Below are 72,089 nucleotides of genomic sequence, written 5' to 3' on the forward strand. Positions count from 1 at the left end.
TATATCTTTAGAGTAGCCTACAACATGAAGACTATATATTTAGTGTAGCCTGCAACATGAAGACTATATATTTAGTGTAGCCTACAACATGAATACTATATCTTTAGTGTAGCCTACAACATGAAGACTATATATTTAGTGTAGACTACAACATGAAGACTATATCTTTAGTGTAGCCTGCAACATGAAGACTATATCTTTAGTGTAGCCTGCAACATGAAGACTATATCTTTAGTGTAGCCTGCAACATGAAAACTATATCTTTAGTGTAGCCTACAACATGAAGACTATATCTTTAATGTAGCCTACAACATGAAGACTATATATTTAGTGTAGCCTGCAACATGAAGACTGTATATTTAGTGTAGCCTGCAACATGAAGACTATATCTTTAGTGTAGCCTACAACATGAAGACTATATCTTTAGTGTAGCCTACAACATGAAGACTATATCTTTAGTGTAGCCTACAACATGAAGACTATATCTTTAGTGTAGCCTACAACATGAAGACTAGATATTTAGTGTAGCCTGCAACATGAAGACTGTATATTTAGTGTTGCCTGCAACATGAAGACTATATATGTAGTGAAGCCTGCAACATGAAGACTATATCTTTAGTGTAGCCTGCAACATTAAGACTATATATTTAGTGTAGCCTACAACATGAAGACTATATATTTAGTGTAGCCTACAACATGAAGACTATATCTTTAGTGAAGCCTGCAACATGAAGACTATATATTTAGTGTAGCCTGCAACATGAAGACTGTATCTTTAGTGTAGCCTACAACATGAAGACTGTATATTTAGTGTAGCCTACAACATGAAGACTATATCTTTAGTGTAGCCTACAACATGAATACTATATCTTTAGTGTACCCTACAACATGAAGACTATATATTTAGTGTAGACTACAACATGAAGACTATATCTTTAGTGTAGCCTACAACATGAAGACTATATCTTTAGTGTAGCCTACAACATGAAGACTGTATCTTTAGTGTAGCCTACAACATGAAGACTATATATTTAGTGTAGCCTACAACATGAATACTATATCTTTAGTGTAGCCTACAACATGAAGACTATATCTTTAGTGTAGCCTACAACATGAAGACTGTATCTTTAGTGTAGCCTACAACATGAAGACTATATATGTAGTGTAGCCTGCAACATGAAGACTATATATTTAGTGTAGCCTGCAACATGAAGACTATATTTTTAGTGTAGCCTACAACATGAATACTATATATTTAGTGTAGCCTACAACACGAAGACTATATATTTAGTGTAGCCTACAACATGAACACTATATATTTAGTGTAGCCTACAACATGAAGACTATATATTTAGTGTAGCCTACAACATGAAGACTACATCTTTAGTGTAGCCTACAACATGAAGACTGTATCTTTAGTGTAGCCTACAACATGAAGACTATATCTTTAGTGTAGCCTACAACATGAATACTATATATTTAGTGTAGCCTACAACATGAAGACTATATCTTTAGTGTAGCCTACAACATGTAGACTATATATTTAGTGTAGCCTACAACATGAAGACTATATCTTTAGTGTAGCCTACAACATAAATACTATATCTTTAGTGTAGCCTACAACATGAAGACTATATATTTAGTGTAGACTACAACATGAAGACTATATCTTTAGTGTAGCCTACAACATGAAGACTATGTCTTTAGTGTAGCCTACAACATGAAGACTATATATTTAGTGTAGCCTACAACATGAATACTATATATTTAGTGTAGCCTACAACATGAATACTATATCTTTAGTGTAGCCTACAACATGAATACTATATCTTTAGTGTAGCCTACAACATGAAGACTATATATTTAGTGTAGACTACAACATGAAGACTATATCTTTAGTGTAGCCTGCAACATGAATACTATATCTTTAGTGTAGCCTGCAACATGAAGACTATATCTTTAGTGTAGCCTACAACATGAAGACTATATCTTTAGTGTAGCCTACAACATGAAGACTATATATTTAGTGTAGCCTGCAACATGAAGACTATATCTTTAGTGTAGCCTACAACATGAAGACTATATCTTTACTGTAGCCTACAACATGAAGACTATATCTTTAGTGTAGCCTACAACATGAATACTATATCTTTAGTGTAGCCTACAACATGAAGACTATATCTTTAGTGTAGCCTACAACACGAAGACTATATCTTTAGTGTAGCCTACAACATGAAGACTATATATTTAGTGTAGCCTGCAACATGAAGACTGTATATTTAGTGTAGCCTGCAACATGAATACTATATCTTTAGTGAAGCCTGCAACATGAATACTATATCTTTAGTGTAGCCTGCAACATGAAGACTAAATCTTTAGTGTAGCCTACAACATGAAGACTATATCTTTAGTGTAGCCTACAACATGAAGACTATATCTTTAGTGTAGCCTACAACATGAAGACTATATCTTTAGTGTAGCCTACAACATGAAGACTATATATTTAGTGTAGCCTGCAACATGAAGACTGTATATTTAGTGTAGCCTGCAACATGAAGACTATATCTTTAGTGAAGCCTGCAACATGAAGACTATATCTTTAGTGTAGCCTGCAACATTAAGACTATATATTTAGTGTAGCCTACAACATGAAGACTATATATTTAGTGTAGCTACAACATGAAGACTATATCTTTAGTGAAGCCTGCAACATGAAGACTATAAATTTAGTGTAGCCTACAACATGAAGACTATATCTTTAGTGTAGCCTACAACATGAAGACTATATCTTTAGTGAAGCCTGCAACATGAAGACTATATATTTAGTGTAGCCTGCAACATGAAGACTGTATCTTTAGTGTAGCCTACAACATGAAGACTGTATCTTTAGTGTAGCTTACAACATGAAGACTATATCTTTAGTGTAGCCTACAACATAAATACTATATCTTTAGTGTAGCCTACAACATGAAGACTATATATTTAGTGTAGACTACAACATGAAGACTATATCTTTAGTGTAGCCTACAACATGAAGACTATATATTTAGTGTAGCCTACAACATGAAGACTGTATCTTTAGTGTAGCCTACAACATGAAGACTATATATTTAGTGTAGCCTACAACATGAATACTATATCTTTAGTGTAGCCTACAACATGAAGACTATATCTTTAGTTTAGCCTACAACATGAAGACTGTATCTTTAGTGTAGCCTACAACATGAAGACTATATATTTAGTGTAGCCTGCAACATGAAGACTATATATTTAGTGTAGCCTGCAACATGAAGACTATATCTTTAGTGTTGCCTACAACATGAAGACTATATCTTTAGTGTAGCCTACAACATGAATACTATATCTTTAGTGTAGCCTACAACATGAAGACTGTATCTTTAGTGTAGCCTACAACATGAAGACTATATCTTTAGTGTAGCCTACAACATGAATACTATATCTTAAGTGTAGCCTACAACATGAAGACTATATCTTTAGTGTAGCTTACAACATGAAGACTGTATATTTAGTGTAGCCTGCAACATGAAGACTATATATTTAGTGTAGCCTGCAACATGAAGACTATATCTTTAGTGTAGCCTACAACATGAATACTATATATTTAGTGTAGCCTACAACATGAAGACTATATATTTAGTGTAGCCTGCAACATGAAGACTGTATATTTAGTGTAGCCTGCAACATGAAGACTATATCTTTAGTGAAGCCTGCAACATGAAGACTATAACTTTAGTGTAGCCTGCAACATTAAGACTATATATTTATTGTAGCCTACAACATGAAGACTATATATTTAGTGTAGCTACAACATGAAGACTATATCTTTAGTGAAGCCTGCAACATGAAGACTATATATTTAGTGTAGCCTACAACATGAAGACTATATCTTTAGTGTAGCCTACAACATGAAGACTGTATCTTTAGTGTAGCCTACAACATGAAGACTGTATCTTTAGTGTAGCTTACAACATGAAGACTATATCTTTAGTGTAGCCTACAACATAAATACTATATCTTTAGTGTAGCCTACAACATGAAGACTATATATTTAGTGTAGACTACAACATGAAGACTATATCTTTAGTGTAGCCTACAACATGAAGACTATATATTTAGTGTAGCCTACAACATGAAGACTGTATCTTTAGTGTAGCCTACAACATGAAGACTATATATTTAGTGTAGCCTACAACATGAATACTATATCTTTAGTGTAGCCTACAACATGAAGACTATATCTTTAGTGTAGCCTACAACATGAAGACTGTATCTTTAGTGTAGCCTACAACATGAAGACTATATATTTAGTGTAGCCTGCAACATGAAGACTACATATTTAGTGTAGCCTGCAACATGAAGACTATATCTTTAGTGTAGCCTACAACATGAATACTATATATTTAGTGTAGCCTACAACATGAAGACTATATATTTAGTGTAGCCTACAACATGAAGACTATATCTTTAGTGTAGCCTACAACATGAAGACTATATATTTAGTGTAGCCTACAACATGAAGACTATATCTTTAGTGTAGCCTACAACATGAAGACTGTATCTTTAGTGTAGCCTACAACATGAAGACTATATCTTTAGTGTAGCCTACAACATGAAGACTATATATTTAGTGTAGCCTGCAACATGAAGACTGTATATTTAGTGTAGCCTGCAACATGAAGACTATATCTTTAGTGAAGCCTGCAACATGAAGACTATATCTTTAGTGTAGCCTGCAACATTAAGACTATATATTTAGTGTAGCCTACAACATGAAGACTATATATTTAGTGTAGCTACAACATGAAGACTATATCTTTAGTGAAGCCTGCAACATGAAGACTATATATTTAGTGTAGCCTACAACATGAAGACTATATCTTTAGTGTAGCCTACAACATGAAGACTATATCTTTAGTGAAGCCTGCAACATGAAGACTATATATTTAGTGTAGCCTGCAACATGAAGACTGTATCTTTAGTGTAGCCTACAACATGAAGACTGTATCTTTAGTGTAGCTTACAACATGAAGACTATATCTTTAGTGTAGCCTACAACATAAATACTATATCTTTAGTGTAGCCTACAACATGAAGACTATATATTTAGTGTAGACTACAACATGAAGACTATATCTTTAGTGTAGCCTACAACATGAAGACTATATATTTAGTGTAGCCTACAACATGAAGACTGTATCTTTAGTGTAGCCTACAACATGAAGACTATATATTTAGTGTAGCCTACAACATGAATACTATATCTTTAGTGTAGCCTACAACATGAAGACTATATCTTTAGTGTAGCATACAACATGAAGACTGTATCTTTAGTGTAGCCTACAACATGAAGACTATATATTTAGTGTAGCCTGCAACATGAAGACTATATATTTAGTGTAGCCTGCAACATGAAGACTATATCTTTAGTGTAGCCTACAACATGAATACTATATATTTAGTGTAGCCTACAACATGACGACTATATATTTAGTGTAACCTACAACATGAAGACTATATCTTTAGTGTAGCCTACAACATGAAGACTGTATCTTTAGTGTAGCCTACAACATGAAGACTGTATCTTTAGTGTAGCCTACAACATGAATACTATATCTTTAGTGTAGCCTACAACATGAATACTATATCTTTAGTGTAGCCTACAACATGAAGACTATATATTTAGTGTAGACTACAACATGAAGACTATATCTTTAGTGTAGCCTACAACATGAAGACTATATATTTAGTGTAGCCTACAACATGAAGACTATATATTTAGTGTAGCCTGCAACATGAAGACTATATATTTAGTGTAGCCTGCAACATGAAGACTATATATTTAGTGTAGCCTACAACATGAAGACTATATCTTTAGTGTAGCCTACAATATGAAGACTATATCTTTAGTGTAGCCTACAACATGAAGACTATATCTTTAGTGTAGCCTACAACATGAAGACTATATATTTAGTGTAGCCTGCAACATGAAGACTGTATATTTAGTGTAGCCTACAACATGAAGACTATATCTTTAGTGAAGCCTGCAACATGAAGACTATATCTTTAGTGTAGCCTACAACATGAAGACTATATATTTAGTGTAGCCTACAACATGAAGACTATATCTTTAGTGAAGCCTATAACATGAAGACTATATATTTAGTGTAGCCTGCAACATGAAGACTGTATCTTTAGTGTAGCCTACAACATGAAGACTGTATCTTTAGTGTAGCCTACAACATGAAGACTATATCTTTAGTGTAGCCTACAACATGAATACTATATATTTAGTGTAGCCTACAACATGAAGACTATATATTTAGTGTAGACTACAACATGAAGACTATATCTTTAGTGTAGCCTACAACATGAAGACTATACCTTTAGTGTAGCCTACAACATGAAGACTATATATTTAGTGTAGCCTACAACATGAAGACTATATCTTTAGAGTAGCCTACAACATGAAGACTATATATTTAGTGTAGCCTACAACATGAAGACTGTATCTTTAGTGTAGCCTACAACATGAAGACTATATCTTTAGTGTAGCCTACAACATGAATACTATATATTTAGTGTAGCCTACAACATGACGACTATATCTTTAGTGTAGCCTACAACATGAAGACTGTATCTTTAGTGTAGCCTACAACATGAAGACTGTATCTTTAGTGTAGCCTACAACATGAATACTATATCTTTAGTGTAGCCTACAACATGAATACTATATCTTTAGTGTAGCCTACAACATGAAGACTATATATTTAGTGTAGACTACAACATGAAGACTATATCTTTAGTGTAGCCTACAACATGAAGACTATATATTTAGTGTAGCCTACAACATGAAGACTATATATTTAGTGTAGCCTGCAACATGAAGACTATATCTTTAGTGTAGCCTGCAACATGAAGACTATATATTTAGTGTAGCCTACAACATGAAGACTATATCTTTAGTGTAGCCTACAATATGAAGACTATATCTTTAGTGTAGCCTACAACATGAAGACTATATCTTTAGTGTAGCCTACAACATGAAGACTATATATTTAGTGTAGCCTGCAACATGAAGACTGTATATTTAGTGTAGCCTACAACATGAAGACTATATCTTTAGTGAAGCCTGCAACATGAAGACTATATCTTTAGTGTAGCCTACAACATGAAGACTATATATTTAGTGTAGCCTACAACATGAAGACTATATCTTTAGTGAAGCCTATAACATGAAGACTATATATTTAGTGTAGCCTGCAACATGAAGACTGTATCTTTAGTGTAGCCTACAACATGAAGACTGTATCTTTAGTGTAGCCTACAACATGAAGACTATATCTTTAGTGTAGCCTACAACATGAATACTATATATTTAGTGTAGCCTACAACATGAAGACTATATATTTAGTGTAGACTACAACATGAAGACTATATCTTTAGTGTAGCCTACAACATGAAGACTATACCTTTAGTGTAGCCTACAACATGAAGACTATATATTTAGTGTAGCCTACAACATGAAGACTATATCTTTAGAGTAGCCTACAACATGAAGACTATATATTTAGTGTAGCCTACAACATGAAGACTGTATCTTTAGTGTAGCCTACAACATGAAGACTATATATTTAGTGTAGCCTGCAACATGAAGACTATATATTTAGTGTAGCCTACAACATGAATACTATATCTTTAGTGTAGCCTACAACATGAAGACTATATATTTAGTGTAGACTACAACATGAAGACTATATCTTTAGTGTAGCCTGCAACATGAAGACTATATCTTTAGTGGAGCCTGCAACATGAAGACTATATCTTTAGTGTAGCCTGCAACATGAAAACTATATCTTTAGTGTAGCCTACAACATGAAGACTATATATTTAGTGTAGCCTACAACATGAAGACTATATCTTTAGTGTAGCCTACAACATGAAGACTATATATTTAGTGTAGCCTGCAACATGAAGACTGTATATTTAGTGTAGCCTGCAACATGAAGACTATATCTTTAGTGTAGCCTACAACATGAAGACTATATCTTTAGTGTAGCCTACAACATGAAGACTATATCTTTAGTGTAGCCTACAACATGAAGACTATATCTTTAGTGTAGCCTACAACATGAAGACTAGATATTTAGTGTAGCCTGCAACATGAAGACTGTATATTTAGTGTTGCCTGCAACATGAAGACTATATATGTAGTGAAGCCTGCAACATGAAGACTATATCTTTAGTGTAGCCTGCAACATTAAGACTATATATTTAGTGTAGCCTACAACATGAAGACTATATATTTAGTGTAGCTTACAACATGAAGACTATATCTTTAGTGAAGCCTGCAACATGAAGACTATATATTTAGTGTAGCCTGCAACATGAAGACTGTATCTTTAGTGTAGCCTACAACATGAAGACTGTATATTTAGTGTAGCCTACAACATGAAGACTATATCTTTAGTGTAGCCTACAACATGAATACTATATCTTTAGTGTACCCTACAACATGAAGACTATATATTTAGTGTAGACTACAACATGAAGACTATATCTTTAGTGTAGCCTACAACATGAAGACTATATCTTTAGTGTAGCCTACAACATGAAGACTGTATCTTTAGTGTAGCCTACAACATGAAGACTATATATTTAGTGTAGCCTACAACATGAATACTATATCTTTAGTGTAGCCTACAACATGAAGACTATATCTTTAGTGTAGCCTACAACATGAAGACTGTATCTTTAGTGTAGCCTACAACATGAAGACTATATATGTAGTGTAGCCTGCAACATGAAGACTATATATTTAGTGTAGCCTGCAACATGAAGACTATATCTTTAGTGTAGCCTACAACATGAATACTATATCTTTAGTGTAGCCTACAACACGAAGACTATTTATTTAGTGTAGCCTACAACATGAAGACGATATCTTTAGTGTAGCCTACAACATAAATACTATATCTTTAGTGTAGCCTACAACATGAAGACTATATATTTAGTGTAGACTACAACATGAATACTATATCTTTAGTGTACCCTACAACATGAAGACTATATATTTAGTGTAGACTACAACATGAAGACTATATCTTTAGTGTAGCCTACAACATGAAGACTATATCTTTAGTGTAGCCTACAACATAAATACTATATCTTTAGTGTAGCCTACAACATGAAGACTATATATTTAGTGTAGACTACAACATGAATACTATATCTTTAGTGTACCCTACAACATGAAGACTATATATTTAGTGTAGACTACAACATGAAGACTATATCTTTAGTGTAGCCTACAACATGAAGACGATATCTTTAGTGTAGCCTACAACATAAATACTATATCTTTAGTGTAGCCTACAACATGAAGACTATATATTTAGTGTAGACTACAACATGAATACTATATCTTTAGTGTACCCTACAACATGAAGACTATATATTTAGTGTAGACTACAACATGAAGACTATATCTTTAGTGTAGCCTACAACATGAAGACTATATCTTTAGTGTAGCCTGCAACATGAAGACTATATCTTTAGTGTAGCCTACAACATGAATACTATATCTTTAGTGTAGCCTACAACATGAAGACTGTATCTTTAGTGTAGCCTACAACATGAAGACGATATCTTTAGTGTAGCCTACAACATAAATACTATATCTTTAGTGTAGCCTACAACATGAAGACTATATATTTAGTGTAGACTACAACATGAAGACTATATCTTTAGTGTAGCCTACAACATGAAGACTATGTCTTTAGTGTAGCCTACAACATGAAGACTATATATTTAGTGTAGCCTACAACATGAATACTATATATTTAGTGTAGCCTACAACATGAATACTATATCTTTAGTGTAGCCTACAACATGAATACTATATCTTTAGTGTAGCCTACAACATGAAGACTATATATTTAGTGTAGACTACAACATGAAGACTATATCTTTAGTGTAGCCTGCAACATGAATACTATATCTTTAGTGTAGCCTACAACATGAAGACTATATCTTTAGTGTAGCCTACAACATGAAGACTATATATTTAGTGTAGCCTGCAACATGAAGACTATATCTTTAGTGTAGCCTACAACATGAAGACTATATCTTTAGTGTAGCCTACAACATGAAGACTGTATCTTTAGTGTAGCCTACAACATGAAGACTATATCTTTAGTGTAGCCTACAACATGAATACTATATATTTAGTGTAGCCTACAACATGAAGACTATATCTTTAGTGTAGCCTACAACATGTAGACTATATATTTAGTGTAGCCTACAACATGAAGACGATATCTTTAGTGTAGCCTACAACATAAATACTATATCTTTAGTGTAGCCTACAACATGAAGACTATATATTTAGTGTAGACTACAACATGAAGACTATATCTTTAGTGTAGCCTACAACATGAAGACTATGTCTTTAGTGTAGCCTACAACATGAAGACTATATATTTAGTGTAGCCTACAACATGAATACTATATATTTAGTGTAGCCTACAACATGAATACTATATCTTTAGTGTAGCCTACAACATGAATACTATATCTTTAGTGTAGCCTACAACATGAAGACTATATATTTAGTGTAGACTACAACATGAAGACTATATCTTTAGTGTAGCCTGCAACATGAATACTATATCTTTAGTGTAGCCTACAACATGAAGACTATATCTTTAGTGTAGCCTACAACATGAAGACTATATATTTAGTGTAGCCTGCAACATGAAGACTATATCTTTAGTGTAGCCTACAACATGAAGACTATATCTTTAGTGTAGCCTACAACATGAAGACTATAACTTTAGTGTAGCCTACAACATGAAGACTATATATTTAGTGTAGCCTGCAACATGAAGACTGTATATTTAGTGTAGCCTGCAACATGAAGACTATATCTTTAGTGAAGCCTGCAACATGAAGACTATATCTTTAGTGTAGCCTGCAACATTAAGACTATATATTTAGTGTAGCCTACAACATGAAGACTATATATTTAGTGTAGCTACAACATGAAGACTATATCTTTAGTGAAGCCTGCAACATGAAGACTATAAATTTAGTGTAGCCTACAACATGAAGACTATATCTTTAGTGTAGCCTACAACATGAAGACTATATCTTTAGTGAAGCCTGCAACATGAAGACTATATATTTAGTGTAGCCTGCAACATGAAGACTGTATCTTTAGTGTAGCCTACAACATGAAGACTGTATCTTTAGTGTAGCTTACAACATGAAGACTATATCTTTAGTGTAGCCTACAACATAAATACTATATCTTTAGTGTAGCCTACAACATGAAGACTATATATTTAGTGTAGACTACAACATGAAGACTATATCTTTAGTGTAGCCTACAACATGAAGACTATATATTTAGTGTAGCCTACAACATGAAGACTGTATCTTTAGTGTAGCCTACAACATGAAGACTATATATTTAGTGTAGCCTACAACATGAATACTATATCTTTAGTGTAGCCTACAACATGAAGACTATATCTTTAGTTTAGCCTACAACATGAAGACTGTATCTTTAGTGTAGCCTACAACATGAAGACTATATATTTAGTGTAGCCTGCAACATGAAGACTATATATTTAGTGTAGCCTGCAACATGAAGACTATATCTTTAGTGTAGCCTACAACATGAATACTATATCTTTAGTGTAGCCTACAACACGAAGACTATTTATTTAGTGTAGCCTACACCATGAAGACTATATATTTAGTGTAGCCTACAACATGAAGACTATATCTTTAGTGTAGCCTACAACATGAAGACTATATCTTTAGTGTAGCCTACAACATGAAGACTGTATCTTTAGTGTAGCCTACAACATGAAGACTATGTCTTTAGTGTAGCCTACAACATGAAGACTATATATTTAGTGTAGCCTACAACATGAATACTATATATTTAGTGTAGCCTACAACATGAATACTATATCTTTAGTGTAGCCTACAACATGAATACTATATCTTTAGTGTAGCCTACAACATGAAGACTATATATTTAGTGTAGACTACAACATGAAGACTATATCTTTAGTGTAGCCTGCAACATGAATACTATATCTTTAGTGTAGCCTACAACATGAAGACTATATCTTTAGTGTAGCCTACAACATGAAGACTATATATTTAGTGTAGCCTGCAACATGAAGACTATATCTTTAGTGTAGCCTACAACATGAAGACTATATCTTTAGTGTAGCCTACAACATGAAGACTATATCTTTAGTGTAGCCTACAACATGAAGACTATATCTTTAGTGTAGCCTACAACATGAATACTATATATTTAGTGTAGCCTACAACATGAAGACTATATCTTTAGTGTAGCCTACAACATGTAGACTATATATTTAGTGTAGCCTACAACATGAAGACGATATCTTTAGTGTAGCCTACAACATAAATACTATATCTTTAGTGTAGCCTACAACATGAAGACTATATATTTAGTGTAGACTACAACATGAAGACTATATCTTTAGTGTAGCCTACAACATGAAGACTATGTCTTTAGTGTAGCCTACAACATGAAGACTATATATTTAGTGTAGCCTACAACATGAATACTATATATTTAGTGTAGCCTACAACATGAATACTATATCTTTAGTGTAGCCTACAACATGAATACTATATCTTTAGTGTAGCCTACAACATGAAGACTATATATTTAGTGTAGACTACAACATGAAGACTATATCTTTAGTGTAGCCTGCAACATGAATACTATATCTTTAGTGTAGCCTACAACATGAAGACTATATCTTTAGTGTAGCCTACAACATGAAGACTATATATTTAGTGTAGCCTGCAACATGAAGACTATATCTTTAGTGTAGCCTACAACATGAAGACTATATCTTTAGTGTAGCCTACAACATGAAGACTATAACTTTAGTGTAGCCTACAACATGAAGACTATATATTTAGTGTAGCCTGCAACATGAAGACTGTATATTTAGTGTAGCCTGCAACATGAAGACTATATCTTTAGTGAAGCCTGCAACATGAAGACTATATCTTTAGTGTAGCCTGCAACATTAAGACTATATATTTAGTGTAGCCTACAACATGAAGACTATATATTTAGTGTAGCTACAACATGAAGACTATATCTTTAGTGAAGCCTGCAACATGAAGACTATAAATTTAGTGTAGCCTACAACATGAAGACTATATCTTTAGTGTAGCCTACAACATGAAGACTATATCTTTAGTGAAGCCTGCAACATGAAGACTATATATTTAGTGTAGCCTGCAACATGAAGACTGTATCTTTAGTGTAGCCTACAACATGAAGACTGTATCTTTAGTGTAGCTTACAACATGAAGACTATATCTTTAGTGTAGCCTACAACATAAATACTATATCTTTAGTGTAGCCTACAACATGAAGACTATATATTTAGTGTAGACTACAACATGAAGACTATATCTTTAGTGTAGCCTACAACATGAAGACTATATATTTAGTGTAGCCTACAACATGAAGACTGTATCTTTAGTGTAGCCTACAACATGAAGACTATATATTTAGTGTAGCCTACAACATGAATACTATATCTTTAGTGTAGCCTACAACATGAAGACTATATCTTTAGTTTAGCCTACAACATGAAGACTGTATCTTTAGTGTAGCCTACAACATGAAGACTATATATTTAGTGTAGCCTGCAACATGAAGACTATATATTTAGTGTAGCCTGCAACATGAAGACTATATCTTTAGTGTTGCCTACAACATGAATACTATATATTTAGTGTAGCCTACAACATGAAGACTATATATTTAGTGTAGCCTACAACATGAAGACTATATATTTAGTGTAGCCTACAACATGAATACTATATCTTTAGTGTAGCCTACAACATGAAGACTGTATCTTTAGTGTAGCCTACAACATGAAGACTATATCTTTAGTGTAGCCTACAACATGAATACTATATCTTAAGTGTAGCCTACAACATGAAGACTATATCTTTAGTGTAGCTTACAACATGAAGACTGTATATTTAGTGTAGCCTGCAACATGAAGACTATATATTTAGTGTAGCCTGCAACATGAAGACTATATCTTTAGTGTAGCCTACAACATGAAAACTATATATTTAGTGTAGCCTACAACATGAAGACTATATATTTAGTGTAGCCTGCAACATGAAGACTGTATATTTAGTGTAGCCTGCAACATGAAGACTATATCTTTAGTGAAGCCTGCAACATGAAGACTATATCTTTAGTGTAGCCTGCAACATTAAGACTATATATTTAGTGTAGCTACAACATGAAGACTATATCTTTAGTGAAGCCTGCAACATGAAGACTATATATTTAGTGTAGCCTACAACATGAAGACTATATCTTTAGTGTAGCCTACAACATGAAGACTGTATCTTTAGTGTAGCTTACAACATGAAGACTATATCTTTAGTGTAGCCTACAACATAAATACTATATCTTTAGTGTAGCCTACAACATGAAGACTATATATTTAGTGTAGACTACAACATGAAGACTATATCTTTAGTGTAGCCTACAACATGAAGACTATATATTTAGTGTAGCCTACAACATGAAGACTGTATCTTTAGTGTAGCCTACAACATGAAGACTATATATTTAGTGTAGCCTACAACATGAATACTATATCTTTAGTGTAGCCTACAACATGAAGACTATATCTTTAGTGTAGCCTACAACATGAAGACTGTATCTTTAGTGTAGCCTACAACATGAAGACTATATATTTAGTGTAGCCTGCAACATGAAGACTATATATTTAGTGTAGCCTGCAACATGAAGACTATATCTTTAGTGTAGCCTACAACATGAATACTATATATTTAGTGTAGCCTACAACATGAAGACTATATATTTAGTGTAGCCTACAACATGAAGACTATATCTTTAGTGTAGCCTACAACATGAAGACTATATATTTAGTGTAGCCTACAACATGAAGACTATATCTTTAGTGTAGCCTACAACATGAAGACTATATCTTTAGTGTAGCCTACAACATGAAGACTATATCTTTAGTGTAGCCTACAACATGAAGACTATATATTTAGTGTAGCCTGCAACATGAATACTGTATATTTAGTGTACACTGCAACATGAAGACTATATCTTTAGTGAAGCCTGCAACATGAAGACTATATCTTTAGTGTAGCCTGCAACATTAAGACTATATATTTAGTGTAGCCTACAACATGAAGACTATATATTTAGTGTAGCTACAACATGAAGACTATATCTTTAGTGAAGCCTGCAACATGAAGACTATATATTTAGTGTAGCCTACAACATGAAGACTATATCTTTAGTGTAGCCTACAACATGAAGACTATATCTTTAGTGAAGCCTGCAACATGAAGACTATATATTTAGTGTAGCCTGCAACATGAAGACTGTATATTTAGTGTAGCCTACAACATGAAGACTGTATCTTTAGTGTAGCTTACAACATGAAGACTATATCTTTAGTGTAGCCTACAACATAAATACTATATCTTTAGTGTAGCCTACAACATGAAGACTATATATTTAGTGTAGACTACAACATGAAGACTATATCTTTAGTGTAGCCTACAACATGAAGACTATATATTTAGTGTAGCCTACAACATGAAGACTGTATCTTTAGTGTAGCCTACAACATGAAGACTATATATTTAGTGTAGCCTACAACATGAATACTATATCTTTAGTGTAGCCTACAACATGAAGACTATATCTTTAGTGTAGCCTACAACATGAAGACTATATATTTAGTGTAGCCTACAACATGAAGACTGTATCTTTAGTGTAGCCTACAACATGAAGACTATATATTTAGTGTAGCCTGCAACATGAAGACTATATATTTAGTGTAGCCTGCAACATGAAGACTATATCTTTAGTGTAGCCTACAACATGAATACTATATATTTAGTGTAGCCTACAACATGACGACTATATATTTAGTGTAGCCTACAACATGAAGACTATATCTTTAGTGTAGCCTACAACATGAATACTATATCTTTAGTGTAGCCTACAACATGAAGACTGTATCTTTAGTGTAGCCTACAACATGAATACTATATCTTTAGTGTAGCCTACAACATTAATAATATATCTTTAGTGTAGCCTACAACATGAAGACTATATATTTAGTGTAGACTACAACATGAAGACTATATCTTTAGTGTAGCCTACAACATGAAGACTATATATTTAGTGTAGCCTACAACATGAATACTATATCTTTAGTGTAGCCTACAACATGAAGACTATATCTTTAGTGTAGCCTACAACATGAAGACTATATCTTTAGTGTAGCCTACAACATGAATACTATATCTTTAGTGTAGCCTACAACATGAAGACTGTATCTTTAGTGTAGCCTGCAACATGAAGACTGTATATTTAGTGTAGCCTGCAACATGAAGACTATATCTTTAGTGAAGCCTGCAACATGAAGACTATATCTTTAGTGTAGCCTGCAACATTAAGACTATATATTTATTGTAGCCTACAACATGAAGACTATATATTTAGTGTAGCTACAACATGAAGACTATATCTTTAGTGAAGCCTGCAACATGAAGACTATATATTTAGTGTAGCCTACAACATGAAGACTATATCTTTAGTGTAGCCTACAACATGAAGACTATATCTTTAGTGAAGCCTGCAACATGAAGACTATATATTTAGTGTAGCCTGCAACATGAAGACTGTATCTTTAGTGTAGCCTACAACATGAAGACTGTATCTTTAGTGTAGCTTACAACATGAAGACTATATCTTTAGTGTAGCCTACAACATAAATACTATATCTTTAGTGTAGCCTACAACATGAAGACTATATCTTTAGTGTAGACTACAACATGAAGACTATATCTTTAGTGTAGCCTACAACATGAAGACTATATATTTAGTGTAGCCTACAACATGAAGACTGTATCTTTAGTGTAGCCTACAACATGAAGACTATATATTTAGTGTAGCCTACAACATGAATACTATATCTTTAGTGTAGCCTACAACATGAAGACTATATCTTTAGTGTAGCCTACAACATGAAGACTGTATCTTTAGTGTAGCCTACAACATGAAGACTATATATTTAGTGTAGCCTGCAACATGAAGACTATATATTTAGTGTAGCCTGCAACATGAAGACTATATCTTTAGTGTAGCCTACAACATGAATACTATATATTTAGTGTAGCCTACAACATGAAGACTATATATTTAGTGTAGCCTACAACATGAAGACTATATCTTTAGTGTAGCCTACAACATGAAGACTATATATTTAGTGTAGCCTACAACATGAAGACTATATCTTTAGTGTAGCCTACAACATGAAGACTATATCTTTAGTGTAGCCTACAACATGAAGACTATATCTTTAGTGTAGCCTACAACATGAAGACTATATATTTAGTGTAGCCTGCAACATGAAGACTGTATATTTAGTGTAGCCTGCAACATGAAGACTATATCTTTAGTGAAGCCTGCAACATGAAGACTATATCTTTAGTGTAGCCTGCAACATTAAGACTATATATTTAGTGTAGCCTACAACATGAAGACTATATATTTAGTGTAGCTACAACATGAAGACTATATCTTTAGTGAAGCCTGCAACATGAAGACTATATATTTAGTGTAGCCTACAACATGAAGACTATATCTTTAGTGTAGCCTACAACATGAAGACTATATCTTTAGTGAAGCCTGCAACATGAAGACTATATATTTAGTGTAGCCTGCAACATGAAGACTGTATCTTTAGTGTAGCCTACAACATGAAGACTGTATCTTTAGTGTAGCTTACAACATGAAGACTATATCTTTAGTGTAGCCTACAACATAAATACTATATCTTTAGTGTAGCCTACAACATGAAGACTATATATTTAGTGTAGACTACAACATGAAGACTATATCTTTAGTGTAGCCTACAACATGAAGACTATATATTTAGTGTAGCCTACAACATGAAGACTGTATCTTTAGTGTAGCCTACAACATGAAGACTATATATTTAGTGTAGCCTACAACATGAATACTATATATTTAGTGTAGCCTACAACATGAAGACTATATCTTTAGTGTAGCCTACAACATGAAGACTGTATCTTTAGTGTAGCCTACAACATGAAGACTATATATTTAGTGTAGCCTGCAACATGAAGACTATATATTTAGTGTAGCCTGCAACATGAAGACTATATCTTTAGTGTAGCCTACAACATGAATACTATATATTTAGTGTAGCCTACAACATGACGACTATATATTTAGTGTAGCCTACAACATGAAGACTATATCTTTAGTGTAGCCTACAACATGAATACTATATCTTTAGTGTAGCCTACAACATGAAGACTGTATCTTTAGTGTAGCCTACAACATGAATACTATATCTTTAGTGTAGCCTACAACATGAATACTATATCTTTAGTGTAGCCTACAACATGAAGACTATATCTTTAGTGTAGACTACAACATGAAGACTATATCTTTAGTGTAGCCTACAACATGAAGACTATATATTTAGTGTAGCCTACAACATGAAGACTATATATTTAGTGTAGCCTACAACATGAATACTATATCTTTAGTGTAGCCTACAACATGAAGACTATATCTTTAGTGTAGCCTACAACATGAAGACTATATCTTTAGTGTAGCCTACAACATGAATACTATATCTTTAGTGTAGCCTACAACATGAAGACTGTATCTTTAGTGTAGCCTACAACATGAAGACTATATCTTTAGTGTAGCCTACAACATGAATACTATATCTTTAGTGTAGCCTACAACATGTAGACTATATCTTTAGTGTAGCTTACAACATGAAGACTGTATATTTAGTGTAGCCTGCAACATGAAGACTATATATTTAGTGTAGCCTGCAACATGAAGACTATATCTTTAGTGTAGCCTACAACATGAATACTATATATTTAGTGTAGCCTACAACATGAAGACTATACAGTGGGGAAAAAAAGTATTTAGTCAGCCACCAATTGTGGAAGTTCTCCCACTTAAAAAGATGAGAGAGGCCTGTAATTTTCATCATAGGTACACGTCAACTATGACAGACAAATTGAGGAAAAAAAATCCAGAAAATCACATTGTAGGATTTTTAATGAATTTATTTGCAAATTATGGTGGAAAATAAGAATTTGGTCACCTACAAACAAGCAAGATTTCTGGCTCTCACAGACCTGTAACTTCTTCTTTAAGAGGCTCCTCTGTCCTCCACTCGTTACCTGTATTAATGGCACCTGTTTGAACTTGTTATCAGTATAAAAGACACCTGTCCACAACCTCAAACAGTCACACTCCAAACTCCACTATGGCCAAGACCAAAGAGCTGTCAAAGGACAGCAGAAACAAAATTGTAGACCTGCACCAAGCTGGGAAGACTGAATCTGCAATAGGTAAGCAGCTTGGTTTGAAGTAATCAACTGTGGGAGCAATTATTAGGAAATGGAAGACATACAAGACCACTGATAATCTCCCTCGATCTGGGGCTCCACGCAAGATCTCACCTCGTGGGGTCAAAATGATCACAAGAACGGTGAGCAAAAATCCCAGAACCACACGGGGGGACCTAGTGAATGACCTGCAGAGAGCTGGGACCAAAGTAACAAAGCCTACCATCAGTAACACACTACGCCGCCAGGGAATCAAATCCTGCAGTGCCAGACATGTCCCCCTGCTTAAGCCAGTACATGTCCAGGCCCGTCTGAAGTTTGCTAGAGTGCATTTGGATGATTCAGAAGAGGATTGGGAGAATGTCATATGGTCAGATAAAACCAAAATATAACTTTTTGGTAAAAACTCACCTCATCGTGTTTGGAGGACAAAGAATGCTGAGTTGCATCCAAAGAACACCATACCTACTGTGAAGCATGGGGGTGGAAACATCATGCTTTGGGGCTGTTTTTCTGCAAAGGGACCAGGACAACTGATCCGTGTAAAGGAAAGAATGAATGGGGCCATGTATCGTGAGATTTTGAGTGAAAACCTCCTTCCATCAGCAAGGGGATTGAAGATGAAACGTGGCTGGGTCTTTCAGCATGACAATGATCCCAAACACACCGCCCGGGCAACGAAGGAGTGGCTTCGTAAGAAGTATTTCAAGGTCCTGGAGTGGCCTAGCCAGTCTCCAGATCTCAACCCCATAGAAAATCTTTGGAGGGAGTTGAAAGTCTGTGTTGCCCAGCGACAGCCCCAAAACATCACTGCTCTAGAGGAGATCTGCATGGAGGAATGGGCCAAAATACCAGCAACAGTGTGTGAAAACCTTGTGAAGACTTACAGAAAACGTTTGACCTGTGTCATTGCCAACAAAGGGTATATAACAAAGTATTGAGAAACTTTTGTTATTGACCAAATACTTATTTTCCACCATAATTTGCAAATAAATTCATTAGAAATCCTACAATGTGATTTTCTGGAATTTCTTTTCTTATTTTGTCTGTCATAGTTGACGTGTACCTATGATGAAAATTACAGGCCTCTCTCATCTTTTTAAGTGGGAGAACTTGCACAATTGGTGGCTGACTAAATACTTTTTTTCCCCACTGTATATTTAGTGTAGACTACAACATGAAGACTATATCTTTAGTGTAGCCTACAACATGAAGACTATATCTTTAGTGTAGCCTACAACATGAAGACTATATCTTTAGTGTAGCCTACAACATAAATACTATATCTTTAGTGTAGCCTACAACATGAATACTATATATTTAGTGTAGACTACAACATGAAGACTATATCTTTAGTGTAGCCTACAACATGAAGACTATATATTTAGTGTAGCCTACAACATGAAGACTATATATTTAGTGTAGCCTACAACATGAAGACTATATCTTTAGTGTAGCCTACAACATGAAGACTATATCTTTAGTATAGCCTACAACATGAAGACTATATCTTTAGTGTAGCCTACAACATGAATACTATATCTTTAGTGTAGCCTACAACATGAAGACTATATCTTTAGTGTAGCCTACAACATGAAGACTATATATTTAGTGTAGCCTACAACATGAATACTATATCTTTAGTGTAGCCTACAACATGAAGACTATATATTTAGTGTAGCCTACAACATGAAGACTATATATCTAGTGTAGCCTGCAACATGAAGACTATATCTTTAGTGAAGCCTACAACATGAAGACTATATCTTTAGTGTAGCCTGCAACATGAAGACTGTATCTCCTGCACATTGCGCATAATTCACCATATCAATAGCCACGGCAAGTCAGGTTCCAGAAAATCCGGAACCATAGCCACTCAGTAATGATTAATGATCTGGACAGATTTTGGGCACGTATTTAGTGAATTTAGTGAAAACTCTCGCTTTGCCTCTTCGCGCAACAAAGCGGAGCATGGACCATTTCAATAAGGGCTGTTGGTTGTCAAAGCTTGCGTCCATTTAGAAACTCATTGGATGACAGCATAATCCTTTAATAGCGAGCAACCCCGTTTTATGAATACACTGTAATACAACGAAGGTGTTATAAAGAGCAAACAAGGTGGAACAAGGAGTTTTTTGCTTAGTTTTTTATTCGCAAGTCTAATCCAATACTTGTGTAGACAGTAGAACACTGGCCCCATTGCTTCAAGCCATGACCAACAAATGATAATAATATGCCATTTAGCAGACGCTTTTATCCAAAGCGACTTACAGTCATGCGTGCATACATTTTTGTGTATGGGTGGTCCCGGGGATCGAACCCACTACCTTGGCGCTACAACCGCCGTGCTCTACCAGCTGAGCTACAGAGGACCACATGATCACAGGAGAAGTTGTGTGACCGCATTTCTATTTAACAAAAAACCCTAATATAAAACCCAACAACCAATATATCAGTACAGTTACATGGATAATGAAAGGTAGTGGACATTCTAAATATGCAGGGAATACATTACTAGACATCACAATGAAAATAGAATCCAACCTTGTTAGTCGATAGTATAGAAAGAAAGTTTGAGTTTTGAATAGTTTACAGTCTAGTTAATCAGTGTTTTTAGTTCCAGCCCTGCACTATCACCCCTGTTTCAAATAAACCGCCGTCAGTCTAATCAGTTGTGTTAGTGCAGGGCTGGAACTAAAGCCGGCACGCACACATTAGTAGCTCTCCAGAACCATTGGAGATGGAGAACCCTGCCCTACACACACACACACAGTTAGGAATTAATAACCAAAACATTATAGCCAGAAACAAAAATAAAACTTTATCACATTACCAGATATAAAATATAATGTACCAGATGTGTACCAGAATGTAACCCATTATGTTTTATAGCCTATGAACCCTTCAATTTCAAGAGCACCGTCATTTACTAAGCACCCATCTTGAGTGCTCTCTTTAAACTGCAGAGGCTTCACATCTCGAAGTGTAACAAATCACCCTGAAATTGCTGCTTTACAAATGACTGGTTTGTCCAGCAAAGAACCACCCTCAGCACTTTTTCAAATCTCACGATTCCAAATGAAGTCTTCTGTCCATCCTATTTGGTCTGCAGCTTATGTATACATGGAGATGTACATCCACTGAAAAAAATATTCAAGAAACATCATGTAATAGTGTATATAATAGTATGAGGTTAAGTTTGGCCTCTGAATGGACCTCTTCCAATAAGAAATGTCCCCAAATGAAATCCAATAAATCTCCAGTTGTTCTCTATTGTCTGAGAGCTAAAGGTAGACAATTAAAAAGGTGTGCCGGCTCATAACATTGGATAAACTCAAAGGTCAAAACGAATTGCTAAGGTGAAATATGGCTGTATCAGATCTGATTGAATCTCTGTTTTAGGAAGACTTAGGCCTGGATTGAATTGCAACCGCCATGGCAATGTTTATGTGGATGAAGTATCTTGGATTGAATGGAAATGAATACTGTCTGCACGCATGTGTGACCTTTGAATAACACAGAGCTTTATGTTGTTTCATAACATACAATCATGGAAAGGTTTGCTGCGATTGAGACCAATTGAACCAAGGCTTGTAGGCTTCATTCCAGCACAGCACTGACACGCCTGATTAAAATATTCAATCAATCATAGTCTTCAGTCTGGACCATGATTGACTGAATCAGGTGTGTTAATGCATGGTTGGAGCAAAAGCATACGTAGTACTGCAGGACTGGAGAGATAGCCTGGACAACCAGTACTGCAGGACTGGAGAGATAGCCTGGACACCCAGTACTGCAGGACTGGAGAGATAGCCTGGACACCCAGTACTGCAGGACTGGAGAGATAGCCTGGACACCCAGTACTGCAGGACTGGAGAGATAGCCTGGACACCCAGTACTGCAGGACTGGAGAGATAGCCTGGACACCCAGTACTGCAGGACTGGAGAGATAGCCTGGACACCCAGTACTGCAGGACTGGAGAGATAGCCTGGACACCCAGTACTGCAGGACTGGAGAGATAGCCTGGACACCCAGTACTGCAGGACTGGAGAGATAGCATGGACACCCAGTACTGCAGGACTGGAGAGATAGCCTGGACACCCAGTACTGCAGGACTGGAGAGATAGCCTGGACACCCAGTACTGCAGGACTGGAGAGATAGCCTGGACACCCAGTACTGCAGGACTGGAGAGATAGCCTGGACACCCAGTACTGCAGGACTGGAGAGATAGCCTGGACACCCAGTACTGCAGGATTGGAGAGATAGCCTGGACACCCAGTACTGCAGGACTGGAGAGATAGCCTGGACACCCAGTACTGCAGGACTGGAGAGATAGCCTGGACACCCAGTACTGCAGGATTGGAGAGATAGCCTGGACACCCAGTACTGCAGGACTGGAGAGATAGCCTGGACACCCAATACTGCAGGACTGGAGTTGAAAACCCCGGTGTAAGGGATCGGGGGTTGGCTGGGTCTAGACAGAGTCTGACACTTCCCCGATCTACAGAGAGGGGGAGTCATCAGACTCGATCTGGTTCACCTGAGTTCTGAGCACACCTGTCCGTAATTAGGGTAGGATATAAGGTGTGCTCAGAAGTTCAGTCGGTGCGAGGTATTGTTCCATTGTGACTTGCTAAGCGTTTTGTTCCGAGAGAGAGAGAGAGAGAGAGAGAGAGAGAGATTGTTGTTTTTGATTACCCGTGTATCCGACCTGTGCCTTGTTGTTTGACTCCCCGAATTGCTTAATCCTCTACTTGTCTACCCCAGTGATTACCGTTCTCTGATCCTGTGCCTGTGACCTCGACTACAACTAAGCCCGCTCCCTTGGTACCTCTGCCTGTCTCTGCCTGGCCCGGTTTTGACCACAGCCCGCCCGACCACGACTAAGCTATTCCCTTGTCTGTACTCTAATAAAGCATCGCTATTCTGCGATTGGATCTTACCACTCTGTCCGAGTATTCATTACAGAATACCTCGCCATTACCATGGATCCAGCGGAATTACAGAGGCGATGGGAGATACAGGAGAAACGGATGGATGAACTCCTGCAGCTACTCAACGCTGGTGCGGCTGAAGGCACCACCCCGAGCACGGTCAGTCCTCGTCCTACACCTCCGATTTCTCTACCGACTAGGTACGACGGGGAACCTGGCAAATGTCAGGGGTTTCTACTTCAGACGTCCCTGTATATGTCGATAATCGTACTATGTTTTCCGATGACCGTAGCAGGGTGGATTTCATGATTTCTCTACTAACGGGAAGAGCACTGGATTGGGCTACTGCGCTTTGGGCAGCTGAGGTTCCCGAGTTGAATGCGGAAGTTCAGTTCAAGAGACTGTTCCAGGGGGTGTTCGACCACCCAGTATCTGGGCGTAGTGTGGGAGACCAACTATGCGAACTTCAGCAGGGCCGTCGCACCGTAGCCGACTACGCTTTAGAGTTCCGTACTATAGCAGCCGGTAGCGGATGGAGCGAGATGGCCTTGCTCACCGTTTTCCGAAGAGGGCTGCGCAAAGACGTACAGACTGAGTTGGTTTGTCGAGGAGATATCACTGCGCTACATGAGTTTATCAAAATAGCCATCTCTATTGATAATCTGATAGTGCAACACAAGGTATCCACAGTCCGGGAGCCCTCGATCACTGGTCCTAAGCAATCGACAGAGCGGAGGAGAGAATCTGAGGAGGAACCTATGCAACTGGGACGGTCACCTCTACAAGGGTCGGTGAGACAACAACGTCGGCAAGACGGACTATGCCTGTATTGTGGTCAGTCGGGTCATTTCGTTCGTCAATGTCCGGTACGACCAAACCGTACCCCAGGATATCGCCTCGGAACTGCCAAACCGGTGAGTGAGACTCCAGTTTTGAACATTACATCTAAACAAATGTATGTGCCAGTTACCTTATCTGTCGGAGAGAAAGTGCGCAGGTTGGAAGGACTTATTGATTCCGGAGCGGCTGCCAGTTTTCTGGATATGGGTCTTGCTGAGGAGTTGGGAGTTCAACTTATCCCAATTCAACCCCCCCTGCGAGTCAACGCGCTAGACGGTGAGCCCATGGGCACTGGGTTTATTACGCACCGTACCGAGGAAATCAAGTTACAAGTGGGCTCCCTGCACCATGAGAACATCATTCTGTTCGTCATCTCCGCTCCACGGGAGCCGCTAGTCCTCGGCCACCCCTGGCTCGTTACCCATGATCCGGTCATCTCCTGGAAATCTGGCGAGATCACGGCTTGGAGTGAGGTATGTAGGGCAGAGTGCCTCATTTTACCTTGCAAAACGTCTACTGTGGAGGATGCGAAGGGTGCGGTGTCTACTGTTGTTCCTACAGAGTACCAGGATTACGCGCAGGTGTTCTCCAAGGAGAGGGCTACCGTGTTACCACCGCATCGGGCCTGGGATTGTGCAATTGATCTGCTATCCCGGGGCTACACCTCCTCGCGGACGAATCTACCCTTTGTCACAGCCGGAACGAGAATCAATGAGCAAGTATATTGATGAGGCACTACAGCAAGGGGCCATTCGCCCATCTACGTCTCCCCGCCGCATCCAGTTTTTTCTTTGTTAAGAAAAAGGATGGCGGACTGCGTCCTTGTATAGACTATCGAGATTTGAACGATATTACCATTAAAAATCGTTACCCCCTTCCTTTGATTCCAGCAGCCCTCGAGCAGGTGGGGCAGGCCTCCATCTACAGTAAACTGGACCTCAGGAGTGCGTACAATCTGGTGCGCATTAGAGAAGGGGGATGAATGGAAGACCGCCTTCATCACCCATCGAGGACATTATGAATATTGTGTCATGCCCTATGGACTTACTAACGCGCCCTCTGTGTTCCAGGCGTTCATGAATGACATTTTCAGGGACTTGATTGATCGCTTTGTCATAGTGTACATTGATGACATCCTAATCTACTCTAACTCTCTGAGTGAACATGTGTCCCATGTACGCCAGGTTCTGGACCGACTCCGACAACACTCTCTGTTCGTGAAGGCCGAAAAGAGTGAATTCCATGTCACGACGATTTCCTTCCTTGGGGCCATACTCACTCCCGACGGCGTAAAACTGGATGAATCCAAGGTGCAAGCTGTACGAGACTGGCCTCAACCCCAGACGGTGAAAGAGCTCCAGAGATTCTTAGGGTTTGCCAATTACTATAGACGGTTTGTGCGTAATTTCAGCACAACCGCAGCTCCCCTGTCGGCGATGACCAGCCACAAGGGTCGTGGTCTGAAATGGACGGAGGGGGCAGTGTGGGCTTTTGAGACATTGAAACAACGATTTACCACCGCTCCCATTTTATGTCAGCCGGATCCTACCTTGCCGTTCATCGTGGAGGTGGACGCCTCGGAGGTTGGAGTTGGAGCCGTACTATCCCAGCGCCAAGGTGAGCCACCCAAATCACGACCCTGTGCTTTTTTTTCTAAGAAGCTGAATCCGGCCGAGCAGAACTACGACGTGGGAAATCGTGAATTACTGGCGGTGAAGTTAGCACTGGAGGAGTGGAGACATTGGCTGGAGGGAGCAGCTCATCCGTTCCAAGTGCTCACGGACCACCGCAATCTGGAGTATCTTCACAGTGCTAAACGACTGAACTCCCGACAGGCAAGGTGGTCTTTATTCTTCAACCATTTCCAATTCACTGTCTCTTATATTCCCGGGTCCAAGAATTGTAAGGCGGACGCGCTTTCCCGACGGTTCGAGCGCGCTGACAGACCGGTTGAACCAGAACCTATCCTCCCCATGAGTTGCCGTGCTGGTCCTGTGAGGTGGGCTATCAATGACACGATTCAGGAGAGCCTACAAGCGGAACCAGCCCCTCCAGAAACCCCGGTGTCGAAGGTGTTTGTACCAGCTCCGCTTCGACCTCAACTGATGGAATGGTGCCACACGTCGCTAGGATCTGGTCATCCTGGAATCACTCGAACTACACGACTCATCAGTCGAAAATACTGGTGGGATTCCCTCACAGATGACGTCAGAGACTACGTATTATCCTGCCCAGTATGTGCTCAGTCCAAGGCGCCTCGAGCACTACCGGAGGGTAAGCTGATGCCATTGCCAACTCCTCAACGACCCTGGTCGCACATTGTTATGGACTTTGTTACCGACCTACCAGAATCAGAGGGCCATACTGTAATTCTCGTGGTCATCGATCGATTCTCCAAGATGTGTCGGTTAGTACCCATGACCCGTTTACCTAACGCCACTCAGATGGCGGAGACTATGTTTAACCAGGTGTTCCGTTTGGATATTGTTTCCGACCGGGGACCCCAGTTCGTATCCCGGGTTTGGAAGGCCTTCTTGCGAACGCTTGGGCATCTCGGTGAGCCTCACCTCCGGATATCATCCCCAGGCCAATGGGCAGACAGAACGGCTCAACCAGGAAATTGGGAAGTATCTACGGCAACAATGTTCGCGGCAGCCGCAAGAGTGGAGCCGATTCCTTCCTTGGGTAGAGTATGCTCAGAACTCACTCATTCACACCTCCCTACGTCTAACGCCCTTTCAGTGTGTTCTAGGGTATCAATCACCCCTGTTCCCGTGGGATACCGCACCCGGGATGGTACCGGCGGTGGACGAGTGGTTCCGTCGGAGTGCGCAGGTCTGGGAGACGGCCCATCAACATCTCAGTCAAGCCTCACAACAGCAAAAGACCTACGCCGACCGACGCCGGAGACCTACTCCCACTTATCAACCCGGGCAGCGAGTGTGGCTGTCTACCCGAGACCTGCGGTTCCAACGGAGCTGCAAGAAGCTCCAACCCAGGTACATTGGTCCCTTCAAGGTACAGAGACGTATTAACCCTGTCACCTACCGTCTGTTACTCCCTCGACACTACAGGATAAACCCCTACGTTCCACGTCTCCCTGTTGAAACCTGTCCATTATAGCCCGATGTACCCACCAATCGCTCAACAACCTACTACACCACCTTTGGAGGATGAACAGGACACCACCTATACAGTCCACGAGATACTGGAGTCAAGACGGAGACAAGGGGGCATCGAATATCTCGTGGACTGGGAGGGATATGGACCGGAGGAACGGTCCTGGGTCCCTGCTAAGGACATACTAGACCCCGCTCTCAAGGCCACTTTCCACGCTGAACACCCAGATCATCCCGGACCCCGACCCAGAGGAAGACCACCCGGTAGAGGTAGAAGGCCGTCAGGAGCCGGCCCTGGGGAGGGGGATACTGTAAGGGATCGGGGGTTGGCTGGGTCTAGACAGAGTCTGACACTTCCCCGATCTACAGAGAGGGGGAGTCATCAGACTCGATCTGGTTCACCTGAGTTATGAGCACACCTGTCCGTAATTAGGGTAGGATATAAGGTGTGCTCAGAAGTTCAGTCGGTGCGAGGTATTGTTCCATTGTGACTTGCTAAGCGTTTTGTTCCGAGAGAGAGAGAGAGTTTGTTGTTTTTGATTACCCGTGTATCCGACCTATGCCTTGTTGTTTGACTCCCCGAATTGCTTAATCCTCTACTTGTCTACCTCAGTGATTACCGTTCTCTGATCCTGTGCCTGTGACCTCGACTACAACTAAGCCCGCTCCCTTGGTACCTCTGCCTGTCTCTGCCTGGCCCGGTTTTGACCACAGCCCGCCCGACCACGATTAAGCTATTCCCTTGTCTGTACTCTAATAAAGCATCGCTATTCTGCGATTGGATCTTACCACTCTGTCCGAGTATTCATTACACCCTGGTGATGAGTAAATGTATTAACTGTTCATTACCTCATTCTCTTGAAGAGATATGGCCCCTCCATCATTGAGTTGTCTGAATATTTCTGTTGAGAAGGGCATGAATGACATTATTTACAATGTAGATAAACAGTACAAAGGCCATGGCTTCAAACCCTCATCTAGCACAGGGTTTCCCAAAGTCGGTCCTGCCCCCCCGTTTTGTTTTTTGCCCTAGAACTACACAGCTGATTTAAATAACCAACTCATTATCAAGCTATGATTATTTGAATCAGCTGTGTAATGCTATGGCAAAAACCAAAACGTGCACCCGGGGGGTGGGGTTTGGAAACCCTGATCTAGCAAACTAACTAGGATCATCCTGTGAGTGCCATGACAGCTATAATGAGGAATGTGTCTCGTGTGCAAAGATGTATTGTGAACTAGTCAGATGTGGACTTACTGGTCATGCAGTCCATGCGTAGGACTAGGCTGATGAAACTCTCCAGGCTGATGTTTCCAGAACATCCACCGTAGCGCAGAGCCATCAGGTTTAGCATGTCATCCCCCACCCTGATCCCTGAAGAGGAGAGGAGAGGCAGACTGGGTTCACATCTCACACCTTTAGTTCACTGTGTAAGACGTATTACGCATCAGCTATCATGTAAATGGCCTAATGTTTAGTCATACCCTAATAGTAGAGGTATCTGCAGTGAGTGATATTATGATGGGTGTTGTGACAGGAATGAGGCAACTTATTTAATTAAATGCCACAAGTGTGGGGGGTTCAAAGAACAAACTAGCCTCCGTAAAAAGACACATGTTGTATTTGTATTTATTATGGATCCCCATTAGCTGCTGCCAAGGCAGCAACTAACATTGCACTCAATGAGCTGTATAAGGCCATAACTAAACAGGAAAACGCTCATCCAGAGGCAGCGCTCCTAGTGGCTGGGGACTTTAATGCAGGGAAACTTAAATCCGTTCTACCTCATTTCGACCAGCATGTGAAATGTGCAACCAGAGGAAAAAAAACTCTAGACCACCTTTACTCCACACACAGAGATGCATACAAAGCTCTCCCTCGCCCTCCATTTGGCAAATCTGACCATAACTCTATCCTCCTGATTCCTGCTTATAAGCAAAAACTAAAGCAGGAAGCAGCAGTGACTCGGTTAATAAAAAAGTGGTCAGATGACGCAGATGCTAAGCTACAAGACTGTTTTGCTAGCACAGACTGGAACATGTTCCGGGATTCTTCGGATAGCCTTGAGGAGTACACCACATCAGTCACTGGCTTCATCAATAAGTGCATTGATGACGTCGTCCCCACAGTGACCGTACGTACATACCCCAACCAGAAGCCATGGATTACAGGCAACATCCACACTGAGCTAAAGGCTAGAGCTGCCGCTTTCAAGGAGCGGACCTCTAACCCGGACGCTTATAAGAAATCCCGCTATGCCCTCAGACGAACCATCAAACAGGCATAGAGTCAATACAGGACTAAGATTGAATCGTACTACACCGGCTCTGACGCTCGTCGGATGTGGCAGGGCTTGAAAACTATTACAGACTACAAAGGGAAGCACAGCCGCGAGCTGCCCAGTGACACAAGCCTACCAGACGAGCTAAACCACTTCTATGCTCGCTTCAAGGCAAGCAACACTGAAGCATGCATGAGAGCACCAGCTGCTCCGGATTACTATGTGATCACGCTCTCCGTAGCCGATGTGAGTAAGACTTTTAAGCAGGTCAACATTCACAAGGCCGCAGGGCCAGACGGATTACCAGGACATGTACTCCGAGCATGTGCTGACCAACTGGCAAGGTTCTTCACCAACATTTTCAACATGTCCCTGACTGAGTCTGTAATACCAACATGTTTCAAGCAGACCACCATTCTCATCGACGGGGCTGTAGTGGAACAGGTTGAGAGCTTCAAGTTCCTTGGTGTCCACATCACCAACAAACTATCATGGTCCAAACACACCAAGACAGTTGTGAAGAGGGCACGACAAAGCCTATTCCCCCTCAGGAGACTGAAAAGATTTGGCATGTGTCCTCAGATATTCAAAAAGTTATACAGCTGCACCATCGAGAGCATCCTGACTGGTTGCATCACAGCCTGGTATGGCAAATGCTCGGCCTCTGACCGCAAGGCAATACAGAGGGTAGTGCGTTCGGCCCAGTACATCACTGGGGCCAAGCTTCCTGCCATCCAGGACCTCTATACCAGGCGGTGTCAGAGGAAGGCCCTCAGAATTGTCAAAGACTTCAGCCACCCTAGTCATAGACTGTTCTCTCTGCTACAGTACCGCACGGCAAGCGGTACCGGAGCGCCAAGTCTAGGTTCAAAAGGCTTCTCAACAGCTTCTACCCCCAAGCCATAAGACTCCTGAACAGCTAAGCATGGCTACCTGGACTAATTGCACTGCCCCCCCACCCCCACCCCATCTTTTTACGCTGCTGCTACTATGTTAATTATTTATGCATAGTCATTTTAACTCTACCCACATGTACATATTACCTCAACTACCTCAACTAGCCGGTGCCCCCGCACATTAACTCTGCACCGGTACCCCCCTGTATATAGCCTCCCTACTGTTATTTTATTTCACTTCTGCTCTTTTTTTCTCAACACTTTTTTGTTGTTGTTGTTTTATAAAAAAATAAATGCATTGTTGGTTAAGGGCTGTAAGTAAGCATTTCACGGTAATGTCTACACCTCTTGTATTCGGCGCATGTGGCAAATACATTTTGATTTGATTTGATTTTAACTACTCTTCCTGGGGTCCAGCAAAATTCAGGCAGTTATTGTGGTGAATTATTATTAATGAACTGTAGAGTTTAATGGACTATGAGGTAGAACTGGGTTAATCAAAAGCATAAAGTTAGAATTCTTTGTTACTGGGCCAGGAATTGTATTGGGTCATTTAATTTCACTGTGTGGGTGAGTAGAGAGGGAACCTGCCCTAGGGTCAGATTGCTTGCTCTTACTTAGATCCATGGTTGTCTTGTCATATCAAAGACTGAAACTGTCTTGGGCCGTTTGTTTTTGTCTTCAAACACAGTGAAAAGAGCCAGGGTTGAACTGAGTTTAAACTAAACATGAGTGTTTTTGCAAGATAAGGATTGATTGATTATAGTACTCTGAACTTAATGAAAGTTTAGTTTAGCCGCTGTCAGAGACAAAGGAAGTGGGCGGAGCAATAAAAGAGCGGGAAAACTGTAGAGGACTATATAAGTTGGAGGGAGACCGTAAGGGGGTGTGCCACTCTGCAGACTGGTATCGGCTTTGTTGAAACTTTAATAAAGTCATTTCTTGATGCAACAAAAACTCTGTAAGACCTTATTTGTAATAAAGTATAGTTGTTATTTTCCACAACATTATACATTTTAAAAACAAGATGACAGATGTCACAACATAATAAGTGTGTGCCCTCAGGCCTCTACTCTACTACCACATATCTATAACACAAAATCCATGTGTACGTGTGTATAGTTTGTATTTTATCGTATGCATGTGTCTATGTTTGTGTTGCTTCACAGTCCCCGCTGTTCCATAATGTGTATTTTTATCTGTTTTTTTAATTTAATTTTACTGCTGGCATGAGTTACTTGATGTGTCAGACCATGTTGTCAGACCGCGGTGGCGTGTCATTGTTGATCGACAATAATACTTTTTTTTACCTCTTCCACACTCACTTTAAGGAATTCAAAGTTACATTGCTTGACTTTCATAATTTGGTCAGACTCACTTGGATGTGTAGTGTCAGTGTCTGTTGCCGGCATGTCATGTCTAAGTTTGCTAATCTTGCCAATGAATAAATCATTAAAGTAGTTGGCAATATCAATGGGTTTTGTGATGAATGAGCCATCTGATTCAATGAATGATGGAGCGGAGTTTGTCTTTTTGCCCAAAATTTCATTTAAGGTGCTCCAAAGCTTTTTACTATCATTCTTTATGTCATTTATATTTGTTTCATAGTGTAGTTTCTTCTTCTTTTTATTCAGTTTAGTCACATGATTTCTCAATTTGCAGTACGTTTGCCAATCGGTTGTACAGCCAGACCTATTTGCCATCTCTTTTGCCTCATCCCTCTCAACCATACAATTGTTCAATTCCTCATCAAGCCATGGGGATTTAACAGTTTTTACAGTCAATTTCTTAATGGGTGCATGCTTATTAGTAACTGGGGTAAGCAATTTCATAAATGTGTCAAGTGCAGCGTCTGGTTGCTCGTCATTACACACCACGAACCAACAAATATTCTTTACATCAACAACATAGGAATCACAACAAAACGTATTGTATGACCTCTTATACACAATATTAGGCCCAGCCTTTGGAACTTTGGTTTTCCTAGATATGGCTACTATATTGTGATCACTACATCCGATGAATTTGGATACCGCTTTCAAACACATTTCTGCAGCATTAGTAAAGATGTGATCAATACACATTGATTATTTCAATCCTGTACTGGTTGTAACTACCCTGGTAGGTTGATTGATAACCTGAACCAGGTTGAAGGCACTAGTCACAGTTTGAAGCTTTCTCTTGAGTGGGCAGCCTGATGAAAGCCAGTCAATATTTAAATCACCCAGAAAGTATACCTCTCTATTGATATCACATATATTATCAAGCATTTCACACATGTTATCCAGATTCTGACTGTTAGCACTTGGTGGTCTATAGCAGCTTCCCACCAGAATGGGCTTTAGTTGAGGCAGGTGAACCTTTAGCCATATTACTTCAACAGTATTTAACATGAGTGAAATGAAAAAAATAACTTGTTTTAAGAAATTCTAAAAAATTAATAATGGAAAAGTGGTGCGTGCATATGTATTCACCCCCTTTGCTATGAAGCCCCTAAATAAGATTTGGTGCAACCAATTACCTTCTGAAGTCACATAATTAGTAAAATAAAGTCCACCTGTGTGCAATCTAAGTGTCACATGATCTGCCACATGATCTCAATATATATATATACACACCTGTTCTGAAAGGTCCCAGAGTCTGCAACACCACTAAGCAAGGGGCACCACCAAGCAAGCGGCACCATGAAGACCAAGGAGCTCTCCAAACAAGTCAGGGACAAAGTTGTGGAGAAGTACAGATCAGAGTTGGGTTATAAAGAAATATCAGAAACGTTGAACATCCCATGGAGCACCATTAAATCCATTATTTAAAAATTGAAAGAATATGGCACCACAACAAACCTGCTAAGAGAGGGCCGCCCACCAAAACTCATGGACCAGGCAAGGAGGACATTAATCAGAGAGGCAACAAAGAGATCAAAGATAACCCTGAAGGAGCTACAAAGCTCCACAGCGGAGATTGGAGTATCTGTCCATAGGACCACTTGAAAATGTACACTCCACAGAGCTGGGCTTTACGGAAGAGTGGCCAGAAAAAAGCCATTGCTTAAAGAAAGAAATAAGCAAACACGTTTGGGGTTCGCCAAAAGGCATGTAGGAGACTCCCCAAACATATGGAAGAAGGTACTCTGGTCAGATGAGACTAAAATGGAACTTTTTGGTCATCAAGGAAAACACTGTGTCTGGCGCAAACCCAACACCTCTCAACACCCCTAGAACACCATCCTCACAGTGAAGCATGGTGGTGGCAGCATCATGCTGTGGGGATGTTTTTAATCGGCAGCGACTGGGAAACTGGTTAGAATTGAAGGAATGATGGATGGCGCTAAATACAGGGAAATTCTTGAGGGAAACATGTTTCAGTCTTCCAGAGATTTGAGACTGGGACGGAGGTTCACCTTTCAGCAGGACAATGACCCTAAGCATACTGCTAAAGCAACACTTGAGTGGTTTAAGGGGAAACATTTAAATGTCTTGGAATGGCCTAGTCAAAGCCCAGACCTCAATCCAATTGAGAATCTGTGGTATGACTTAAAGATTGCTGTACACCAGCGGAACCCATCCAACTTGAAGGAGCTGGAGCGGTTTTGCCTTGAAGATGTGCCAAGCTTATAGAGACATACCCCAAGAGACTTGCAGCTGTAATTGCTGCAAAAGGTGGCTTTACAAAGCATTGACTTTGGGGGGTTGAATAGTTATGCACGCTCAAGTTTTCTGTTTTATTTGTCTTATTTCTTGTTTGTTTCACCCCAAAAAATATTTTGCGTCTTCAAAGTGGTAGGCATGTTGTGTAAATCAAATGATACGACACCCAAAAAATATATTTAAATTCCAGGTTGTAAGGCAACAAAATAGGAAAAATGCCAAGGGGGGTGAATACTTTCACAAGCCACTGTATGAGCTTTGTTTCCAGAAGGTATCAAAATTGTCAATAAATGTTACACCCACAGAGCCGCAATAGTCTCGTAGCCAGATATGGAGGGCTAAAAGTCTGCTGAACCGTGGCTGTGATTGGAGAAAAACTGAGGATGGATCAACAACATTGTAGTTACTCCACAATACTAACCTAATTGACAGAGTTAAAAAGAAGGAAGCCTGTACAGAATTAAAATATTCCAAAACATGTTTGCCGATCATTGGAGACAATGAGCCAATTACAGTATGTGGCTAGCTGCAAGTCGTCTACCTCGTCTGCACAGGAAAATTCAACTTCCTCAAATAACATCTAAGCTCCCTAACATTATTATGGGAAGACATTCTTTTTATTTTTATTTTTTTATTTTTTATTTTTTTTGGGGAAATGGATCAGCTTAATATTGCAGATAGATTGTATCTTCTATCAATGTAATTGTCTGCATCACTTCCAATCCCCCATTTTTTTTTTTTTTTTTTTTTTTTATATATATACTCCCCTTTATTACTTTTCAACCCCACCATCCTTTCCCTACTTGGAGTAAATTAGTGAACAACAATGCCCAGGTCTCTACTTCCGGTCTATACTTACTATCTACACCTTATGGACACAGTTAATTTTACAATAATTATATTATATATATACATATATATATACATATACATACATACATATATATCATTATTATTATTATTATTATTTATTAATTTTTTGCTCCTGAACTACTTCTACTCTCAACCTCTCCGATCGTTTTCATGATGTCCATCCGGTTTGCTTCTATATGCCATATCTTTCTAACTGTGCTCTTTCCCAAAAGCTCCCAACATACAGCCTATATACTTATTATGGACACAGTATGCTTTACATTATTAGCTATCTTTGTTATTATTTGTTGTTATTTGTTATTAGTCCCATCCTTCAACTCTATTCAATACCTCCCATCTATCTCTTAACACCATCCATATCGGATTTCTATTTGCCATATATATTTCAACCGTGCTGTGATGTTTTACAATAATTCTGAACCTTTCTATTCTCATTGCTTCTACAGATTGAGAGTTAAAAATAAACAGCTTTGCTAAAAGTATTATTATATTATTGATTGATTGACTATGACTTTTCAGATCACCCAGTAATGCTATCTGCAAGGTTAGTTCCAGGTAAATATTGCAATCCTTTAGCCATTCCTGGACCAGTGTCCAAAAACAAGCTACAAATGGACAGAACCAAAACAAATGGTCCAATGATTCCGTCTCTTCACAGCAAAATCTGCAGAGCTGGGAAGATTGTATCCCCCATATAAATAACATTCTATTGGTAGCAAGGATTTTATATAGTAATTTAAATTGAAAGATTCTAATTTTTGAATCCGGTGTCGTTTTGCGTGTCAGTTCATAAACACTATGCCATGGGATCGGTACATCAAAGATCTCTTCCCAACTATTTTGCAATCTATATGGGACGGCTGTCAATCCTTTGGTCCTTAAGTGAAACTGATATATTTTTTTTATTTATCACAGTTTTCCTTAACCAATTATGTTCTTTAATGCAAGGCCGACAGACAAGTTCCTTACTTTCTCCCCCTTCCACTTTCCTCTTCCATTTTTGCGGTAATGCGGTAGTGGGAAGACATTCTTAGCAAAAGCTTAAAAACCATAATCAGCCTTAAGTGCCTAGAATCTGTAATGTACATTTTGTGTGAGACGACAGGCTTCAAACCTACTACACGTGGTTCTGAATATGTATAGTATGAGTCAGTTGAAGCTAGAGGTCTTCACGGATCCACCGGTACCCGGATACCAGAGAGGGTCTGGATCCAGAATTCTATATAATGTCATGGGTATGTGTAGTTTTAACTGACTTGTCCGGAAGGACCCGTACAGATCCGAACACGAGAGAGAGAGAGAATAATTTATGCTGCTGCTCTTGCTTTTCACAAGAGTGGTGCCTGCAGCTTGTTGTTGGCCAAACATAAGTAATCAAAGAGGCAATAGGCCACAATCGTAGAGCCTCCGTATGTGGCAAAAGTTAGTAGAAACTGTATATAATCAATGGAAGATGGAATTAAAATGATGGAATTAAAAGTTAAAGGAGAAGGATAGGCTACAACGACCAAGAGCCAACAGGTAGGCTGCTACTTAATATTCTGAATGGAGTTGTTGTTGTTGTTTGTAACTGTGTAGGACGACAAAGCGCAGACTCAATTAGCCTAGCTTCTCCAGGTTTGATGCAGTTAAGACAGGTACTAGTAAAAATATTGGATGATAAATGACCTAGCTATGGCAGCTATTAGTCTACTATAGCGCGAGTCGGCTTGGTTGGTTGCTATCTCTCCCTCCTCCCTGCACCAGTGTCACTCACTCATACTCACATTAGCCTACACACACAGCACGGCCCCTGCTAGAGCGTCACCTCTCTCTACCTCATTCCCTGGCACTTTATCAGCTCTGGTTAATAAAGTAGCTTAAAAATGGAAATGTCTGCTGCTTCCCTCATTCAGATCGGACCGTGTCTGGATCCGACCAGGTCTATACGGAACGGGTCTAGTTGTCCTTAGGTCTGTTTGGAACGGGTCTCTATATTTAAAAAATATATATATATCGGGTCCGGATGGGAAAGCCCCAGGTCCATTTCAGAACAGGTCAAACTTTTTGGACCCGTGAAGGCCTCTAGTTGGAGCTACTGTATAGCCTATCCCATCTGTTTGGCTTAATTCAAATGTAAGTACTGGCTGCTAACCTGATTACCCTAACTCAGACTTGCGCGTAAATCATGCACTGATGTCAAGTTTTGCTGGCCCAAAAATCTTTTTTGTTGTTGTTTGTTTGTCAAGTCGGAGTTACCTGAAGCCATGATTGCGTTCCTCAGTTCACTCAATGACAACATTCCAGAACGGTCCACATCTGTGTGGAAGAAGATGTCCTTGACAATGTAAGAAAAAAAGTATACTTTCAGGTAAATTGTACTTCTGAAGAAGTAATTAGTTATAACCCAATACAGGTTTTGCCACAGACCTGCTAATTCATTTACCTTGTACATGGTAACTTTTCTCCATAGACGTAGAAATTCAGCAACGTTCAGTTTTCCAGTGATTGATGTCTGGAGAAGGAATGGTTAAGGCAGCGGTTCCCAAACCAGGGGTTTCCTGATATAAAATTGGGGTCGCTGGAGAATTTCCTAAATCCCCCCCCCAAAATATATATACAGTACCAGTCAAAAGTTTGGACACACCTACTCATTCAAGGATTTTTCTTTATTTTAACTATTTTCTACATTGTAGAATAATGAAATAGCACATATGGAATCATGTAGTAACCAAAAAAGTGTTAAACAAATCAAAATATATTTTATATATGAGATTCTTTAAAGTAGCCACCCATTGCCTTGATGACAGCTTTGCACACTCTTGGCATTCTCTCAACCAGCTTCATGAGGTAGTCACCTGGAATGCATTTCAATTAACAGGTGTGCCTTGTTAAAAGTTAATTTGTGGTATTTATTTCCTTCTTAATGCGTTTGAGCCAATCAGTTGTGTTGTGACAAGGTAGGGGGGGTATTCAGAAGATAGCCCTATTTGGTAAAAGACTAAGTCCATATTATGGCAAGAACAGCTCAAATAAGCAAAGAGAAACGACAGTCCATCATTACTTTAAGACATGAAGGTCAGTCAATCCGGAAAATCTGAAGAACTTTGAAAGTTTCTTCAAGTGCAGTCGCAAAAACCATCAAGCACTATGATGAAACTGGCTCTCATGAGGACCACCACAGGAAAGAAAGACCCAGAGTTACCTCTGCTGCAGAGGATAAGTTCAGTCCAGTTAACTGCACCGCAGATTTCAGCCCAAATATATGCTTTACAGAGTTCAAGTAACAGACACATCTCAACATCAACTGTTCAGAGGAGACTGCGTGAATCAGACCTTCATGGTTGATTTGCTGCAAACGCCATCTCATCTGCTTTGCACTTAGTGGGACTATCATTCATTTTTCAACAGGACAATGACCCAAAACACACCTCCAGGCTGTGTAAGGGCTATTTGACCAAGGAGATTGATGGAGTGCTGCATCAGATGACTTGGCCTCCACAATCACCCGACCCCAACCCAATTGAGATGGTTTGGGATGAGTTGGACCTCAGTGTGAAGGAAAAGCGGCCAACAAGTGCTCAGCATATGTGGGAACTCCTTCAAGACTGTTGGAAAAGCATTCCTCATGAAGCTGATTAAGAGAATGCCAAGAGTGTGGCTAAAGGATTGCAATATTTACCTGGAACTAACCTTGCAGATAGCATTACTGGGTGATCTGAAAAGTCATAGTCAATCAATCAATAATATAATAATACTTTTAGCAAAAATGTTTATTTTTAATTCACAATCTGTAGAAGCAATGAGAATAGAAAGGTTCAGAACTTTTGTAAAACATCACAGTACGGTTGAAACATATATGGCAAATAGAAATCCTATATGGATGGTGTTAAGAGATAGATGGGAGGTATTGAATAGAGTTGAAGGATGGGACTAATAACAAATATCAATAAACAATAACAAAGATAGCTAATAATGTAAGCATACTGTGTCCATAATAAGTATATAGGTTGTATGTTGGGAGCTTTTGGGAAAGAGCACAGTTAGAAAGATATGGCATATAGAAGCAAACCGGATGGACATCATGAAAATGATCGGAGAGGTTGAGAGTAGAAGAAGTTCAGGAGCAATAAAAAAAATATGTATAATAGAATTATTGTAAAATTAACTCTGTCCATAAGGTGTAGATAGTAAGTATAGACCGGAAGTAGAGGCCTGGGCATTGTTGTTCACTAATTTACTCCAAGTAGGGAAAGGATGGTGGGGTTGAAAAGTAATAAAGGGGAGTATATATATATATAAAAACATGGGGGATTGGAAGTGATGCAGACAATTACATTGATAGAAGATACAATCTATCTGCAATATTAAGCTGATCCATTCCCCCCATAACAAAAAAAAATTAAAAATAAAAAAATAAAAATAAATATCTAAAGAATTTAAATTTTAAACAAAAATTTTAACAAATTTTTTTTAAAAAATGAGTATGCAAAGCTGTCATCAAGGCAAAGGGTGGCTACTTTGAAGAATCTCAAATATAAAATATATTCTGATTTGTTTAACACTTTTTTGGTTACTACATGATTCCATATGTGTTATTTCATAGTTTTGATGTTTTCACTATTATTCTACAATGTAGACAATAGTAAAAATAAAGAAAAACCCTTGGATCAGTAGGTGTGTCCAAACTTTTGACTGGTACTGTATATACAAAAAAATATATTGTAATATCATCTTTGTATCTCAAAATCATTGTAATGTGGTTAACCTTAAAACCTAATGAAAATTATTCAAATCTAAAAGATAAAATTAAACTAGAGAGCGCCCTTAGCTCATGGGAAAATGCCACACTTGACCGTTGCACTTGAATCATTCCCACTGTGAAAGGCCCGCTGCGCTATGAAACCACACACTATTGCAGAGACTTTGATATTTCTGACCACAATTGATATGGTGAAAACAATGTGTGGGGAGGCAGAGGCACAGAAACTCACATCAATACCTTTGTCAGATAACACTGTTAAACAAATAATGTATGCTATTGCAAGCAATCAAGAGGAAACTGACAATGACTCAAAAACTCCCCAGCTTATGCTCACCAAATGGACATTAGCTGTGTGGTCCGAGATGCCCATGTATCGACTTTTGTTCGCTATGCATGTCGGGGGATGCTATTCACGAGGACACATTGTTCTGTCTCATGATTCCAGAGCATGAAAGGGTACAGGGGATGTTCAGTGTGCTGCGTGACTATATCGACGAAAAACAGATTCCATGTGATCGAATCGTGGACTTTTGCACAGATGGGGCTCCATGTATGGCTGGACGGCGGGCAGGCCTCTGCACTCTAGCTATGAATGTGTCTCCCTCCGCCATGTGGACGCATTGTATGACACACCGAAAGCAACTGGCGGCAAAAGAGTTGAGCACAGAACTTAGAGATATACTGCAGCAGGTAACTTTTATTGTAAACTACATCAAACCTCATCCACTACACGTACTCCTGTTCGCAAAACTATGTGGAGAAATGGGATCAGAGCATGACAATGTTCTATTTCATACCGAGGCTTGGTGATTATCGAGGGGGAGTGTTGGAAAGATTTTTCACATTGAGAGAGGAACTGTTGTCATTCACAATGGATGTAAAAAAAAAAAACTGACTTGGTTGACTTTCTATGTAACGAAAAGATAATGTTTTGTCCTTGCCTATGTAACAGAAATATTTGGGAAACTGAACGAACTGAACGCAAGCATGCAGGGGAAATACAAAAACATTGTATCAATCAAATGTATTCATAAAGCCCTTTTTACATCAGCAGATGTCACAAAGTGCTTATACAGAAATCCAGCCTAAAACGCCAAACAGCAAGCAATGCAGATGTAGAAGCACGGTGACTAGGAAAAACTCCCTACAAAGGCAGGAACCTTGGAAGAGACCTAGAGAAGAACCAGACTCTGAGGAGTGGTCCGTCCTCTTCTGGCTGTGCCGGGTGGAGATTTTAAGAATACATGGCCATTAAGGCCAGATGAGTGACCGAATCAGTGGATTCAGAGGAAATAATTCTTATTGGAGAGAGCGTCTTTCAAAAGCTAACCATGCCCCCTTCTCTCGGCTGTGCATGTTTCTAACAGAAAACAGCATCAGTAAGTGTCCCACACGAGTGATGACTGCTCACCTCCAATGCTTGGAAGAGCACTTTGGGACCTACTTCCCAATCCGTTTGACTGTGATCCTGGCTCAATTGACGTGCCGGTAAGTGAAAATGAACAGCTGATCGAGCTGTCATGTGACCGAGTGCATTTACGGCAGTGGCGGTCGGTGCCATTTAAGATGATGCAATTCCAACTCGGGAACTCCAGCCTCTTTCTAGCGCTCCAACTTTCTGACCTGAAGATCACTGACGTCATGATTGGACCTCTTATTTTTCAGAGTTCCCAGTTGTCTTTAAAGCACCATAAAACTCATGGTACCCTTCGCCAGCTCATTCAGTATCTGTGTGAAGCTGGAATCAGTGCTCTCGTCTACATTAAAACCAATTATCAATCGAGGTTGGATGTGACAGCGGAGATGAGGTGCGCACTGTCGTCCACGCCCCCTGACTTTGAGAAGCTCTGACGCAACATGCATCAAGCACACCCATCTCATTAGTGGTGGTGAGATAAGAGTCATTATGTCAGATTGTTTTGTAGTTGACTGTCATAGCCCCACATTAAAAGTATGTGATGGTGAGTTGAGAAGACAATCAGAAATACTGTTAGAATGTTTTTCATTTGACTGCCATAGCCCCAAATAAAAAAGTTGACATTGGCTGTTAATTACATACTTTTTTTCACATGGCTGGGGTCACGAGAATTTTCAGATATCAAAATGGGGGTTGTGGGCCAAACAAGTTTGGGAACCCCTGGGTTAAGGGAATCTCCAAAGGCAGATAAATAAATGGTTTACATTTTGACCTGTTATGGGATAACGCTGTTTGTTTAGTTATGTGGTCTGTTTTACATTGGTTGAACTATATTTACTCTCCTTTCCCATTCTGATTCAGCTGCTGGGTTTGTAAACTGGTGTTCAGATTACATTTACATTTTAGTCGTTTAGCAGGACGCTCCAGAGCGACGGCCAGTTCGTTTATTTTTCATACTGGCCCCCTTGGGAATCGAACCCACAACCTGGCGTTGCAAACGCCATGCTCTACCAACTGAGCTACATCCCTGCCAGCCATTCCCTCCCCTACCCGACGACGCTGGGCCAATTGTGCGCCGCCCCATGGGTCTCCAGGTCGCGGCCGGCTACGACAGAGCCTGGATTCGAACCAGGATCTCTAGTGGCACAGCTAGCACTGCGATGCAGTGCGATGCAGATTACATGAAGATGAAACATGAAACTCATTCTCTCTCTCTCTAGTCTATACCATAGAGACTCCTACATTCATTCACAGTTTTAACTGTACTGTAAAGTACTGTTCAAGGTGTTTTACAACAGAAGACACGGTAGAGTGTCACTAAGCTCATGAAGGATACATCCATCAAGGCCACCATGCTTTGACAGGACTCCAAGCTGAAGCCTTGGGTTTTCTTTGCATTTCCTGCGTAAAATGTGAAAAGGTGGCACATAAAAAAAATCATACAGATCTTGTTAAAACATTTTCTGTGTTCATACTCCTGATTTTGTTCATAACTAGTGGTGGGTATCAAGATTGATAATTCAATATGATATTGATATTGTTTGATATCGATATGAGCAAGGCATAACGTGATGTCGGTTTATCCTTGCTGTTAACCCACATTATGTAAAAGAGCATGACATGACTGTTCCTGCATGCACAAAACCTTCTCACAGGCTCTCAACTTATAGCATACTTCACTGCCTGCTGATGGTCCATCAATGGGCTTCCTATTGTATTCAAACTGGTTGGGTAGTTTAGGCCCACAGAACATTCACACCTGGCCCAATGGGCAATCAGCAAGCAGTTGTCTGAACTTCACAAAGCCGTGGAAGTTGCATTGTTATTTTTTCAAACCGTTATGATATTGATTTTGGTTAGAAGAAAATGCTACTGATATCGATATAGATTTTCAATATCAGTGCCCCAACACTATAAATTACAATAGATTTTCTCTTTACATACCTTGGATCAGATTTTCATTCAGAGTCCTCTGAAGCTGTTCAGCATCCACCTCCTCAAACTTTTTTGTAAAAATACAATTATAGTGTTATTCAGTGGTGTAAAGTTCTTAAGTAAAAATACTTCAAAGTACTACTTAAGTAGTTTTTTGGGGTAGCTGTACTTTACTATTTATATTTTGACAACTTTTACTTCACTAAATTCCTAAAGAAAATGATGTACTTTTTACTCCATACATTTTCCCTGACACCCAAAAGTACTCGTTACATTTTGAATGCTTAGCAGGACAGGAACATTGTCAAATTCACACACTTATCAAGAGAACACCTGGTCATCCCTTCTGCCTCTGATCTGGTGGACTCACTAAACACAAACACATCTTTTGTAAATGATGTCTGAGTGTTGTAGTGTGCCCCTGGCTATCCATACATTTTGAAAACAAGAAAATGTTACCGCCTGCTTTGCTTAATAGAAGGAATTTGAAATGATTTATACTTTTACTTTTACTTTTGATACTTAAGTATATTTTAGCAATTACATTTACTTTTGATACTTAAGTATATTTTAGCAATTACATTTACTTTTGATACTTAAGTATATTTAGAACCAAATATTTTTTTGACTTTTACTCAAGTAGTATTTACTGGGTGATTTCTACTTTTACGTGAGTAACTTTCTATGAAGATGTCTATACATTTACTCCAGTATGACAATTGGATACTTTTTCCACCACTGGTGTTATTATAATGTTTTTAACGATTAGTTAAAAACAATTCGGCCATACTTCCAAACATTAGAAAAAGTTAAAGCTTTAGTTCAAGTTTAAGCATCAGCTAATTAAAATCTTTGAAGTAGTTCAAAGGCTACATGTTAGCTGTTCCCATTTCATAATCTGGCACATTTAGCCATATGCTAATTTCGCCAGGTGGGAGTGATTCTTTCCTGTAACAAATTCCGCGTCAGCCTATCAAAGATCTTAAAAGGGACAATGCAGCAGTTTTTATCTGAACATCAAATCATTTCTGTGTAACAATTAAGTACCTTAGTGTGATTTTTTAAAATTAAAATGGTCAAAAAGAAACAAAAACTGAAAACTAGCTATTATTGGCAGAGAGGCTTGGAAGTCTCATTCTTATTGGTCTATTTGTACGCCTGGTGATGTCAACATAGGCCAAAACTCCATCCCACCAAAACAGGCAAACATTTCAGGGATGCTTTTTAAACAGCTCTTACACTAAAAGAGCATTATATTAATTTTCACAATTTCACAGTATTATTCCAACATCATAGTGTGGAAATAGATATAAAACCAAAGATGATTTATTATATTGACAAGATAGCCAAATGACTGCTCTAACAATGGAAATACATGTCCTCAATGATTGAAGGCAGGCAAGATCAGGTGGGACCATTCTAACCAATAACAGGGCAGATACGAGTGTGAACAACAGGCACAACTAAGTCGTTTGTTACCCAAAGTTGCCGGAATGCCGCATGCATCCATGTACACTGAGTGTACAAAACATTAGGAACACCTTCCTAATATTGAGTTGAAAAGAAAAATACTCTGAACTTGCCTCATCAGAATACTTCTGAAACAGAGTTATTTTGCTGTCCACATCTCCTCCCTTGTGTTCTAGATCTACTGTAGGTGTGGGCTAAAAAATGAAAATAGTGTTTTAATGAGTTATAAAGGAGGTGGAAGCAAAGAAATACCAGTGTTGCATTAAAATACATAAATATGAGGGATGAAACACTTTTTGCCTTAAATACCTTTGGGGTTTTTGGGGAAAACAGGATTTCCTCCATATCTTGGTCATTGGAATTTTCACTGAGGAAAAAAACGGACTGATTTGTTTCTGTTAGGAATACATTCATTATAGTGAGACCTAATGTTAGCTATGATCACAGACTATATAAAAAAAATATATATATATATATATATATATATATATATATATATATATAAATATATATATTGAAAAAATTATGACATTACTTAAATTTTAATGAGAGGGGGCTGTGCTTACTGGATTTGGGCCTTCACCTTGGAGAGGATGGACAGGATGAAGGAGGCGGTTTCATTTGGTTTGAAGGTTGATGGCACGATCAGGTATTCACCAGGTTTCAGCCTGAAGAACTCCATCACTTCCCGAGCATTCACATAGTTTTTGGATTGGGCGACAGGCACATTGTTGTTGAAGAAGAAGGCAGGAAACTTCCCCCCCTGGCCTTTGAACTGAGATCACAAAAAAAAATATATATATATACAAAAGGCTTTGCTAAAAATATGTCTTTATAAAACGTTACTTTTGAACCCTAATGCAACAATTCAACAAAGCTACTTGGTCATATATGTTATATAATGGTTGTGCAACAACCCAACATGGTCTCAGAGCATTTCGTATTTTGCTGTAAGTAAATCCGAGACACTCCATTTAGTATGATATGTTAAGTTTCGTATGGTATGTGTTAATTTGTCGAGGTCCATCACCCATTTCTGTGGCGTGTGATTTGGACGTCAGGCGCAGGAGGGTAAATCACAGAATAAAGGTTTATTCCGTATATACACTACCGTTCAAATGTTTGGAGTCATTTAGACATTTCCTTGTTTTCGAAAGAAAATTATTCATTTTTTGTTCATTAAAATAACATCAAATTGATTAGAAATACAGTGTAGACATTGTTAATGTTGTAAATGGCTATTGTAGCTGGAAACGGCTGATTTTTAATGGAATAGCTACATAGGCGTACAAAGGCCCATTATCAGCAACCATCAGTCCTGTGTTCCAATGGCACATTGTGTTTGCTAATCCAAGTTTATCATTTTAAAAGGCTAATTGATCATTAGAAAACCCTTTTGCAATTATGTTAGCACAGCTGAAAACTGTTGTGCTGATTAAAGAAGCAATACAACTGGCCTTCTTGAGACTAGTTGAGTATCTGGAGCATCAGCAATTGTGGGTTCGATTACAGGCTCAAAATGGCCAGAAACAAATAACTTTCTTCTGAAACTCGTCAGTCTATTCTTGTTCTGAGAAATGAAGGCTATTCCATGCAAGAAATTGCCAAGAAACTGAAGATCTCGTACAAACGCTGTGTACTACTCCCTTCACAGAACAGCGCAAACTGGCACTAACCAAAATAGAAAGAGGAGTGGGAGGCCCCGGTGCACAACTGAGCAAGAGGACAAATACATTAGTGTGTCTAGTTTGAGAAACAGACGCCTCACAGGTCCTAAACTGGCAGCTTCATTAAAAAGTACCCGCAAAACACCAGTCTCAACGTCATGAGGCGACTCCGGGATGCTGGCCTTCTAGGCAGAGTTGCAAAGAAAAAGCCATATCTCAGACTGGCCGATAAAAATAAAAGATTAAGATGGGCAGTCTGAGATATGGCTTTTTCTTTGCAACTCTGCCTAGAAGGTCAGCAACCCGGAGTCGCCTCTTCACTGTTGACGTTGAGACTGGTGTTTTGCGGGTACTATTTAATTTAATGTCCCCTTGTTCAATGCTCGGTAATCAATGCACGGGCTTAGACCTCCGTCTTTCTTCTTCACAAAAAATAAATTTGAGGTGGCGTGCGAAGTGGAGGGACGTATGAACCCCTGGCGCAGGGACTCGGAGACGTACGTCTCCATTGCCTCCGTTTCAGCCTGCGACAGGGGATATACATGACTCCTGGGAGGCACAGCGTCTACTCGTAGGTTTATCGCGGAATCCCCCCGGCCCCGATGAGGTGGTAATTTGGTCGCATTTGGTCGCTTGTGTTTTGGAAAACGTGTGCGCCAAATCAAGGTATTCGGGGGGGATGCGCACGGTGGGGGAAGTGTCTGGACTTTCCACCATGGTTGCACCAACGGAAACAGCTAGTCACCTACCCTGACACTCTCGCGACCACCCCGTGAGAACCCTCTGCATTCATGAAAAGGTGGGGTTGTGTAGTGCTAACCAGGGAAGACCCAACACAACAGGGAAATCGGGGGACAAAATAATACAAAATGTGAAGTGCTCTCTATGGGTCCTTTGGGTAACCATTGTGACTGATGCTGTAACTTCACTAACGAACCCTGACCCTAATGGTCGACTGTCAAGTGCTTTGATGGGCAGTGGAGTGGATAGGGGAACCAATGGAATACCTAGACTTAGAGCTAACGACCTGTCCATAAAGTTCCCAGCTGCGCCTGAATCGACCAGCGCCTTACACTGGGAAACTACGGGGTAGTCAGGGAAGGTGACGTGTATGGTGCAGTGTGCAGTAGAGGGCTCTGACTGAGTGTGGGTTCGCGCTACCTGAGGTGATGCGAGAGTTCCCTGCCTGCCGTCTCCAGACCCGGAAGAACCCTGACAACAGCGTGCAGTATAATGTCCTCTTCTGCCCCAAGAGTGACACTGAAGCTGTCCTCCTCCGTTCTCCCGGATCGCTGCCCCACCTAGCTCCATCGGAAAGGACTCTGAGTTGGGGGGGGTGAAACGGGAAGACCACTACCAGGACGTCCTCTAGCAGCCAGCAGGATGTCCAACCGGATGGCCATGTCCACCAGCTGGTCGAAGGTTAACTTGGCATCCCGGCAGGCTAGCTCCCTTCGGACGTCCTCTCGCAGGCTGCACCAGAATCCGTCGATCAGGGCCCGCTCGTTCCACCCGCACCCAGCCGCTAGGGTCCGAAACTCCAGGATGAAGTCCTGCACGGTCCTCGTCCCCTGCCTCAGTTGGACTAGACGCTCGCCCGCCTCTCGTCCTTCGGGCGGGTGGTCGAACTCCCCGTAGTTGTCCAACGCAGTTCCTCCTTCTCTCCAGACCGCGTTGGGCCACTCCTGGGCTTTCCCTGAGAGGCAGGAGAAAGCAGGGCTGATGTTCACGAAGTAGAGGTCCAGCTGCAGGAGGAATCCCTGACAGCGGGCAGCCGTCCCGTCAAACTCCCTTGGTCGGGATAGATGAATCCCTTGGGGTGCTGGAGTGTGGGTGGCCGGATCCGGTCGCTCAGCTGGTCCAGACGGGTCGGGTCCTCTCCAGGCGTTGGACGACCTGGAGAACCCGATCCATCGCTTCTCCCAAGCTGGCTAGAATCCTGGAATGCTAGTGGACCCGTGCCACAACTCCAGGCATGGGCTCTTCTCCTGCTGACTCCATGGCGGGTGTGTGATTCTGTGGTGTGTGATTTGGACGGAGTCAGGCGCAGGAGGGTAAATCACAGAATAAAGTTTTATTCCGTATATATGTCGATACAAAGTACAAGGAGCTCCACCGAGCTCATATAACCTCCACAATAAACAATCACATACAAAGACAATGGGGCAGAGGGAACACTTATACAGGTACTGATGAGGGGAATTGAAACCAGGTGTGTGTAATAAACAAGACAAAACAAATGGAATGATGAGATGAGGAGCGGCAGTGGCTAGAAGGCCGGTGACGACGAACGCCGAAGCCTGCCCGAACAAGGAGAGGAGGCAGTTTCGGAGGAACTTGTGACAATTTCGTATGATATGTTACGAATTTATCACGTTTCAGGAGAAGACCTAGATGCAGTCAGTGTCAAAGTAACAAAAGTTTATTACAAAAACAGGGTGCAGGTTAACGACAGGTCAAGGTCAGGCAGAAGTCAGTAATCTAGATCAGAGTCCAAAAGGTACAGAACGGCAGGCAGTCTCAGGGTCAGGGCAGGCAGAGGTCAATAGTCCAAGGTGGCGTGTCAAGGTACAGAACGGCAGGCAGAAAACAGGAACTTGAAAAAGACAGGAGCAAGGAGGAAAACGCTGGTAGGCTTGACGAAACAAAACGAACTGGCAACAGACAAACAGAGAACACTAATGGGGAAGATGGGAGACATCTGGAGGGGGGTGGAGACAATCACAAAGACAGGTGAAACAGATCAGGGTGTGACATAATTACAATTCATATTATATGTTACAAATTTGCAAAATGTACAATATGTTAAGAATTTGCAAAACGTACAATATGTTACGAATTCTAGCTAGGTGGCTAGGTGGCTAACATTATCTAGCTCTCTAACGTTAGCTAGGCTAGGGGTTAGGGGTTAGGAGTTAGGTTAAAGGGTTAAGGTTAGGGTTAGGGGAAGGTTTAGCTAACATGCTAAGTAGTTGCAAAGTAGCTAAAAAGTAGTAAGTAGTTGAAAAGTTGCTAATTATCTAAATTTGTCCTTGAGGAGTTTCGAACACACAACCTTTGGGTTGCTAGACGTTCATGTTATATGCCTACCCAACCACCCTCCTTTCGTTTGCCAACCTTGGTATGTAACCATACCAAACGTAACATATCATACTAAATGGATTATCTCGGATTTACATACAGAATAATACGAAATGCTCTGAGACCAGGTTGCACAAACATTGTACAACAGGAACTAAAGACCAAGGAGTATGCGTAGGCCTATCTAGACAACAGCGTATTTCATTAGTTCTTGTATAACTGTATTTGCGAAAATTATGTATAAAAGTTACTTACTTGGGCAGGCACCTGTTAGAAAGTAAAACAAATACAATTCAATTGCAGGAACAATAGCATATCTGGGCTTTTGAATTTCTTCTTCTGGGATGACATCATACTGTACATGTAGTTGTGTCTGGATTATATTTGTAAATGTTTTAATGATTTAAACTTTGTGGATAAAAGTTTAGATAAACTTGTTTTACTTGCTTTAGATTAAAGTCTAGTCATTTAATTTGTTTTGTAGAAATACACATTTTCAGCAGCAAATGCAGTGCATCTTGGTCGTATGTGGGAAGTGTTATACGGTTTATCATTAGGGGTCGTATGTGGGAAGTGTTATACGGTTTATTATTAGGGGTCGTATGTGGGAAGTGTTATACGGTTTATTATTAGGGGTCGTATGTGGGAAGTGTTATACGGTTTATTATTAGGGGTCGTATGTGGGAAGTGTTATACGGTTTATTATTAGGGGTCGTATGTGGGAAGTGTTATACGGCTTATTATTAGGGGTCGTATGTGGGAAGTGTTATACGGTTTATTATTAGGGGTCGTATGTGGGAAGTGTTATACGGTTTATTATTAGGGATCGTATGTGGGAAGTGTTATACGGTTTATTATTAGGGGTCGTATGTGGGAAGTGTTATACGGTTTATTATTAGGGGTCGTATGTGGGAAGTGTTATACGGTTTATTATTAGGGGTCGTATGTGGGAAGTGTTTTACGGCTTATGCACCAAAGAAGGGCACTGACCTCAAAGACGGAGAAGCCAATGTGGAGACTTTTGACCAGGCGTCTGTTTCTTTTATCAGGCTTCTGCATCAGAGACACCAACAAGTTGTTGTCCCCCTGTGTCTCAGAGCAGTCCCCGCCCAATTCCCCAATCTTCACCCGATACTGGGGATTGGTCCAGAAACTGTCTGGGAGACAAGACAAAACATATTTTGACTGTAGATTCAGGAAATGTTGTAGTCATCATGAACTGCATATCATTCCGTGTCAATCAAGATAAGATTTACTTGGGAAATTCATGCAACCACCAGAAGTGGTTCCTGCAACCCATCTGCCATCGTGGAATGAGGGGGTCCAATGACAAGTGGGGTTGCCATCGAGAAAATCAGGGCACAGACAGCAGATATCCACTTCTGCGAAATTCTCACAGAAATGTTTCATTGTCATCCTGAGAAGACAACCAAATTGTGAATGATAAGGTGTTGAAATATCAGTACTTGAAACACTGCATGTGTCAGTTCTACTTATTAAACATGGTCTACAAACACATTTCAGCAAATATGGTTTACCAGAATTCCCCATTCTCTTCCACTGACAGACACATCTTCTGATCGTCAGGACTCACTGTTTGCCACAGGGAGGAACTGACAGGAAAACAAACATCAATAGGTGAACTGGGGATAAGGCTCCTGAGAAAAGTCTAAGTAGTTTTAAAATGTTATGCTGTTGGCCACAGACAGGAAGATCATGTTGTAAGAAGCGCAAGAGGGACAGCAACACCATCAACCTTGCTGTTTGCAAATATTTGGCAGACTTTTATGACCTCACACGACAGAACATACCATTACATACAGTACAATTACATACCATTACATACCATTTACATGACGTAGCATACCATTACATAGTACCATTACATATCATTAAATACAGTACCATTGCACAAAGGTCAGCTGAGTGAAAATGTAAAGGTTAGACTGGATTATCACTCTTTTGACAGAACAACTTGTTTTTCATGAATAGGGGGGGATTAAATTAGCTTTAGGGAAACTAGGAATGTTTCTCTCCGCAGTTGGTTAAAAACATTTAAGGTTAACATTTAAAGTTAAAAACACAAAACAAGAGACAACAATGCAAAATCTTTCATGCTTTGGCTGCTTGTGAGTGACTTCTGAATGCAATGTAAAAGGTGAGGGAGATTAGCTGACATTTCATAAAGACCTGTTGAAGACAATTGCTGTCATTACATGTCACAATCAGAATATAATGTCCTTACTTATCGCTCCAGTCTCCAATCCACTCTCCCTGGCCCCAGGGGTTGAAGAGGCGGATCAGATTCACTGGCATGCCTTGGCTCATGATCTTTGGAAGAAACCAGAATGAACACGAGGAGTGGGTTCATTTAGGGTTGGGCAAGAAATCATACCACACAAACCACACAAACGCTCCCATTTCCCTCCAGGAAGAACCAGATATTGACAAAGCATTTCCCTCAGATAGTTAGTTCCATACAGTACCTGTCTAACTCCTGTGACGGTGTAGGCATGTCCCCTCACTAATCCGTTGGGTGCCACCGTGTTCGCTGATGTTTCCTACGTTACAACAGACACAGGTTATTAGGTATCATAAGTAAACTAATCGGACCATAACATAACAGAGGTTTCAGTCACAAAATAGGACATGGCTGAATATGAACAATATGAACACAACCTTCATCTCTTTTGTGTTTTACAAGTTACAGGACATATCTTTTAACTTCAACTACGCCACATGACTCATATTACCCTGCAGATATTTTATTGACATCAATGGATGATTTGCGGTAAGTTGACACATGCATTTCTCACTGCCCTACTAACGGTTTTGTTCAAAGCTTCATCAAAGCTACCCCTTGAGGTGTGCCACATCCAATCAGAGATTTTGACTTGGCAGCTCTGAACAGGAGGTCCCACAGATTTGGTGGAGCGTCAGTGAGCTTGAACGTGATGTGAATCCCTCCAGTGAAGTCCATCATAGCCTCTGAAGGGGTCCCTAAATTCATGTCTGCGTAGGAGCCACACACCCTGCCAGAAGAAACGGGTCAATAAGTCCTACAATTAAGGTGGTGTTAGTGTATATCAGAAGGGGCCTTATATAACCAACTGATGTGGCTCACATACTTGGCGTAGGCTTTCTCCAGCAAGGCGGGCCAAAACTCATTGGGAGTTTTTGAATGAACGAAAATGAGCCTGCCGTCAACTGTTGGTAGCTTGTCATCGATCACAACGTCCACCCACCTCCCAAACCTCCAGAACTGAAAGATAGGAGGAGAGGACAATGATTCCTACAGAGACCATTCTCTATGGGGCTTGAGAAATGCGCAGCATAAGCAGTCATCATTCATTACAATTCAATAGTTCTCAATACATCTCAGAACCTTTTCAATGCAATATATTCTGTGTCAATACATTACTAACCCTCAAAGGATGATAGTTATTTTAATAAGTTATTTAGCCCAAGGTTATTTACCCGGAAGTGGAATATTCCGCAGTAGTCATCTTTAAAGCTTTGGTTTAGGGGCACTACTTGCTCCAGGATGTGCTTCTGGAACGTCAAAGCCCCAATGGAAGCAAGAAACCAGCAATCTCCTAAATGAAATGTTGTACATCATGACATTTGTAATGCAAGGGGCACGGTGTGGTATATGTTGACGCTTGTTTACAACCAAATCCACTTACCAACTATTCCTTGCCCAAAGTCAAACCTTGAAATTCCATCAACAGTAAAATCTGGATTCCGTACCATTTTCTGGAAGAGTGAATACACACGTTAAAACTATTAATAATATTTATAATTTCTATTCATAATTACAAATAAAATCAGTTAATACCCTGTGTTGTAATGTGTGCAGATCTGAATGAAGACTTGAACATACCGCTGGTCTCAACCACACCACCCTGGCCATGTCATCAGGTGAAACTAGCCCATCACCAATGGAGTTGTGGTCTGGGGGGAACATCTCATCGATATACCTTACCCCCCTGACCAAACAATATTGCTTCAGCTGCTGGAAGTCTTGGTTGCTGTGTTTCTCTGGGTTGGCAAGGCTCCCAACACCCTCTTTCTTGTGGCGCTCCTGCATTATACTCATGCACACACCGGGAGGAGGCATTGTTGTACTGTATGCAGGATCTGTTAGCAGGGTGAAATTATGAAATACTTGTAGGTGGAGCCGAAATATAAATAGCATAGTGCATTATTAAGTGCTGACAACATAACAGATATGCAAAACTACTATTCAACAGTAGTATTAAAAAGTATTTCCTTCAACATATTGTACATTCAGTATTTTTGAAAAAGCGCTTTTATAGATATTGTTTTATATTTTAAAGATCTTATTCATAATATTTAGCCTACATCCAATGTATCAAATGAAAAGTCCCTAAAAAATGCAAGAAGGAATAGCATACAGCAAGTTCAGCTGTGTATTTAAAAGTGTAATACTCCATATTTAACAAATACAAACTTAGAAATGGTTTCACAGACAATGAAGTCAATGTTGACAATGACATGTCAAATATTTGCCTATTGCACCGATTTTATACACTGTGGACACCCCTTCAAATTAGTCGATTCAGCTATTTCAGCCACACCCGTTGCTGACAGGTGTATAAAATTGAGCACACAGCCATGCAATCTCCATAGACAAACATTGACAATAGAATGGCCTTACTGAAGAGCTCAGTGACTTTCAACGTGTCACTATCATAGGATGCCACTTTTCCAACAAGTCAGTTTGTCCAAAAAAATTATGCCACAGCATACAATTACATTCTAGACTATTCAGTGCTTTGGGGAAGGCCCTTTCCTGTTTCAGCATGACAATGCTCTCGTGCACAAAGCGAGGTCCATACAGAAATGGTTTGTCGAGATCGGTGTGGAAGAACTTGACTGGCCTGCACAGAGCGTTTACCTCAACCCCATCGAACACCTTTAGGATGAATTGGTGCGCAGACTGCAAGCCAGGCCTAATCGATACACCTAGCCTTCCCAGAAGAGTGGAGGCTGTTATAGCAGCAAAGGGGACCAACTCCATATTAATGTCCATGATTTTGGAATGAGATGTTCGACCAGCAGGTGTCCACATACTTTTGGCCATGTAGTGTATTTGTCTGTGCTGCGCGCTGCCGCACGATTCCAAATGCTATCTAGATTATCCTTTATCACAGTGTTTTTTTTGTTTTTTTAAGGAACTCGTCGGGCTTTCAACTTACTCTTGAAAGTTGTAATAGTAGAATGCACAAGGTGCAATTTCGAAATTGGGTGGTGCATCAGCAGTTTTCCTCTTGTCATGTCACTCATTGCATACCTTAGAGATCTATTTATATCTTGTCAGAAATGTCTAGATCAACTAGCCTATGTCAGTTAACGTTTTTTGCTAGTTTGCTTTTTGACCATTCCCATAGGAAAGCAAAATCCAAGAGATCTCATCTTTCCCCCCTTTGTTCCTCTTTAACACCAAAATAAGATTGAATTATTTTCTCATATTTCTCTAATTCTGCACAGGAGAAACAACCACATAGAAGCTCATATTTGTCTTATTCGGATCAAAATAAGAAATCTCTAAATTATCTTAAATAGGTCTAATTGAACTCTCCTGTATACGTCTCCATGCATGAGACAATGAAATTAGAGTAACATCTCGAATAATACTTGATATGACTGTATTATGACTCAAACATGGCTCAGTTTTCACATAGTCTCACTGCTGCATTATTTTTGTTAGCAACTATTTCTTACCAGCTAGGTTGCCTGCTAACTTGCTAAATCAAACTGAGTAGCTAGTTATCTAACATTAGCTAGCTACACATGCTAACAGAGTTTAGATATAGCTAATGTTAGTCATGGCGAGCTGAAGAATCTACCTAACTAACATAAAAATAAAATAATGCAGCTAGTTATCTAAATCATAACTAGCGGGTTGAAAATAGTGGTATACTAGCTGGCTAGCTAAACACAGCTAACATTAGCTAGCTAACTAGAGTGTGGTGTTGCCACTGTTTTGACAGCAGCTGAGGCGCATTTAGCTAGCTAGCCAGAGGTAATGTTAGGTAACGCAGTGGTGTAGTTATAATAATAATAATAATAATAATAATATGCCATTTAGCAGACGCTTTTATCCAAAGCGACTTACAGTCATGCGTGCATACATTTTTTTTGTGTATGGGTGGTCCCGGGGATCGAACCCACTACCTTGGCGTTACAAGCGCCGTGCTCTACCAGCTGAGCTACAGAGGACCACGTTGTACTCTAATTTGCCCCAAATTTGCCAAATTGCCTGCCCAGTGAAGGAAAATGCCCTTTGTGAAAGACGATATGTGAAACAGTGACATAAGCTCTGAATTACCTAAAATTAAAAATCCTATATTGGTCTTTCGCAGTCAGGCCCAAGCTGTATTGTGCAAGTAGGCTATTAGTAGTCCTACTATTGAAACAGATACATTTGGCTGTCAACTGAGGCAGAAATTCACAGGTTTCAGATATTTCCAATTTTTTCAGGTTTTTGCTCTCAAAGTCACACTATTTTAATAGAACAATAACAAAATTGGTTGTTCTAAGTCCATAACAATGCATAAACCACATCAAAAGACCACTTTTGAGGTTTGGGAAAAATCTTATATTTATATTTTTGAGTGTAGTTACCCTTTAATTCAAGTTCATAGGCACCTAGCACTGTTGTGTGTTTCTGTAGCCTAGCATATGAGATGGAGTTAGCAAAACAAATGGCCACCGGATTGATACAAATAATCATGATACAATTCTGCCAGGTAGGCATAGGCTACTTTGTAGCTAGTTAACACTTAATTGATAATGTTTTTGGGAAAGCCTTTCCTTCTACCAGAAGACCTACGCTACTTTTGTGGGGATTTAGTATACGCAATGCCCACTGAAAAATTTGAATAAAGTGCCTTCGGAAAGTATTCACACCCCTTGACTTTTTCCACATTTTGTTACGTCACAGCCTTATTCTAAAATGGATGAAATAGTTTTTTTCCTTCAATAATCTACACACAATACCCCTTAATGACAAAGCAAAAACAGATTTTTAGAAAGTTTTGCAAATGTATTTAAAATAAAAAACTGAAATATCACATTTATATAAGTATTCAGACCCTTTACACAGTACTTTGTTGAAGCACCTTTGGCAGTGATTACAGCTTGAGTCTTCTTGGGTATGATGCTGCAAGCTTGGCACACCTGTATCTGGGGAGTTTCTCCCATTCCTCTCTGCAGATCCTCTCAAGCTCTGTCAGGTTGGATGGGGAGCGTTGCTGCACAGCTATTTTCAGATCTCTCCAGAGATGTTCGAACGGGTTCAAGTCCGGGCTCTGGCTGGGCCACTCAAGGACATTCAGAGACTTGTCCCGAAGCCACTCCTGCGTTGTCCTGGCTGTGTGCTTAGGGTCGTTGTCCTGTTGGAAGGTGAACCTTCACCCCTGTCTGAGGTCCTGAGCGCTCTGGAGCAGATTTTCATCAAGGATCTCTCTGTACTTTTCTCTGTTCATCTTTGCCTCGATCCTGACTAGTCTCCCAGTCCCTGCCACTGAAAAACATCTCCACAGTATGATGCTGCCACCACCATGCTTCACCGTGGGGATGGTGCCAGGTTGGCATTCAGGCCAAAGAGTTCAATCTTTGTTTCATCAGACCAGAGAATCTTGTTTCTTATTGTCTGAGAGTCTTTAGGTGCCTTTTAGCAAACTCTAAGCGGGCTGTCATGTGCCTTTTACTGAGGAGTGGATTCCATCTTGCCACTCTACCATAAAGGCCTGATTGGTGAAGTGCTGCAGAGATGGTTGTCCTTCTGGGAGGTTCTCCCATCTCCACAGACGAACTCTGGAGCTCTGTCAGAGTGACCATTGGGTTCTTGGTCACCTCCCTGATTGCTCTGTTTGGCCAGGCGGCCAGCTCTAGGAAGAGTCTTGGTGGTTCCAAACTTCTTCCATTTAAGAATGATGGAGGCCACTGTGTTGTTGGGGACCTTCAATGCTGCAGAAATGTTTTGGTACCCTTTGCCAGATCTGTGCCCCGACACAATCCTGTGTCGGAGCTCCACGGACAATTCCTTCGACCTTATGGCTTGGTTTTTGCTCTGACGTGCACTGTCAACTGTGGGACCTTATATAGACAGGTTTGTACCTTTCCAAATCATGTCCAATCAATTGAATTTACCACAGGTGGACTCTAATCAAGTTGTAGAAACATCTCAAAGATGATCAATGGAAACAGGATGCACCTGAGCTCAATTTTGAGTATCATAGAAAAGGGTCTGAATACTTATGTAAATAAGGTATTTCTGTTTTTTATTTTAATAAGTTTGCAAAATTATTAAAAACCTGTTTTCGCTTTGTCATTATGGGGTATTGTGTGTAGATTGCTGAGGAAAAAATGATATTTTATACTTTTTAGAATAAGGCAGTAACGTACCAAAATGAGGAAAAAGTCTAGGGGTCTGAATACTTTCCGAAGGCACTGTAGCTTCCCTCCACTACACTACTGGTTGGAGGCTTAAAAATGCATGAATGCAACGACATTCTAAATGTACAGTGCCTTCAGAAAGTAGCCCTACCCCTTGATGTATTCCACATTTTGTTGTGTTACAAAATATATTAAATATTTATATATATATATATTTTTTACCCATCTACACACAATACTCCATAACGACAAAGTAAAAAAGAAATTGCAAATTTATTGAAATTGAAATACAGAAATGTCTAATTTAGAATAGATAAGGCATGAATACGCTCATGAGGATAAAATGATAAGATCTCATCCATTTCTCATATTTCTCAAATGTAAGTCTCAATATAAATGAGGAAGACACATTTCAGCTGAATGTATTCAGTTGTCCAACTGGCTAGGTTTGTCCACTTTCCCTTTCCTTACAACTGACCCCCTTTCCCTTTCCTTTCAATCCAAGCTCATTTGTCTCATGAAAGTCTCAATATATATATATATATTTTTTTTGTTCATCTCCTGCTTGCTGCTAAGGGGACATCAGGAGAAACAGTTCAGATATAAGTGATCACTAAATAATACAACATTGAGATCTCCATATTTCATCAGAGATGAAGAAAATATTTTTCCTCTGGGTGGATTTTGTTGTAATGTTTGAGTCACTCAGAGATCACATGAATACATAAAGCCATGGCAAAACGAAACATGAACATGTCTGTTTCAGACACCTGTAGCCTAAACAAGCCATTAATAACACTGGCTACAAATCAGAGTCAGTTAAAGTGTCTCACCTCAGAATATCGCAGGAATGGGTGTTGTATTCAAGGTTTCAATATTTTAGAAACTAATTCAGGTCATCGTCATCTTATATACCTGAAGGCTCCAGAGATTGCTGACGTATTGTACTGTACTGTAGGCTACTGAATATGTTGTGGATACGCCACGCCCACAGTAGGTCTACACACTGCTTCTCATATTACCATAGCTTTCCATTCGATAGGCTAGTGGCAAATCTTGTTTAGTCATTCTTCTGAAAATACTGAAAGAGAGAACAGGTTCACAAGACTTGAAAAGGGCAAATGCCACAACTACTGTTTGTTGCTGAATTGGATAGGCTATATAAATACTGTGTAGGATAGGCTATTTAAATGTGTAAACTTGGGAATAAAAATACAGGTTGTAAAATGCTAATAATCCAGTGAAGGTCTACCCACTGGGTACTAGTTGGGCCACAGTCAGTCGTTTAATCCTGTGAAATGTATCACATTAGGCAGCAGATGTTATTCTTGGCATATTTTTGCTCACCTGCATGGGCTAATCTTTTTATTTTTTTCCTTCAGCAAGACTTGACTCACTCTCCTGAGGGCATTTTAATGATTAGCCTTTTAGAGAAAATGCCATGGGAGAAAAAAAAACACACAACAAACACAGAAAGTTAATACTTTTGTAATGTTGTATTTATTGCATGGTTACCTGATGTTTGCCAGGACTACAATGCTCACAACCCATACTCATGTACCATAAACTTGTTCTGCATGTTTTAAAATGTAATAGGCTATTTGATTAAAAATGTGCTCCGCTTATCGCTGGCCTCCTCCCTAAACAAAAACTGGTCACATAAAATGAGATGGAACGTCTAAAGCTTGTCTTGTATTTCTGAAACTTTTAGCCTTTTTTTATTTTGACCTAAATAACAATTTAAATGAATCATCCTACTATGATACTATCATACTACTCTCCTGCTACTGTCCATGTTTGATAATAACATATACGATAAACTGACTAAATAAATAACTAATGGTAATTTCCAGGTTTTCACCTGCATTGATGTGACATAGTACAAGTGTATAAGATAACATACTGTATGTTTGTCACAAATAATTTCATAGAACAATCAAAGATGTCGGTCATAATCTTTCCCCTGTTCTCACACTTGCATGCTTGACTTAGTTCATTTGAGGATGTAAGCTCCTGTTGAGTCACTGACAAGGCCTTGGGGCAACGTGTGATTGCCTGCGTGGAGACTTAAATGTCAAACCTGCTAGTTCTTGCACAAACAGCTTTTACGCGGACTATCAAATGACACCACAAGGTATACAAAGAAGAGGACTTGTTGTCTATAGCATTCCTACGGGGCGGCAGGTAGCTTAGTGGGTAAGAGCATTGTGCCAGTAACCGAAAGGTCGCTGGTTCTAATCCCCGAGCCGACTAGGTGAAAAATCTGTCGATGTGCCCTTAAGCAAGGCACTTAACCCTAATTGCTCCTGTAAGTCGCTCTGGATAAGAGCGTCTGCTAAATGACTCAAATGTAAATGTACATTAAGCTTCCCATGACTTTGACTTCAGAGTCTGTGACGCAACATAAGCATTGAAAGAACATTGCCTGTACTTGCACACATGCTGGGATCATACATGCAATTATCTACCAACAATCCTCAACATAGGAGTAATTACATTGTGTGGTGGTCCTAAGCAGACAGGGCTCTAACTGTGCAGAGCACATACCCTTAGTACTTGTGGCTTGTTTACATTGGGTGCGCGGTAAATTGCCGCTCCGGCCGCCTTGATTGGCTCTCATGTGGGTAGGCTGGCGGCATGTAGCAGCATGTTCGATTGTGCGTCAAGAATTCAGCATAGCAAGTTTGTACGAAGGTCTGGTTGTTAAATAGGTTAATCCATTCTCCATTTCATTAATTTATTCAATCAATCAAATGTATTTATAAAGCCCTTTTTACATCAGCAGATGTCACAAAGTGCTATACAGAAACCCAGCCTAAAACCCCAAACAGCAAGCGATGCAGATGTAGAAGCACGGTGGCTAGGAAAAACTCCCTAGAAAAGCAGGAACCTAAGAAGAAACCTAGAGAAGAACCAGGCTCTGAGGGGTGGCCAGTCCTCTTCTGGCTGTGCCGGGTGGAGATTATAAGAGTACATGGCCATTTAAGGCCAGATTGTTCTTCAAGATGTTCAAACTTTCATAGACGACCAGCAGGGTCAAATAATAATCACAGTGGTTGTAGAGGGTGCAACAGGTCAGTACCTCAGGAGTAAATGTCAGTTGGCTTTTCATAGCCCAGCATTCAAAGGTCGAGACAGCAGGTGAGGTAGAGAGAGAGAGAGAGTCGGAAACAGCAGGTCTGGGAAGGTAGCACGTCCGGTGAACAGGTCAGGGTTCCCTAGCCGCAGGCAGAACAGTTGAAACTGGAGCAGCATCACAACTGGGGACAGCCAGGAGTCATCAGGCCAGGTAGTCCTGAGGCATGGTCCTAGGGCTCAGGTCCTCCGGGAGGGGAGGGAGAGAGGGAGAGAGAGAGAATTAGAGGGAGCATACTAAGGCACTGCATCGCAGTGCTAGCTGTGCCACTAGAGATCCTGGTTCGAATCCAGGCTCTGTCGTAGCCGGCCGCGACCGGGAGACCCATGGGACGGCGCGCAATTGGCCCAGCGTCGTCCAGGCTAGGGGAGGGAATGGCCGGCAGGGATGCAGCTCAGTTGATAGAGCATGGCGTTTGCAACGCCAGGGTTGTGGATTTGATTCCCACAGGGGGTTTGAAAAAAATAAAAAATAATGTATGCACTAACTGTAAGTCGCTCTGGATAAGAGCGTCTGCTAAATGACTAAAATGTAAATGTAAATGTTAAATTCACACAGGACACCAGATAAGACAGGAGAATTACACCAGATTTTGCAGACTGACCCTAGCCCCCTGGCACATAGACTATTGAAGCATAGATACTGGAGACTGAGACAGGGGTGGGTCGGGGGACACTGTGGCCCCGTCCGACGATACCCCCGGACAGGGCCAACCAGGCAGGATATAACCCCACCCACTTTGCCAAAGCACAGCCCCCACACCACTAGAGGGATATCAACAGACCACCAACTTACTACCCTGAGACAAGGCTGAGTATAGAACACAAAGATCTCCTCCACCGCACAAAGCAGAGAGGACAGGAAGATCACATCAGTGACTCAACCCACTCAAGTGACGCACCCCTCCTAGGGACGGCATGGAAGAGCACTAGTAAGCCAGTGACTCAGCCCCCGTAATAGGGTCAGAGGCAGATAATCCCAATGGAGAGAGGAGAACCGGCCAGGCAGAGACAGAAAGGGCGGTTCGTCACTCCAGTGCCTTTCTGTTCACCTTCACACCCCTGGGCCAGACTACACTCAATCATAGGACTTACTGAAGAGATGAGTCTTCAGTAAAGACTTGAAGGTCGAGACCGAGTCTGCATCCCTCACATGGATAGGCAGACCCTTCCATAAAAATTTAGCTCTATAGGAGCAAGCCCTGCCTCCAGCTGTTTGCTTAGAAATTCTAGCGACAATAAGGAGGCCTGAGTCTTGTGACAATAGTGTACGTGTAGGTATGTACGGCAGGACCAAATCTGAGTTAAGTAGGAGCAAGCCCATGTAGGTTAGCAGTAAAACCTTGAAATCAGCCCTAGCCTTAACAGGAAGCGTAGAGAGGCTAGCACTGGGGTAATATGATCACATTCTTTGGTTCTAGTCAAGATTCTAGCAGCCGTGTTTACCACTAACTGAAGTATATTTAGTGCTTTATCCGGGTAGCCGGAGAGTAGAGCATTGCAGTAGTCTAATCTACAAGTGACAAAAGCAAGGATTAGTTTTTCTGCATAATTTTTGGACACAAAGTTTATGATTTTTGCCATGTTACGAAGATGGAAAAAAGCTGTCCTTAAAATATTATTGATATGTTCGTCAAAATAGAGATCAGGGTCCAGAGTAACGCCGAGGTCCTTCACAGTTTTATTTGAGACGACTGTACAACCATCAAGATTAATTGTCAGATCCAACAAAGGATTTCTTTGTTTCTTGGGACCTAGAACAAGCATCTCTGTTTTGTCCGAGTTTAAAAGTAAAACATTTGCCTCCATCCACTTCCTTATGTCTGAAACACAGGCTTCCAGGGTAGGCAATTTTGGGGCTTCACCACGTTTCATCGAAATGTACAGCTGTCGTCCGCATAGCAGTGAAAGTTAACATTGTGTTTCCGAATGACATCACCAAGAGGTAAAAATATATAGTGAAAACAATAGTGGTCCTAAAATGGAACCTTGAGGAACACCAAAACGTATAATTGATCTGTCAGAGGATAAACCATCCACAGAGTCGAACTGCTATCTTCCCGACAGATAAGATCTAAACCAGGCAAGAACTTGTCCGTGTAGACCGATTAAGGTTTCCAATCTCTCCAAAAGAATGTGGTGATCGATGGTGTCAAACGCAGCACTAAGGCCTAGGAGCACGAGGACAGATGCAGAGCCTTGGTCTGATGCCATTAAAAGGTAATTTACCACCTTCAAGAGTGCAATCTCAGTGCTATGATCGGGTCTAAAACCAGACTGAAGCGTTTCATATATATTATTTGTCTTCAGGAAGGCAGTGAGTTGCTGCGCAACAACTTTTTATGTTTTATTTTTTTGAGGAATGGGAGATTCGATATAGGCCGATAGTTTTTTACATTTTCCGGGTCAAGGTTTGGCTTTTTCAAGAGAGGCTTTATTACTGCCACTTTTAGTGAGTTTGGTACACATCCGGTGGATAGGGATCCATTTATTATGTTCAACATAGGAGGGCCAAGCACAGGAAGTAGCTCTTTCAGTAGTTTAGTTGGAATAGGGTCCAGTATGCAGCTTGGTTTAGAGGCCATGATTAATGAATCATGAATGTGTTAAGAGATATAGGATTAAAAAACTTGAGTGTCTCCATTGATCCTAGGTCCTGGCAGTTTTGTGCAGACTCAGGACAACGGAGCTTTGGAGAAATACGCATATTCAAAGAGGAGTCCGTAATTTGCTTTCTAATGATCATGATCTTTTTGTTGAAGAAGTTCATGAATTCATCACTACTGAAGTGAAAGGCTTCCTCTCTTGGGGAATGATGCTTATTAGATGCCCATTAGCTTTGCGACAGTATCAAAAATAAATGTTGGATTGTTCTTATTCGCCTCAATTAGGTTGGAAAAATAGTATGATCGAGCAGCAGTGAGGGCTCTTCGATATTGCTCTGTACTTTCTTTCCAAGCTAGTAGGAAGACTTCCAGTTTGGTGGAGCGCTATTTCCGTTCCAATTTTCTGGAGGCTTGCTTCAGGGCTCGGGTATTTTCTGTATACCAGGGAGCTAGTTTCTTGTGACAAATGTTTTTTGTTTCTTGGGGTGCGACTGCATCTAAGTTATTACGCAAGGTTAAATTTAGATCCTCAGTTAGGTGGTTAACCGATTTTTGTACTCCAACGTCCTTGGGTAGGTGGAGGGAGTCTGGAAGGGCATCAAATAATTTTTGAGTTGTCCGAGAATTTATAGCACGGCTTTTGATGATCCTTGGTTGGGGTCTGAGCAGATTATTTGTTTTGATTGAAAACGTAATAAAATGGTGGTCCGATAATCCAGGATTATGAGGAAAAACATTTAGATCCACAATATTTCTTCCACGGGACAAAACTAGATCCAGGGTATGACTGTGGCAATGAGTAGGTCCGGAGACATGTTGGACAAAACCCACTGAGTTGATGATGGCTCCGAAAGCCTTTTGGAGTGGGTCTGTGGACTTTTCCAGGTAAATATTAAAATCGCCAAAAATTTGAATATTATCTGCCATGACTACAAGGTCCGATAGGAATTCAGGGAACTCAGTGATGAACTCTGTATACGGCCCAGGAGGCCTGTAAACAGTAGCTATAAAAAGTGATTGAGTAGGCTGCATAGATTTCATGACTAGAAGCTCAAAAGATGAAAAGCAATCTTCAAAAAAATAATTTTATTGACATTTGCTGTCATAAATGTTAGCAACACCTCCGCCTTTGCGGGATGCGTGACGGATATGGTCACTTGTGTAACCAGGAGGAGAGGCCTCATTTAACACAGTAAATTCATCACGCTTAAGCCATGTTTCAGTCAGGCCAATCACATCAAGATTATGATCAGTGATTAGTTCATTGACTATAACTGCCTTGGAAGTAAGGATTTAACATTAAGTAGCCCTATTTTGAGATCTGAGACATCACAATCTCTTTCAATAATGACAGCAATGGAGGAGGTCTTTATTTCAGTGAGATGGATAAGCGAACACCGCCATGTTTAGTTTTGCCCAAGCTAGATCAAGGCACAGACATGGTCTCAATGGGGATAGCTGAGCTGACTACACTGACTGTGCTAGTGGCAGACTCCACTAAGCTGGCAGGCTGGCTAACAGCCTGCTGCCTGGCCTGCACCCTATCTCATTGTGGAGCTAGAGGAGTTAGAGCCCTGTCTATGTTGATAGATACGTTGAGAGCACCCCTCCAGCTAGGATGGAGTCCGTCACTCCTCAGCAGGCCAGGCTTGGTACTGTTTGTGGGTGAGTCCCAGAAAGAAGTCAAATTATCTACAACTTCTATCTTTTGGGAGGGGCAGAAAACAGTGATTGAGTTGTGAGACTCTGCTGTAGAGCTCATCACTCCCCCTAACTGGGAGGGGGCCAGAGACAATTACTTGATGCAGACACATCTTTCTAGCTGATTTACACGCTGAATCTATGTTGCGCTTGGTGACCTCTGACTGTTTCATCCTAACATCGTTGGTGCTGACGCGGATAACAATATCCCTATACTCTCTACGCTCCCCGGTTTTAGCCTTAGCCAGCACCCTCTTCAGATGAGCCTTTACGTCGGTAGCCCTGCCTCCTGGTAAACAGTGTATGATCGCTGGATGATTCTTTTTAAGTCTAATATTGCGGGTAATGGAGTCGCCAACGACTAGGGTTTTCAATTTGTCAGAGCTAATGTTGGGAGGTTTCGGCGGCTCAGACCCCGTAACGGGTGGAGGAGAGACCTGAGAAGGCTCGGCCTCTGACTCCAACTCATTGCTTAATGGGGAGAACCGGTTGAAAGTTTCTGACGGCTGAATGAGCGACACCGGTTGAGCATGCCGACAGCATTTCTTTCCAGAAGCCTTGAGAAAATTGTCCGGCTGTGGGGACTGTGCGAGGGGATTTATACTACTATCTGTATTTACTGGTGGCACAGACGCTGTTTCATCCTTTCCTACACTTACATTGTCCTTGCCTAACGATTGCATCTGAAGCTGGGCTTGCAAAACGGCTATCCTCACCATAAGGCAATAGTTTTACTGTATATTATGAGTACAGCGACTGCAATTAGATGGCATAGTGTTAATGTTACTACTTAGCTTGGGCTGGTGGAGGTCCTGTAGAACCATGTCCAGATAAAGTGTCCGGGGTGAAAAGGTTTAATGAAAAAAGTCGAGCGAAAAAATTAAATAAAACTAAGACATTGGTGTTAAATGAAGATTTTGTTAGGAAATGGTCAAAACCGTCAAGTTTGGCAGGTAGCCAATTAGCAACAAACAGCATAGCAGCACGGAGACAAGTTACGCGCTCAAAATGGGAGCTTCTTCCCTCTCCCCCTTCTCCCTAAATCCTATAGGTTATACAGTGCCTTGCAAAAGTATTCATCCCCCTTGGTGTTTCTTCTATTTTGTTGCATTACAACCTGTAATTGAAATTGATTTTTATTTGGATTTAATGTAATGGACATACACAAAATAGTCAAAATGGGTGAAGTGAAATGAAAACAATTCTAAAAAATAAATAACGGAAAAGTGGTGCGTGCATATGTATTCACCCCCTTTGCTATGAAGCCCATAAATAAGATATGGTGCAACCAATTACCTTCAGAAGTCACATAATTAGTTAAATAAAGTCCACCTGTGTGCAATCTAAGTGTCACATGATCTGTCACATGATCTCAGTATATATACACCTGTTCTGAAAGGCCCCAGAGTCAGCAACACCACTAAGCAAGGGTCACCACCAAGCAAGCGGCACCATGAAGACCAGGCAAGGAGGGCATTAATCAGAGAGGCAACAGAGACCAAAGATAACCCTGAAGGAGCTTCAAAGCTACACAGCGGAGATTGGAGTATCTGTCCATAGGACCACTTTAAGCCGTACACTCCACAGAGCTGGGCTTTACGGAATAGTGGCCAGAAAAAAGCTTTGCTTAAAGAAAAAAATAAGCAAACACGTTTGGTGTTCGCCAAAAGCATGTGGGAGACTCCCCAAACATATGGAAGAAGGTACTCTGGTCAGATGAGACAAAAATTGAGCTTTGTCGCTATGTCTGGCGCAAACCCAACACCTCTCATCACCCCGAGAACACCATCCAGCACGGTGGTGGCAGCATCATGCTGTGGGGAAGTTTTTCATCGGCAGGGACTGGGAAACTGGTCAGAATTGAAGGAATGATGGATGGCGCTAAATACAAGGAAATTCTTGAGGGAAACCTGTTTCAGTCTTCCAGAGATTTGAGACTGGGACGGAAGTTCACCTTCCAGCAGGACAATGACCCTAAGCATACTGCTAAAGCAACACTCGAGTGGTTTAAGGGGAAACATTTAAATGTCTTGGAATGGCCTAGTCAAAGACCAGACCTCAATCCAATTGAGAATCTGTGGTATGACTTAAAGATTGCTGTACACCAGCGGAACCCATCCAACTTGAAGGAGCTGGAGCAGTTTTGCCTTGAAGAATGGGGAAAAATCCCAGTGGCTAGATGTGCCAAGCTTATAGAGACATACCCCAAGAAACTTGCAGCTGTAATTGCTGCGAAAGGTGGCTCTACAAAGTATTGACTTTGGGGGGGTGAATAGTTATGCAAACTCAAGTTCTGTTTTTTTGTCTTATTTCTTGTTTGTTTCACCCAAAAAAATAGTTTGCATCTTCAAAGTGGTAGGCATGTTGTGTAAATCAAATGATACAAACCCCCCCAAAATCCATTTTATTTCCAGGTTGTAAGGCAACAAAATAGGAAAAAATGCCAAGGGGGGTGAATACTTTCGCAAGCCACTGTATCAGCTGTGTCGTTGAACCCCTCCCGCATCTGAACTGGCTACATAGAAGGCACAGCATGATCAGAGGTGAGAGGTCACTTGTTCGGGTCATCAGGAAGTGTTATTAAAGAGATGCTTTACATTGAAATACAGATAGAGATGTAGTAGTCTCAGAGTTAATGACATAAGGTCAGTTTTGTATTTCAGCCCCTCCGTCTCACACCGCTCTCCCCACCTCCTCTTTCTCACACCGCTCTCCCCACCTCCTCTTTCTCACACCACTCTCCCCACCTCCTCTTTCTCACACCACTCTCCCCACCTCCTCTTTCTCACACCGCTCTCCCCACCTCCTCTTTCTCACACCGCTCTCCCCACTTCCTCTTTCTCACACCGCTCCCCCCACCTCCTCTTTCTCACACCGCTCTCCCCACCTCCTCTTTCTCACACCGCTCCCCCCACCTCCTCTTTCTCACACCGCTCTCCCCACCTCCTCTTTCTCACACCGCTCTCCCCACCTCCTCTTTCTCACACCGCTCTCCCCACTTCCTCTTTCTCACACCGCTCCCCCCACCTCCTCTTTCTCCACCACTCTCCCCACCTCCTCTTTCTCACACCGCTCTCCCCCACCTCCTCTTTCTCACACCGCTCTCCCCACTTCCTCTTTCTCACACCGCTCCCCCCACCTCCTCTTTCTCACACCGCTCTCCCCACCTCCTCTTTCTCACACCTCTGTCCCCACCTTCTCTTTCTTCCTCTGTTTTTATACACACCAGATTTGCATTGAAGTACAGATTGAACTTGTATTTATAATATCAAACCAAACTATTGACCACATTTAGTGACCACAACCACATAACTTTAGACCACTACTACTGACCAGAACTTCTGACCAAATCTACTATCGATGGAAATTAAAAATGATTTCAATATTTGAATAATATAATCAAAGTACAACTTTTTAAACTTTTTTCACTACCACAATTTTTTTTTTTTTTAAGCATTAGCAAGCCCCACAACTTTACTTCTAAAGTTACCATCTAGTTAGTTATATTGCAGTTGTGTGTGGTGTTGTCATTCAGCCCCATCTAACCTTGGCATGGACTAACTGGTAACTGACTAAATACCTCCGCCTTAGGAAATCATTGAGAAAGAAGTCTCACTTCCAGTTTCCACAAATATTTAGTTGACTTGCTATAATACAGAGATACAAACCATATAGAATCATACATTAAATCTCTAACAATGTCTTCATTGTGTCTTAATTGAAAATGAAAGCATAGTCTTCCTTTATTCACCATGTCAATAAGGGTAGGGCAATAACAGTATTAATCAAATCAAAATCAAATGACATTTTATTTGTCACATGCGCCGAATACAACAGGTGTAGACCTTTCCGTGAAACGCTTACTTGCAAGCCCTTAATCAACAATGCAGTTCAAGAAATAGAGTTAAGAAAATATTTACTAAATAAACGAAAGTAATTTTTTTTATAAAAAGTAACACAATAAAATTACATAACTATAATGAGGCTATATACAGGGGGTACCGGTACCGAGTCAATGTGCTGGGGTACAGGTTAGTCGAGGTAATTGAGGTAATATGTACATGTAGGTAGGGGTAAAGTGACTATGCATACATAATAAACAGCGAGTAGCAGCAGCGTGGGTGGGTGGGGGGTCAATGTAAATAGTCCGGATGGCCATTTGATGTTTATACTGCATGTATTTTGTATTTATTTATAACACTTCGATAACGAACTTCTTTCAATAAAGCGTTTCACATTCTCTAGTGGTTGAAATTAGGTCTCTCATTTGATTAAAATACTACACCTATCCTGTGTCCTCAGATCAGTGCAGATGAAGGAAATCCTGTTTCCAGTCTATTGCATAGTTACAATGTGTAACCATTGATGTCCCAGGACCAGGATTGGTAAACACTGTTGAAGTGTATAATTGTAATACATACATGCAGACACAGCATCATTCAAAGAATCTCACAGACATTCATACCTGAACTGCACCTTTATTTGCCAAGGTAGAGTACATGATCAGTGAATATATTCTATGTACAGGCTACTATGTGGGGATCTCATGCATGGTAATAACTACATGTACATACGACTTGCATCCTTGCCACAATACAGTTATATTATATTTTACTCAATCCATAGGCTTCATTGTTAGCCATTCAGACTATTTTGAAGACGAAACAACCGGCTATGATAGCTGAAGTTCATAGCTAGGTTCTGAACTAATATTTATACCCAACGTTTTAGGGTCCATGCACAGATCGGCTACATAGCTAGCTACACATCCACAGGCAAATAGGTATTTTTATCCTCCACTACACAATAAGCAAGAAAATAGTTAGCTAGCTACGTTACTTCAGCTGCATTGCATGGGAAATATCAGCAAGGAAAGCTTACAAAATTGTACATGCAATGTGCAGTAAATGCTTTAGCTAGCTAGACATTTATAGTACAATATTATGGGGAATGGGAATGAGAGGGCTACTTACACAGTGTTGGGACAGGATCACAGCAGTGATTGAATGAGGGTATGAGGCATGAGTTGAGGTGTTCAGAGGCTTGACTTCAGTGCAGGACAGGATTTGACTGGGAAGACAAAAAACAATAACACAACACAGTTAGACAAAAGAGCTACATTCACATTTTAGCAGACGCTCTTATCCAGAGCGACTTACAGTTAGTGAGTGCGTACCTTTTTTTTCATACTGGTCCCCTGTGGGAATCGAACCCACAACCCTGGCGTTGCAAGCGCCATGCTCTACCGACTGAGCTACACAGGACCGAGATAAGAATGAGGAAGTCCAAGCAAGGAGTAAAATCATTGATGTGTAATAATGTGATTGTGTATGTGATTGACTCTACATACAGTAATGAGAGAAAATTGATAGGGGTACTCAAAGTGCTTGGAGAGGAAACATTCAATGTGCCAGTGGATGAGCGGGCACATGAGACATGGCTTCAATTCATGTCAGGAGAGAGTTGACAGTGGAGTGGAGCTGTCATCACCTCTTAATCAGGGAACATGAAGGGACTTAGCTGGAAATACAAATAGCACATGCATTCCATTACAGCTGCACCATCGTAGGTTTGAACAACAAGTTTCTCCATGAAGTTAAACACAGACTGCACATCTCGCCCACTTGACACATCAAAGTAACCCAAGAAACGTTCCTGAATAAGGCCCTGATCATCCACCTACCTGACGATAGCTGACAACTGCAAGCAGACTGGTGGCACCATAGGTCCCAGAGTGGGGGGGAGGGGGCAATTTTTACCCCCTGGGGCCCGGAGTTTTTCCTTATGTGTTAACCTAA

General features: G+C 40.4%; 1 protein-coding gene across 1 annotated transcript; it reads right to left on the reverse strand.

Moving 5' to 3' along the window:
• Window positions 1-22,053: 22,053 nt before the first annotated feature.
• On the reverse strand, window positions 22,054-59,772 carry LOC121544245 (calpain-1 catalytic subunit). Its single transcript, XM_045208995.1, has 22 exons — window positions 59,683-59,772; window positions 54,306-54,562; window positions 54,109-54,178; window positions 53,900-54,018; window positions 53,551-53,684; window positions 53,280-53,454; window positions 52,909-52,983; window positions 52,668-52,753; window positions 51,961-52,035; window positions 51,679-51,839; window positions 51,413-51,579; window positions 50,678-50,689; window positions 46,241-46,449; window positions 45,984-46,041; window positions 45,788-45,868; window positions 44,214-44,271; window positions 43,606-43,670; window positions 38,534-38,602; window positions 38,347-38,425; window positions 29,669-29,785; window positions 29,260-29,312; window positions 22,054-22,655 (listed from the first exon to the last, which is right to left on the reverse strand). The coding sequence occupies exons 2-22, from the start codon at window positions 54,540-54,542 to the stop codon at window positions 22,629-22,631; spliced, it is 2,127 nt and encodes a 708-aa protein (XP_045064930.1). The 5' UTR covers window positions 54,543-54,562; window positions 59,683-59,772; the 3' UTR covers window positions 22,054-22,628.
• Between the last annotated feature and the right edge of the window lie 12,317 nt (window positions 59,773-72,089).

This window comes from Coregonus clupeaformis, chromosome 29 (genome assembly GCF_020615455.1).
Source record: "Coregonus clupeaformis isolate EN_2021a chromosome 29, ASM2061545v1, whole genome shotgun sequence".
In the NCBI taxonomy this organism is placed as follows: domain Eukaryota; kingdom Metazoa; phylum Chordata; class Actinopteri; order Salmoniformes; family Salmonidae; genus Coregonus; species Coregonus clupeaformis.

Excerpts from the sequence above, each read along its gene's own strand:
- LOC121544245 (XM_045208995.1), bottom strand. The coding sequence starts at position 54,542 with ATGCCTCCTCCCGGTGTGTGCATGAGTATAATGCAGGAGCGCCACAAG. Across the intron at positions 53,455-53,550 it reads CTGGAGAAAGCCTACGCCAA|GGTGTGTGGCTCCTACGCAG; the intron begins GTATGTGAGCCA and ends TTCTTCTGGCAG. Across the intron at positions 52,754-52,908 it reads CCGTCACAGGAGTTAGACAG|ATCATGAGCCAAGGCATGCC; the intron begins GTACTGTATGGA and ends TTTCTTCCAAAG.